The 60,948-nt window shown below is 37.4% G+C and overlaps 3 protein-coding genes, 1 non-coding gene and 1 pseudogene across 5 annotated transcripts; 1 reads left to right on the top strand and 4 right to left on the bottom strand.

The window, feature by feature from the left end:
• Positions 1-12,797: 12,797 nt before the first annotated feature.
• Positions 12,798-12,904, bottom strand: LOC147946016 (small nucleolar RNA R71). The gene has a single exon (XR_015597908.1). It is a non-coding gene; the product is annotated as a small nucleolar RNA R71 (small nucleolar RNA).
• Positions 12,905-18,917: 6,013 nt separating this feature from the next.
• LOC147946015 (putative splicing factor 3A subunit 1) lies at positions 18,918-19,412 on the bottom strand. Its single transcript, XM_087509456.1, has one exon. It carries the CDS (start codon positions 19,410-19,412, stop codon positions 18,918-18,920), a length of 495 nt encoding a protein of 164 aa, XP_087365582.1.
• Positions 19,413-22,571: 3,159 nt separating this feature from the next.
• Positions 22,572-25,604, top strand: LOC104780737 (ferric reduction oxidase 5-like; annotated as a pseudogene). The gene is made up of 5 exons (XR_015596912.1): positions 22,572-22,740; positions 22,823-23,057; positions 23,279-23,606; positions 24,067-25,047; positions 25,122-25,604. The product of XR_015596912.1 is annotated as a ferric reduction oxidase 5-like (transcript).
• Positions 25,605-38,317: 12,713 nt separating this feature from the next.
• On the bottom strand, positions 38,318-40,657 carry LOC104780735 (peroxidase 34). Its single transcript, XM_010505256.3, has 4 exons — positions 40,265-40,657; positions 39,724-39,915; positions 39,131-39,299; positions 38,318-39,032 (listed from the first exon to the last, which is right to left on the bottom strand). Exons 1-4 carry the CDS (start codon positions 40,499-40,501, stop codon positions 38,563-38,565), a joined length of 1,068 nt encoding a protein of 355 aa, XP_010503558.1. The 5' UTR covers positions 40,502-40,657; the 3' UTR covers positions 38,318-38,562.
• Positions 40,658-46,751: 6,094 nt separating this feature from the next.
• Positions 46,752-49,298, bottom strand: LOC104780736 (peroxidase 34). Its single transcript, XM_010505259.3, has 4 exons — positions 48,848-49,298; positions 48,016-48,207; positions 47,401-47,569; positions 46,752-47,310 (listed from the first exon to the last, which is right to left on the bottom strand). The coding sequence occupies exons 1-4, from the start codon at positions 49,082-49,084 to the stop codon at positions 46,841-46,843; spliced, it is 1,068 nt and encodes a 355-aa protein (XP_010503561.1). The 5' UTR covers positions 49,085-49,298; the 3' UTR covers positions 46,752-46,840.
• Positions 49,299-60,948: the final 11,650 nt, after the last annotated feature.

Raw genomic sequence — 60,948 nt, 5'->3', positions numbered from 1 at the left:
TTTCTTTCTCTTTTTCTTTATTTTTTTTTAATCCTCTAATGATGTGGTCTAGACTCTAGGTTTTAGGAGCTAGGCTGGCTTTTCCATAGAAAACGTACATAAGTATGTACGCATATTACGAACATCTTTGCTTTTATTAAAGCTTAGGAGAAGGAGGCTACATGCATGTCAAATTGTCATCAATCATTTACCTAATATGAAAATATATTTTATTACTGTTTTAAATTAATTTCAGATCAAAGTATTCTTGGTGCATATTCAAAATAAAATAATCACTTTGTTTAGCATTAAGCTATTCTTTGGTGCATATTCTTGATTATACAATTTCTTCATATATTACATGATAATAAAATTAGGTTTCAATTCTATGCACTCAATCCTAACATTTTTATTTTTTTATATAAAAAATGTGCATTTTATCAAATTTATTTCTTATTTAATATATTTTTTTAAACTATAAATTTATAAAACATAATTCTTAAAGAAAAAACTGAAAACTAATTTATTTCATATTTGAAAAAGTAACAATATGTTAAATATATTTGTTTCATATTCTATAATCTCATACGTAATAGTCTTATACTACTTGTCCAACTAATTTTAAATAAAACTATACTAACTAATCTTGATGATTCAGCATTCCATATGATATTGATACACGATTGGTGAAGAACTGATACACGATCAAATCTGAGATTGGAAGCTTCGCCGGAAGAAGAAGAAGAAAAGATCAAAAGATTGGTGATGAAGATTGCATTTTTAGATTTGTGATTTTGGATTTTCGTTTTTGGTATTGTGTGTATCGAGGAAGGGAGATGAGAGGAAGAAAGATGAGATTGTGATTTTAAGTTTTAATTTTATTGATATTTTATTTTAATAATTGATATCTCTCTTTCCCTTTGAATTTTGTGCTACTTTTGGAACATTTGAGGACGGGTGCTAAGTTTGGAATATAAACTTAGATTAGTGCTATTAGAGGATATAATTTCTCTTAAAAAAATGTATTAAACACTTTATATAGTGTTTTCAAATTTGGAATCGTAAGAAGTTAGAAGCATATTACGCCTATTTATAATGCTATTGAACCTTTGTAATAGAAAATTCTAACCGAGGGAATATTTTTTTTCTTCATTAGGGGGAGTAAGATTTGAGATCTCTATTATTTTGCGAAATCAATATCCTAAGTTTACGAAATATTTTTGTTAAGTTTGGTCTAACAAATAATGTTGATTTGATTTAGATTTTATTGTTAAGTTTTAATAAATGCAAATTTTATAAGATGAATCTAAAATAATTACTTAACTTTATAAGCTTCCTAAATTTTAGGACTGATGGTTGAATCTCTAGAACTGGCTTACCGACACACGATTCGTTACCGTTGCTAATTTTGCTGTCGCGCTAGTGGCGTTGATGATGTTCGATTTCAAAGATCATGTGAAGGCATCAATGTCGATCTCTGTCTTGTACAGTTTCCGAAGCTCAAAATCACGGAATGTATCTTCGTCCGTACCGAAATTGGACAGGAAACAGGCTTTCCTGCTTGGTCAAGTACTTGACACTTACCAAGATCTCAGAACACATAGAACAGTCCGGTCCAGAATCATTTGGGAAGATCAATTCGTCTTTGGGTGTCGGACTTAAGCTTATCTAAAAGATGTGGTATCATCACGCAAGGTGTTGGATGAAATTTCTGACAGAAACGTTATCATCATTAACGTTATGGTCAGAAGCTATGTAACTGATGGGTTTTACCGTAAAGGGATTCAAGCTATGTCACAACGCTCGCTGCTTGCAGCCACACAAGATTACTAGAAGAAGGTCGGAGTTATTTCAAACCCATGACAGATCATTACAAGATCACTCCTACGTTGTGAGCATTTGGCTTGTATGGTGGATCTTCTTGGTCAAAGAAGCTTACACATTCATACAAGAAATGTCAATGGAACCAAACGAGGGAGAGAGTCTGGGGAGCGCTATCAGGTAGGAGCTTGCACGGTGTATTCTGTAACATACATTGGTCTACTAGCAGCTGAGCAATTGGGTTACAACCAAGCGTATTTCTTTCTGACATATACGCAAAGGCTGGAAGATGGGTTACAACGTATTGATTTTATGTGTTCCGGTTTTGTGTTTGCTCCTGTGGTGGTGACTACTGACTACTGACTACTGGGTTACTGAGTAACTAAATGTTAGACAAAATTAACATTACAGATTGAAACTTGCTTTCTATGGGTGATGATGATGGATGATATGATATGATGATGAATATAGAGATGGATGCAAGGTGTTTCAAGTACCCTTATGTAGTTGTAGCATAAAGGATGTCAAACCATAATGAGTGTGATGCAAGCAATTCAGGATGTGAATACTCATCTAAGTCAAGCCAAATATAAAGGATGTTTGTCACTAACAACCTAATGAAGATTAAGAAATGCAAAATGAAAACCTACTAAAAACAGGGTACTAAATGCAAAATAAACAGAATGATTAAAGCAATAATGAAATGAAACGAGAACATGAATTATAGTAAACAAACTAAGTAATGCCACATGATTAAACAAAAACTAAATGAATGCAACATGAAATGCAACTAGAATGAGACAGGGAATGAAACAGAAATATGCAGAACATAAAACAGGAACTCTCGAAGGAGCTCGAGCAAGCACTCGATCGAGTGGATGGTCGAGTTGATGAGCGAATGCCAGAAACAGAGCAAATATTGAAACAGAGCAAGCATCAATCAATTAACAATACTTAAAAAGGAAATCAATAAACAAAGAAAGGTCTTAAGGATGGATTCATGGGATGGACTCAAGCTATGGCTATCTAAATTGGTCAACAAACCTCAATCAACAATGAGCTATCTCTAGAAAATAATCTTCTAATACATGTTAATCCATTCTCATGACAATAACAATCAAGCTAAGATATTCCCAGTCTAGCTCTCACTAGCAAAGATCATATAAAAGCAGGCATTAAACAACAGATCATTAAAGTCAAAAATCAACAAAACATCTAATCTCTTAGCATGCTTCATGATAATCTCTAGATCTAGCCTTATCTAACAACTTAGACATTGGTGTGATGCTAAGAAGCTTAAGATCTAACATTACCCTCTCAGATATAAGATTAGCATAGAGCATATCTAGCCTAGAAGAGGTCTATAACAAACAAGCTTAACCAATCTAAACAACCACAACCAACATCCAGCCTAACCCATTCTTAAGATCCTAAACCACTACTCACAATCACAAAACATGATGAACAAAGTAATAAACCCAGAAATCAATGAAACTTGCATGATTAGAAAGATGAGATGAAGATCTACAATATTGAAGAAGAAATCAAACTCAAATTCTTAATACTTTGAAAGTTATGAAACCAACAAGTATCAAAGATTTCTTAGAAAATAAAGAAAAGTGTCTAAAATATCTAAGCAAAATAAAAAGCAAAAAGGAATAATTCTCCAAAAGGGTAAATACTAGGTCTAGAATTGTACTCTAAAAAGTCTTTCCTTTTGTGGCTGCAGAGTACAAGACCTTTTATAGGAAAAGGAAGGAAATCCCTAAAAATGCTAAAAACAAAAATAAGTGGGCAGCTCGGTCAACTCGACCAGGTGCTCGGTCGAGTGCTGGTCGAGTGGCTTCTTCTTTTGCTTCTCCCATCCGGTCGAGTCCTTCTCCTCACACGGCCGAGTGCTTGGTCGAGTGGACTTCTGGACCTTGATTCTTCAGCTCCAAATCTCTTGTTTCCTTCTCTTGACAGTTCCAATCTGCTTCAGCATCACTTCCATGCTCCTTAGGATCCAAAATCACCTGTTTATGCAAGAAACTATGCAAATGCAATGCAAATCTACTATAATGCATAAACAGTTCTAAAACTATGCAATAATGGACAAATGAGATAGAAAATCATACAAAATATGTAAATATACTAAGGGAAAACAAGGCAAAATATATGAACATCACAGATAAAATGCTGCGTCTTGATGATGGTGAGTTTTGGTTTCATCAAGATATTAATAGACTCTAGTTTTTATAAATAGCTTATCTTTATGTTTATAGATACTTTGTAGGAAATGCAGTTATGTTTCTTGTCAAATTTAGTACTACGTTAGATACTTTTTCTGTGAACCTTGGAACCAGTCAAAGTCTCAAAGATTGATTCTTTAGGCTTTCTTCTCATATTCATATTTGTTGTAAAACAAATTCATTGTCTTGTTCAGGTGAACAATAAAGGAACCTTGATGCTTACCGGTTCAATTGGTGATGGAGTTCATGAGAATATTCTCTTGCCAGATATTACCATATATAACAGATCAGAATGGAAGTAAGAGAAAAATTAATCATCCTTAGTTCCCTGTCATGGTTTGTTCTACCTAACACTGTCAAACTTAGTTTTAGTTTGGGTTTTAGTTTTAATTGTGTTTGTGAAATTTGTTTCATTGTGTTTGGCGTTGTGTAATTTGTATAGCGAAATGGGGTATGTGTATGGTATGTGTTTCGAATCCAAGCTTTGTCGGATGAGAGATCTGTTCTTTTTTCTGTTAGATTAGCTAAAGCTAGAAGGCTATCTTGTGACGTTTTCCATTTTTTTTGTTTTGTTCATTCAACATTATTTTAAATCAAAACGTACACACATGAATCAGTAAGCAGCCTTCTAGCTTCAGTATGTTTCTATTGGTTATAGCTGACTATACTGTTCTGTGTAGGTTTATCACTGCCTTAATCTGTACTAACCTTTAATATGTTGTGGATGCATTGCAGCAAGTAATAGTAGGTTTTGATACAATGGAGATGATCAAAAAATGGAGCTGATGGGTCTATCTGATAGTGACTTTGAAACTGATGATGATGACTTTGAAACTGAAGACGAAGATGAGGAGGTTTAACATATTTTATTTCATCTTTTATACTAAGTCACAAAGGAATTCTATGAGAGGAATACTTTTGCCATGTATTAGTATGCTTCACTAGGTACCATATTCTTGACTTCAGGAATGGGTTGTTGTTCTAGAGGATGAAGATGATGACGACGATGATGATGATTCCGATTCCGATGAATCACTTGGAGACTTTGGCAAATTTGGAAACAATGAGGAGTTGTCATCCCATGTTTTTTGCGAAGAGAATTGAGAGTCTACCACAACAAGTCCAATGTCTACAACAACAAGTCCAAGACAAAAGTGTTTTGGGCTCAGGCCTAAACATGAAAATCCCACTACCAAAACAGAGTCCAGCAGTACAACAAACTTGTCTCTCTCTGCAACAAGACGACAAAGTGGAAAAGCAGAGGAAGGTGACTACGAAGGTGACAAAGACATTAGCTGGACAAGGTGTTGATGTTGTACTATCAAGCCGTTATGATCCTCTCTTATCATTAGAGGAGGTGTAGATGTTCAACACTTGTCTTGAGATTAGGAGAGTTGTCAAAGATCCTAGAATGTTCCTCAAAGTTATATAAATAAGAGCTCACTCTGTAATTGTCTGTTAAGGAAATAATACAGTAAAAGTTCAGTCTACAAAATCGGTCTTTGTATATTCTCATGGTATTAGAGCTTTCTTAAAACCCTAACAGGTTGCTGTCATGGCAGAAAGACTCGATACTTATCCTTTTCCTTCTATTATTCGTGTTGCGAGTTCTGTTACTATCAAGCTGAGTGACACCAACTATCTCTTGTGGAAAACTCAGTTCGAATCTCTGCTCTGCTCCCAGAAGTTGCTCGGTTTCGTTAATGGTGAAATTCCAAAGCCTGCAGCTACTCGAGTTACTACTGTCAACGGACAACAAGTCACCAACCCCAATCCAGCTTATGAGGCTTGGATCTGTACTGATGAGCTTATCCCGTCATGGCTTTTTGGAACCCTCTCTGAAGAGGTTCTTGGTTCGTTCATGCTCTGTCAACTTCTCAGGAGGTATGGATGTCTGTTGCATCTAGTTTCAATCGAAGCTTCGTGTCTAGAGAGTGTGAGTTGCTTCGTCGCCTTAATCTTTTGAACATGAAAGATAAGAGTTTGAGTTTTTCTGTGTATTGCCGAGAGTTTCGTGTTGTCTGTGATAATCTTAGTGCGATAGGCAAGCATGTTAATGAGTCCATGAAGGTTGTTCTGTTTATGAATGGATTAGCTAGGGAATATGACCCTATTGCTACTGTTATCCAAAGTTCCTTGTCTCGTTTACCTTCTCCTACATTTAATGATGTGGTTCTTGAGGTCTCTGGTTTCGACTCGAAGTTGCAGTCGTATGAGTCTGCTTTGGATGTCTCGCCGAACTTGGCTTTTCAAGCTCAAAGAGGTGGTTTCTCTGGTTACCGTGGCCGTGGATAGAATTTTCGTGGTCGAGGAGGTCGAGGCAACTTCTCTACTCGTGGTCGTGGTTTCTGTCAACAGGTTAACAACTCTGGTTGGAATCAGTCTTAGTCTGGAGGATCCAACAACAGTCGTCCTATTTGTCAAATCTGTGGAAGAGTCGGTCATGTTGCTCTTAAGTGCTGGAACAGGTTTGATAATGCTTATCAGAGTGATGATGTGCCACAAGCTCTTGCTGCTCTTCAGGTCTGAGATAGTTGTGGTCAAGAGTGGGTTACAGACTCTGGTTCCTCTGCACATGTCACCTCTACAACCAATCAGTTATCTGCAGTCACACCCTACAATGGACCAAAGACGGTAATGGTTGGTGATGGAGCTCATCTTCCCATTACTCATGTTGGTTCCACAACGCTCACCACGAATGCAGGTAGTTTACCTCTCTTAGATGTACTTGTTTGTCCATCTATGAAACAATCTTTACTGTCAGTCTCTAAACTTTGTGATGACTATCCCTGTGGTGTGTTTTTTGATGCTAATGATGTGTATGTGATTGATCTGAGAACTGAGAAAGTGGTGACAAAAGGACCTCGTCGTAAGACTCTTTATATGTTGGAGAACAAGGAGTTTGTGGCTCTCTTCTCAAATCGACAGTGTGCGGCTAGTGATATGGTGTGGCACCAACGTCTAGGACATGCAAACTTCCAAGTTCTTCAGCATCTAAGGAATAGCAAGGCAATAACAATCAATAAGAGCAACACATCTCCTGTTTGTGGACCTTGCCAAATGGGAAAGAGTTGTCAATTACCGTTTTTTAATTCTGAATTTCATGCCAAGGAACCCATTGATCGAATCCATTGTGATCTTTGGGGACCCTCTCCAGTTGTATCAGTTCAAGGTTTCAAATATTATGCAGTTTTTGTTGACAATTTCTCTCGTTACTCTTGGCTAAACCCTTTAAAAAGGAAGTCTGATTTCTGTGATGTGTTCCTGGTCTTATAAAAACAAATTGAAACTCAGTTTGCCAAGAAAATAAAAGTGTTTCAGAGTGATGGAGGAGGTGAGTTTATGAGTACGAGATTCATGAAGCATTAGCAAGATCATGGTATTAAGCATTTACTGTCATGTCCGTCTACTCCACAACAAAACGGTATTGCAGAAAGAAAACACAGACATCTTACTGAATTGGGGCTATCAATGTTGTTTCAAAGCAAGACTCCACTTCGTTACTAGGTTGAAGCCTTTTATTCTGCAAACTTTATCAGTAATATGATTCCCTCAGCAACTCTAGACCAGAAAAGTCCAGCAGAGGTGTTATACAACAAGTCACAGGACTACTCCTTTCTCAGGATCTTTGGTTCTGCCTGTTATCCTTGCTTAAGACCTTACACACAACACAAATTTGAGCCACGATCCCTTCAATGTGTTTTTCTTGGGTATCATCCGCAGTATAAAGGTTATCGATGCCTTTATCCACCGACTGGTCGGGTTTATATCTCTCGTCATGTGATCTTTGATGAGCAGTGTTTTCCATTTGAGCATCAATACAAACATTTAGCTACACAATACAAAAGTGGTTTGCTACAAGCGTGGCAACAGGGTGAGAATTCCTCTGCAATTCCTCATTTACTTCCATCCGTTTCTTCTCAGGCGGTTGAATATCCTGACACAAATCAAATGGTGTCAGAAGTGGGGTCAGATATGTCGCAACAACAAGAGGTTCAACTCAATCCTGCAACTCACTCTGCTCCAAATACAGCAGACACTGTTACAACCGCATCATCAACAGAGACTGGTGAGGTTGCTGCACCAGAGATTCCTAATACAGAGTGAGGAAGCCATTCAATGACTACTCGGTCTAAGCATGGGATTCGTAAACCTAATCCTCGATATGCTCTGGTTGCCAGTAAGACCATATCGTCGTTACCAAAGACAGTAGTTGAGGCTTTGGCTCATCCGGGTTGGCGACAAGCTATGCTTGAGGAGCTCGATTCCATTTACAAAAATCACACTTGGATCTTGACTCCTGCTACTGCTGAGATGAATATTCTTGGTTGCAGATGGGTGTTCACTGTAAAGTTAAATGCTAATGGTTCTCTAAACAAGCTTAAAGCAAGACTGGTTGCCAAGGGATACGATCAAGAAGAGGCTGTGGATTTTACAGAGACATATAGTCCTGTGGTTCGAACATCTACCATTTGTATTGTTCTAGCAGTTACTACTTCCAAGAACTGGAGCATTACTCAATTAGATGTCAAAAATGCCTTTTTGCATGGTGACTTACAGGAGGAAGTTTTCATGATTCAACCTCCAGGCTTTGAGGATATTACAATGCCCAACCATGTGTGTTCCTTGAAGAAAGCCCTCTTTGGACTGAAACAGGCTCCCAGAGCTTGGTTTGATAAGTTCAGTAACTTTCTCATTGAATATGGTTTTGTGTGCAGCAAAGCAGATCTATCCCTTTTTGTTTATCATCATAATGGTGATACTATGGTAATTTTGCTATATGTGGATGATATCTTGCTAACCGGTATGTCCAACTGCAATCCTGTCCATACACCGCTGCCTCAACCTCTGGCTCAAGTGTTTAAAGATACACGTCTCTACTCTAAGCCAATCTACTTCCGCAGTCTTGCAGGTAAACTTCAGTACCTGACAATCACGCGACTAGATATACAGTTTGCAGTAAATTTTATCTGCCAGCGGATGCATGCTCCAATAGAATCAGATTTTCATCTCGTAAAGAGAATCCTGCGATATATAAGAGGAACGACAAAGATGGGCTTACATATGCATCGGAATAGTGACTTGTCGTTGGTATCCTACAGTGATGACATACCATTGGTTTTATATAGCGACAGTGACTATGCAGGGTGTCAAGACACAAGACGGTCTACAACAGGTTTTTGCTCGTTGCTTGGTTCAAATCTAATCTCCTGGTCTGCAAAACGGCAACCCACAGTCTCGATATCATCAACAGAAGCTGAATACATAGCACTTGCAGCTGCTGCATCCGAGTTAACTTGGATATCTATTGTGCTTCGAGACTTAGGAATTGTTTAAACTAAGCCAGCAATCCTCCGATGTGACAATCTCTCAGCAGTTTACCTCTTTGTCAATCCAGTCTTCCACAATCGATCAAAGCATATAGAAGTGGACTATTATTATGTTCGTGAGAGAGTTGCCCTTGGTCTTCTTGAAGTTCAACATGTTCCAGCCGCCTTACAACTTCCAGACATGTTTACAAAGTATCTTCCCCGACAAGCCTTCCAACAGCTTCGTTACAAACTGAATGTTGTGATGCCTCCCACCATCAGTTTGTGGGGGGGGGGGGGGGATGAGAGTCTACCACAACAAGTCCAATGTCTACAACAACAAGTCCAAGACAAAAGTGTTTTGGGCTCAGGCCTAAACATGAAAAGCCCACTACTAAAACAGAGTTCAGCAGTACAACAAACTTGTCTCTATCTGCAACAAGATGACAAATTAGAAAAGCAGAGGAAGGTGACTACGAAGGTGACAAAGACATTAGCTGGACAAGGTGGTGAAGTTGTACTATCAAACCGTTATGATCCTCTCTTATCATTAGAGGAGGTGTAGATGTTCAACACTTGTCTTGAGATTAGGAGAGTGGTCAAAGAACCTAGAATGTTCCTCAAAGTTGTATAAATAAGAGCTCACTCTGTAATTGTCTGTTAAGGAAATAATATAGTAAAAGTTAAGTCTACAAAATCGGTCTTTGTTTATTCTCAAGAATGACTGAGGTTGACTTTTTTGCCTTAAATTCTTTCTAAAACGTGGTGTGATTTGTAAGATCAGAAAAGCACAACCTGATGCTATTGCTCATGCATCACTGGAATCATAAGACGTTTAGAAGAATCTAGTGATAAACTAACTGAAGCCCTCAAATCTCTGTGTTGGACACATAACGGTGTTCAAGCAGACGTAAATTAGCTGCAACTTAACTCTAGAATCGGTTCTCTGCTTTGATATTCTAAAACCTTGATCCTGATCTATGATATCTGAGAAACTGTGTGTATCAACAGAGTAATATGTTGTTGTAACACGTCATGCCAATCAAAACTCATGCATGTAATATCAGAAGACAAGGCAGAAGAGCAAATTAGAGAACTATTATTCCCAACAAAGCAGCATAAACCGAAGTGAACAAGTCAGAAGGAGATTTGATGTTGTCAAGCTGCGCAGAGAAAAATGGAAAGAGGACATCGATTAACATAAAGAAAAATGAAAAGAACACATCGAATAACATAAATAGCAAGTTGTTTAATTCCTCCCCTGACCTAAAGGAGCGTCGTTCCCGTTCACTCCAGCCGCAGCACCACTAAGTCTTGTGGCTACAACGTTGGGGTTTAAGGTCACAATCTCTACCTAGTTCTTCAGGAAAATTTTCAATGTATGTTGGATTACATTGATAGGCTTTTTGTGATGGTTCGACCTCGGAAGCTCTTATTCATGGCTATTGGTGAGTGTGTGTGTGTGTGTGTGTGTGTTTGTCTCTGTCTATGGCATTTACATTGTGTAAGTTGGGTTTTAGTTTTATCTGTGTTTGTGAAATTTGTTTCTGATGTGTCTGTATTTTATAGGTTTTGACCATAGTTTTTAGGATTGTTTTGAGTCTTTTCTTAGGTCCAAGTGTGCTTTTAGAGTCCTTTTTGTCTTTTGTGGGTCTTTACAGGTTCTAGGTGACTTTGGAAGGAATCTGAGCGTTTTGGGGATGAAAATATGCATCTGGAGCTTAATTGGTTGAAGACTGATCGAGCTAGAAGGCAGATGGAGTAAGAGCAGAAATACATTCCGGATCGACTGATCCTCGCGAGATCGACCAATCCCGTCCCCGACGCAATCTTTCCTTTTCTGATTTAAACCGACTTTTTAGGGATTTATTTTACTATTTAAGCACGGGGGTCGACCCCTAGAAAGACAACTTTTACTCTACGCCGTTTTTGAGCACTTGTAAGCTTGGGAGAAGATCTCTTACCCTTTCTAACCTTTTGGAGAAGAATTCTGAACCCTTTTTACTTCTTTTGCAATTCAAACATGTTCTCTTCATATTTGATTTGTGATTGTTTCTGTTCGATGTCTGAGTAGTCTCTCTGTTGGGTTTCGGGTTTCAAAAGGGGGTTTTATGATTTATTGATTTAGGTTGTTAGATTTGGGATTGATCTTTTGTGTTCTTCATCTATTGTTGTTTTTATTGCTTAAACTAGATTAGCTACCTAGTTTATGATCTTAGGTTTAATTCATCTAGGCATCAAAAGTGTTGTTGAATTACTTGAAAGAACATAGGTGAGCAAGGTGATCCTCAACCAACGACAGTTGAAGTTGGGGCACCTTGTGAACAAATCAAACTTGAACTTATTGCTTGCTAGGATTGTTTAGATTCAAACGACGGTTTAGGATTCATTCAATTCCTTGCATAGAAAACTAATGCTGCGACAGTAGCTTAGTTTTATATTTGAGATTTGAGTTCAAGAGAGGTTCCTAAAGTTATCCCAATCCATCACCCAATTTTGTGATCATAACCCTTGATTGATTCTCTGCGCCCAATACTTTCTCTTAAATTTACAAACTCTTATTTATTTTCTGTTTTAATTCTGCTACTTGCAAAACAAACTTCCTCTTTGCTTTAGCTATACTCGGTCTATATAATTTCATAGTGTATCGTTTGGTCTCTGTGGATACGACCCTGAAGTGCTACGACGACACCACTAGATCGTGGTTGAGTGTGCTTTGGGTTATTGATTTAACTCTAGATCAATTTTGCGCCGTTGCCGGGGACCATAATGTTGCCTTTGAAATTTTAGATTCACGTTTAGTCTAAGGTTTATTTTACTTTTTTTTTACTGACTTGTTCTTGCGTTCTTCCTCTTTCGTTTCAGGTGCATGCAAACAAGAAGCCACAAGCCTACTGATTTGCGTAACCTGCGAAACAAGGAGTTAGCACAACTTGAACGAGAAAACCGGAGAGCAAGAACCCAAGCTTACCCTATGGCCGAAGGAGGAGATACAGGGGCTAATCCGCCCAACCCTCAGCTGGGTGTCGTCCAACAACAGCAGAGGCAGAACCAGCAAGAGCAAGCTGAACTGAATCCACCTGCAAGGCAAGCCACCTTGAGGGATGAAGATGCTCACAACAGGCTATTTGCGAATTGTTCTGCGATTCAACCTCCTGCTCCTGCGAGACAAGACTATGAGATTAAGCACAGTCTCATCAATTTGGTTCAGAACCGTGTGTTTAATGGATTAGCATCAGAGAGCCCTTTGGACCATATTGAAGCTTTTGAGAGATTGGCTAGTACAACAAGGTCTAATGGAGTTCCATATGATTACCTCATGTTGACTTTGTTCCAATTCTCTTTAGGAGATAAGGCTTTGAGATGGCTAAATCTCTTGGACCGAGGATCACTTACCACTTGGGAGCAGTGTAGAGCAGCGTTTTTAAACCACTTCTACACTAAGTCACGATCCGCTATGTTAAGGAGCAAGATCACTACCTTCTCACAAGGTGGTACAGAGTCTTTTTGTGAAGCGTGGGAGAGATTCAAGGAGTATATGAGGGACTGTCCTCATCATGGCTTTTCACAAGAGAATCTTATGAACATCTTCTATGGAGGAATTGACCAGAAGTACCAGATGGCACTCGATACTGCCAGCAGAGGAGATTTTTCTACTAACACTACCGCTGAAGCAAACCTCTTGATCGAAAACCTTGCAGCGAGTAACAGCAATCATAGCCATGAGTATGATCGTTCTGTGCGTGTTGTTAGCTCCGTGAATACAGATGTTATTAAGAGTCTCACTGCCAAGGTAGACCTTCTTTTGAAGAGAGATCAGCAAGCTGTCAACATGTGCGACGGGCAGACGGGTGCGTATCAGCAAGTTGGAGTGAATTCAGATTTTGAGGGAACAGAGGAGTTGAACTATGTAGGAGGAAAAGGGAACTATCAGAATCATGGGTTTAATCAGAATTATAGAAATCATCCTAATCTCTCCTACAAAAGCACCAACGTTGAGAATCCTCAAGATCAAGTGTATCCTCCACATAATCAACAAGGTAACTTCCCACAAGGATTTCAGAACAGAGGTGTTGGATTTAATAGCTCAAATACCCAAGGATACCACGCTCCATCTGCAGCTCCACAAGATAACAAACTCGAATTGATGATGCAAGCACTGTTGGAGGGCCATAAGAAAAGTTCTGCTGAGATTAATGTCAAGATTGATAGCATGTACAATGATTTGACTGGGAAATTTGAGAGGTTGAGTTCACGTGTTGATTCCATTGATAAGAGAGTCTCTGCTATTTCTTCTAGCTCTAAGAACAAAGAGTCATGCAATGCTATAACACTCCATGGTGGGATCAACTCATTTTTGGCTTCCGCAGAGACGGGATCGATCAATCCTGAGACTAGACCAGCCGGTCCCATCCATTCTGATAATTCGAGTTTGATCCCCAGAGAAGTTGGACTGACCGATCCCCCTTATAGATCGATTGATCCCGTCATTGACGAAGAACTTGTCTCGGAAAGTCTCAGATCGACCGATCTACGTACAGAACGGTCAGTCCCTGTTTTAGGTATGGAAAATTCCAGCTTGTTTGTCTCTGATACAGATGCTAAGGAATCACTTCTTGTGGAACCAAAGCCCTATAGGCCACAAATTCCTTTTCCAAGAAGACATGTGAAGAAACCTCTGGATGAAAAGAAGTATGATCGGTACAAAGAAGTTATGAGTGAGTTCACAGCTGACATTTCCTTTACAGAGGCAGTAAAGCATATCTCTTTGTTTAAGAAGGTTTACAATGATGTTGTGGTTGAAGAAAAAGATTTGGTGGAGGTTAAGGCGTTTTTGGCTCTAGAGAAGAAGAACATTCATGCTCCAGCTTTGAAAAGACTACCCAAATTAGAAGATCCAGGAAAATTTGTTGTTCCATGCTCCATCTTAGGAGTGAACTTTGAGGATTCCCTTTGTGACACTGGATCCAGTGTGAACGTAATGTCTAAGGCTGTTGCAGAGAGGTTGGGGATTGATGATATGAAGGCTTCTAAGGTTTCTCTAAAGTTTGCAAATGCTGTCACCACGACTCCACAAGGCTTCATTAACAATTTAGATGTTCGAGTTGGGAATTGCTTGGTTGCTACAGATTTTCATGTTGTGGAAATGAGCGGGGGTTCTGTTATGCCTTTGATTCTTGGGAGACCTTTCTTAGCAACAGTGGGAGCAGTTGTTGACTTGCCTAATAAGGGGATCACTTTCTCCAACATTGATGATAAAGTCTTCTACAACGCAATCACTGCAAATAAAGCTATACGACATGGCTCTTGTCTAGTTGTAGAACATGAGAAGGAGGTGGATGTCATGACAATGGGAGAGAATGGTGATAAGAATGGGGTCAACGAAGTCCTGGATGGATACACTCATTCTTCTAAGAAGGTTAAGAAGAGAGACAAGCCAAAGATAGAGAGAGTAATACCAGATCTTCACATAACCTTGGTACCCCAGAAATATGTTAGAGACACCATTGAGTACAAGGTGAAGTGTAAAGGAAAGTCTCGGCCTTTTTCTAAGGTTACAGCCATCCTCACTCCAGAGTTCAAAGAGAAAGGCCAAGAAGCAATGGATGATATGCTGAAAAAAATTCTGGAGCTTAAGCTTACGAATTGGAGAGCTTGTTCTGATATGAGTTCTCATCCTCCCATCACTTGACACCTGAAACCACGGTCAAGCTATAGACCTTAAACAAGCGCTTATGGGAGGCAACCCATGGGATTTGTGCTGGCTTACCCTTTAATTTTTATTTGTCTTAGGATTTAGGTTTTGTTTTTAGGATTTATTACTGTGAAATCACGTCTGGTGTTAAGTATTTTCAGGAACAGGTTCCAAACGCAGAAGATCCGAAATTTTTTGTTCCAGGAGCTTCGGATCGATCGATCCTCCTTACAGATCGGTCGATCCCGTTGGTTTGCTGTGGGTATCTCCAAGTTCAATAATGTTTCAGATCAATCGATCCCATTCAGAGACCAATCGATCCCCACCCTTGCCAACACAACTCCGACACCAACTGCGAGATCACTGGTTTTTGTTTCTTGTCCTTACTTTTTCTTTTTCATTTTTCTTATTTTCTTTGTGGGATTTGTTCTTTCCTCAGCTTTGCTTTCACACCGGGACGGTGTGAAGTAAGTCTGGGGGAGGGATGTCTCCAAGTTACTAATATCGTTTTCTTTGGCTGTTTCTTTTGATTTTTCTTTTGTTTGAGTCAGTTTGTCGTGTCTAAAAAAAAAAAAAATTGGGAAACTATGATCATTTCTAGGAACCTTTTGCTTTGAACTAACACTCTTATGATTACTTTTGTACCTCTGATTTGGAATGAAGCTTGGAATGAACATGAGCAGTCTCAACAAGCCCCAAAAGACACTCGCCAAGGAGAACACTAAGTCGAACCAGAAGTTGACTCTAGCTTTAACAGGACTTAACCGGATTTAATTTCTTACCTTGGGGCTTGGTATACATCGGACAAGACTCCTCCCTTCAAGCCTCACGAGATATGCAACTCCTCACAAAGTATGCTTCCCCTCTCTCTTCCCTTCAGTACTCAGTAAAAAATAAAAAAAAGGAGAGAAAAGAAAAAAAATTATGAGAAGAAGAGGATATAGGTAATAAAAGAAGTGAACCGAGGGTTGTGCGTAAACCCGTGCATCCTTCGGAACTCATGGAAACCTGTCTGCAAGAAAAGAGCAAAGGATTGATAAAAAAAATAAAATGATACCCTAGAAAATTAGGGAGAAATCAATCCTTTGGAAGTGAGAAAAGAGAGAGGAAAGGGAGCATAAGAGGAGGTCTTGGGCGATAAGAGGTTGAAGGAGTCAACAGTTCAATGATCGATACTCCCATGGTAAGACCGCACCTTTTTGCTAATCTGATGTAGAGAGACAACGATGGGGAGACTGAAGGTTCTCTAAGGCCGTGGAGTTCAGAGTAGGGAGTGTTGATCCTAATCATGGGCAGAGTACAAAAAGTAGTTCTTAATTTGATGTGATGAAGAGTGTAAAGAAGAGGTTCCCAAGAATAATGTGAGTTTCCACTTTCAAACCTTTTCTCTGTTCCTGAGTTTTTGTCTGTTCTTGCTTCAGGACAAGCAAAGATTCAAGTCCGGGGGAATTGATGTGTCTGTATTTTATAGGTTTTGACCATAGTTTTTAGGATTGTTTTGAGTCTTTTCTTAGGTCCAAGTGTGCTTTTAGAGTCCTTTTTGTCTTTTGTGGGTCTTTACAGGTTCTAGGTGACTTTGGAAGGAATCTGAGCGTTTTGGGGATGAAAATATGCATCTGGAGCTTAATTGGTTGAAGACTGATCGAGCTAGAAGGCAGATGGAGTAAGAGCAGAAATACATTCCGGATCGACTGATCCTCGCGAGATCGACCAATCCCGTCCCCGACGCAATCTTTCCTTTTCTGATTTAAACCGACTTTTTAGGGATTTATTTTACTATTTAAGCACGGGGGTCGACCCCTAGAAAGACAACTTTTACTCTACGCCGTTTTTGAGCACTTGTAAGCTTGGGAGAAGATCTCTTACCCTTTCTAACCTTTTGGAGAAGAATTCTGAACCCTTTTTACTTCTTTTGCAATTCAAACATGTTCTCTTCATATTTGATTTGTGATTGTTTCTGTTCGATGTCTGAGTAGTCTCTCTGTTGGGTTTCGGGTTTCAAAAGGGGGTTTTATGATTTATTGATTTAGGTTGTTAGATTTGGGATTGATCTCTTGTGTTCTTCATCTATTGTTGTTTTTATTGCTTAAACTAGATTAGCTACCTAGTTTATGATCTTAGGTTTAATTCATCTAGGCATCAAAAGTGTTGTTGAATTACTTGAAAGAACATAGGTGAGCAAGGTGATCCTCAGCCAACGACAGTTGAAGTTGGGGCACCTTGTGAACAAATCAAACTTGAACTTATTGCTTGCTAGGATTGTTTAGATTCAAACGACGGTTTAGGATTCATTCAATTCCTTGCATAGAAAACTAATGCTGCGACAGTAGGTTAGTTTTATATTTGAGATTTGAGTTCAAGAGCGGTTCCTAAAGTTATCCCAATCCATCACCCAATTTCGTGATCATAACCCTTGATTGATTCTCTGCGCCCAATACTTTCTCTTAAATTTACAAACTCTTATTTATTTTCTGTTTTAATTCTGTTACTTGCAAAACAAACTTCCTCTTTGCTTTAGCTATACTCGGTCTATATAATTTCATAGTGTATCGTTTGGTCTCTGTGGATTCGACCCTGAAGTGCTACGACGACACCACTAGATCGTGGTTGAGTGTGCTTTGGGTTATTGATTTAACTCTAGATCAGTTTCATTGTATTTGGTGTTGTGTAATTTGCTGATGGTGTTGCTCCAGGGCTAAAATGAATCAACAGAGAGCTAGGCGGTTCAGAGCAGCAAAAGATGCAGCTGAAGCAGTATGTGTCATCTCCTCTTTTTCTTATATATACACTATTTCACGTAATTTGTATCAATGTGTGCTTTAACGCAATCACTTGATAGCGTATATACCACTCTTAAGTATCTCTGGTAATAGTTGCACCGATCCTGTTGTTGGTTTGATCCACATGTTACTAGGGGCAAGATGAATCAATCGTTATGGCACTATGTTGGGAACATTTGTTAGTATAGAGAAATGCCATAACTTCTCGATCATACAAGAGAAGCTGTCTGCTGAGTATAGCGTTGTCCATGTGATCATATCGTTCTATGTTATATATTATTATCTCAAATTAGTTATCTCTGATCATAGCTGAATTATGTTATTCGATGTATTGTCCTCTTTTCATTTTTCTTTGATACTAGCTGAATAAATGCTTTGTACTACTTGTAGAGTATCGTTCATGAAGGAAGGAGGAATGAATGCCTTGTATAATTGGTGTACCGAGAACAGAGGAAGGAAGAAGCTGCTTTCAGTATGCGTCTCGCCGCCGTTTTCAGCCTCAACCTCTAAACCATATTGATGGGTACACTGATAAATTGACTTTGCTCAGTCAATGAAATAGATAATTAGTTTTGGTTTAATCAAGATGTTTAGATTCTAGTTTTTTTTTATATCAATAGCAACTAGAATCTTTCTTACTTTGAATAGCAACAATTATCTTTTGTTTATAATGCAATATGTATCTTGTCAACTTTGAATGTTGAATTTAGTGCGAAGAGGATATTTCTTGATTATATATAGATTACTAAGTTAGATACTTCGATTGTAGTATTAATGCAGTATGTTTTTTTGTCAACTGTCAATGTTAAACTTAGCCCGAAGCGGATGTTTCTCGTTTATATAGAGTTCATATATCTCTCACGATATGCATGCAACCTTTTTACACCACATTTGTATCTATTATTTAAACAGATTTAATTAATAAAAGTTTGACTTAAGCCAATCCAGCACAAACTTGAGCCAAAGTAATTAAAGACCGAAACAAAAGCATGGATTTCCTTGTACACAAAGCCTGGCCTTCTCACCAAGAGACTGTTAGGATGTCTCCTGCTCCAACATTGTAATGTGCAAGTGACCTGTTATCCAGATTTTGAGCCAGAAACTAGTCTTCTGGAACAAGAGCTGACTCGTCAAACTTTTGTCTCTTTGCCTCTGGTTGCATCATCCCCATTGAAGGGTCTGCAAACTTACCATCCAGTGGAAGGCGCTCACTTGAAACCGTTATTTTCCTCTTCTGTATTCCAGGTATTCCGTTTATGATAACTGAAAGGAGATCAGGTGGTGGCATTAAAGCAGAATAGTCGGCATCCTCCAAGTGAGCAAAATAGTCAACACCACTCACAAAAGCATGCAAATCAATCATAGCTTCTTCCTCCTCCACCTCCAGCTTCTGCAACTGTAGACGGAGGAAAAAATCTTCAAGAACAGTCGCCGTACATGTATCATGGGAAGGCTCTAATACTCTGGAATACGCATCAACGACCACACTATATAAGCTGAACATGCTATTAGTTGACTCCATAAACTTAAACTGAGGTTTCATAACAACTTCCTTCATCAAATCGTGACAAAAATGCATCCCATAATTCTCTACCATTAATTTTTCTTTTTCTTTTCCTTCATGCAATATTGCATCCGATCCCTCCTATCTTCAGTTCTTCTTCCTATGTTGTAGTGACAACTTTTTTTCTTCTACTCATACTTAAACTAAAAATCTCTGAAAAGTAGATACAAAACTACACGTACTATATATACCTGATGGACTCATAGTTACATATATAAACTTGTGATATCATTCTTCTTAATTTGCCTAATACCACAGCATGCGTATTACTGAAACCTGGTCTAAAACTTTTTACACTACTAGATTTCAATGGGGCAAAGGTTAAACATATAATTTAAAATATGTATGGCCTATCACCAATTTCCATAATTTTTTGTAGTTTTAAGCTCGAACATAAAATTCTTGGGTCATAATATTTTGAGTACTGGAATTTATGATTGGTGTTTGTTAGATTCATTTTTGGCGACAATAACAGAAGCATAATTAAGCTTTAAAATGTACAATCCATTCGAGTCTAAATTGAGTGGGGACAAACAAATTATCAAAGCCCCAACAAAGAATTCATCAGCTCAAGCAAATATAATGTCTCGAACAAACTTTATACCATTTGAAAGTCACCCTAAAACTACACAAAGTTTTGACAACTTACATGTAAACTATGCATACTAATGAACCTCGTGTGTTGCATCGTTAAAATCAAAGCGATATTTAAACATCAGTTTTGTAGTATATGGCTTTATGATGATGACTGATATACAAATGCTAGTAGGCAGTATAAATATAATATCCTATCAAAAGGATATTATAAAAGTGAGTTGATTTGGTTGTACATTTGTACTTTTAACTAAGCTCGTACTACTGTGCCGATCGTTCAAATTACAAAATCAACAGTACTTTGGTTCTGGATTCGAAAAGTCAACTGTACTTCCATGTCTAAATGCATCTCAAATGTCAACTCTACCATCTCGAGATATATATCTCCTTTTAAAAATTTGTAACCAATTGCTGTGGTTTAGATTGTTTCCTACGATTAATAAAAAAAAAAAAAAATAGGAAAACGATTCGTTATGATTTAGGATCTTTTATTTATTAATAAACCCAGAATCATTGCTTTAATTTAATATTTAAAATAGCAAATTTATGATCTTGCGTACGTCCGCGTTTTAATTCAAAGATAAGCCAAATTTAAACTACCCATCTAAACGGAGTTTTACTAAATCTCTGACCTAATGTCTTCAAATTAACCTAAATTCATAAGCTGATTTGTATTTTTTTTTTTGGTTTAAATGCTAAGATTTCATTACTTATACGTTTAGTTAGAACTACAAAGTTATCTACATTCTACAATTAAAGTTTGACAAGACAAAAAAGGTTTAGTTAGACCTACAAAGTTATCTGATCTACCCCATACAAAAGTCATATCATTTAAGAATCTTGATGGAGTGTTTGCTAGGAATTTGGAATCGTATGCGGAAATAGGTATGGTTGCTAATTGCTATATTTCATAACTTTATAAAACTATATCTTTAGTACTATCAAGATAAGACACGGGCTAAGAAGTTATTTTAGACGTACGAAGTTCTATAGCCATGAAGTGAAATGGTACTACGTATCGTAATACGTACAACTGTAAATGTGATGAACATATTTGGGTTCCGTGCAACATATGCCTCTAAATCTGACCAATGTATTAGTATCTCTATACCAACATTTGGGATTGATCTAGTATATATGATTTATTGTAGATGATAAATATTAAAAGTTTGGTTTTAGAATGTTCAAATTGAGCTATCTTTTGTGCATATCACATGCAGATTATTTTTTAGCCATATCTATTGTGGATTGTCCATGATCATAAACTCTTAAGATAAATGGATTCGTAGGATAAAAATACTTATCAAAACTGACAAAAACATGTAGCATAGTGATTTGGATCAATATTTTTTGTTTTGGTCATCATATTCAAATCCGCATGTGTATTATGTTCTTTGTTTGGTAAACTGCATACATTATATTATTGAAGTAATATAGGTTATAACTTATAAGATAAAAATTACATATATATTATATCAAAGACTAGTGGGTCGGGGATTTAATGGTGTATGATTCACCTATGGATCTAGATCAGACTCAGAGTTTGAACTTTGAAATCCCACCTTCGATGTTGGCTTTCTCTTTGGTGACAAACTAAAATACATTAAATCCTACCTCTTTTTGAATTAAGAAATTCAGGCTTGAGGTCTCGATTTAGGATTTACTAATCTGTTACAAACAGGAAAAGAAAAAATACCAAAGTACTAAAAGTTTGTGCATGCATGAATCATGCCTTTTTTTTTTTGTTTCTCTTTAGAATTTCTCAACTTTCTATCTATTATGATGCAATTATGTTGCAATTATCTTTCATATATACATATTTAAACGATCACAAACAACCCTAGGGGCCTCTATAAAGACCAAATCAAGAAGTTCATTATTTCTCCACAAAAATACCTAAAAGACCACACACAAATACAATCACCCGTTTATACATACGCTATACATACACAATTTTACGAAATCATGGGAAAAATAAGGAATATGCTGAAGAAGGTTTACAAATACGATTGGACTCCAAAACTTGCTAAGTATTTCAACACTACTTACTTTGGCCTTCAAGATTGGTTTGATAGATGTTACTATTTATATATCCTCTTTCCTTTATTTTCTTGAATTTTTCTCTTGAAATTTTCAAGAATTTCATTTTTTTTACTTACTTATGACTTTATATATGTATTTGTAGGCACGAATCTTGTGCTCCTTACAATTCCAATGATGTTCATTGCGGTTCTGAGTTGTGTTTATTTGCATATTCAGAAGAAAGAAACTGATGTTCAACATTCTGGGAGATGAGAGTTATATATGTACTACTTGGTTGTAATCTAGTGACGTTCTTTGTTTGATCTATCATAAATTGACTCTCACCAGTCACTATATATTCGCAATTGACTACGTACGATGAAATTATACATTGATGAGATTATGAACTACAAGATAACAATTTGTTTTTCTGCATGTAGAAAAAACTCAACTACCAGAAAATAATGAATGAATATATAGTATCCATTACCGATTCGAAAACTTTTCAAAAACTTATGGTAGATATAATATCATGTGTCTATGCATGAAATTTCATATTTTGCAGTAAATGGAAGGTAAAAGGAGGGATGGGACGGGTGATGACGGTGATGAACCAATTAGGGATAGTAACCGCAACGGACTTGACTTTTTCTATTTTGTTTGTGGCTCTTTTGACTTGGGCACTTGCCAATTACCTCTACATTAGCTACAACGTCCAACTTCACAACCACGACAACGCTAAAATGTACATTTATTCATTAATTTCCACATACAAATGTCAATGACAAAACCTAATGGGTAATAAATTGAATCTAAATTTGGTGCAGATGGCAGGCAAAGTTTAGAGCTTTTGGGTTGAGAATAGGGTATGTGGGACATATTTGTTGGGCCTTTTTGTTTTTCCCAGTCACACGAGCCTCTACGATTCTGCCACTCGTTGGGTTGACTTCCGAGTCGAGCATCAAATATCACATTTGGCTCGGACATATCTCCAACTTCCTCTTCCTCCTTCACACTATTATTTTCCTTGTCTATTGGGCCATGGTCGGTAGGTTGATCGAGGTATGTTACATCTAACCATTTTCTTTTATATATATATATATATATATATATATATATATATATATATATTTCAGATATATCTCCCTTTGTATCGGAATAAAACTAGATAATGGTCTAGTAATTAGGGTTTAAGTTAGAATTTATTATTCTTGTTTAACATTATCTATCCGAATACAAGCTCTTATATTATATATGTTGTTTTAATCTATATGTACGAGAAGACGTTCGAATGGAGTAAGACTTATGTGCCGAATTTAGCTGGAACCATAGCAATGGTTATCGGAATATCGATTTGGGTGACGAGCTTACCTTACTTCAGGCGAAAGAAGTTTGAAATTTTCTTCTACACTCACCATCTTTATGGTCTCTACATAACCTTCTACGTGTTCCACGTGGGAGACTCGTGGTTCTGCATGATCTTGCCCAACATCTTTCTCTTTTTTATCGACCGCTACTTGAGATTCCTACAGTCAACAAAACGGTGAAGGCTTGTCTGTGCTCGGCTCTTACCTTCTGATAACCTCGAACTCACTTTCTCCAAAATACCGGGTTTGAACTCGTATACTCTATTAATTCCATACCTTTATATCCATGAGTATAACTTGTCTAAGCGGATTACTCCATGCATCTCAGATTCTCAATTGTATCTTCCCAAAATATGCTAACATTTGGAAAAATAAAATTAATTTCTTATTGCACTATTAATCTTTAAATATATTTACTTATTTAGTATTTTAAACCCACTAAACATCACTGCGCTCCTTTTTAGGGCTCTAAAACTAAGGCTTTCATCCAAATGAGTTAGTAGTTCATGAGCTGAGTTTTTAGGATGATACTTTAAAATGATATATATTTATCTGTTGATGAGAAGTTTATATAGTTAGCTCATTTTGATGCCCCTAACTTTGGCTGTAGTTCACATACTTCCATCCACGAAAATTTTGATATTCATTTTTTTTTTACATCTTGAATAAAATGTAACCAATTGTGATCCTGGTGAGCATTGCAGGGCTTCATTATAATCCAACAAGTATACTGTTCATACATGTACCAAACATTTCCAAGCTCCAGTGGCATCCCTTTTCAATAACCTCAAGCAGCAATTTAGAGGAAGACAAAGTAAGTGTTGTCATCAGAAAACAAGGAACATGGACTCAAAAGCTGTACAACCACATCTCTTCTTCTTTTACCGATTCTGTTGAAGTCTCGACTGAAGGACCTTATGGCCCTACCTCCTTCGATTTCTTAAGACATGACTCTCTAATTCTAGTGAGTGGCGGAAGTGGCATCGCGCCTTTCATTTCAATCATCAGAGAAATCATTTTCCAGAGTCAAAACCCGAGCACAAAACTACCGGATCTTCTTCTTGTTTGCTCCTTGAAACATCACCAAGATCTTGCCCTTTTAGACCTAATATTCCCTCCCTCAGGTATATCAGTCTCAGACATTTCCAAGTTGAAATTTCGAATAGAAGCCTACGTAACTAGGGATGACGAGCAGTCGAAAACAACAATAGCCGATGATGGCAATCATTTGAAGACGAGATGGTTCAAACCAAAACATCAAGACTCACCCATTTCACCTGTTCTTGGACCCAACAACTTCATATGGCTTGGCGTTGTGATCTTATCATCATTTGTAATGTTTCTAATCCTCACAGCGATCATCACACGCTATTACATCTACCCTATTGACCGTAACACAGGAAAGATCTATAACTTCACTTATAGATCACTATGAGACATGTTTCTTGGATGTGTCTGCATTTTCATTGCTTCCAGTGCGGTTTTCTTATGGCGCAAGAAACAAAACAACAATGCACATCATGATTCGAAAAGCCAGATACAGAGCGTTGTAGACTTTCAGACGCCGACATCTTCTCCATCCTCGTGGTTTGATGGCAGCACGGAGAGAGAGCTGGAGAGCGTCCCATATCAAGCTATAGTACAAGCCACTAATGTTCACTTCGGATCTAAACCTAATCTAAAGAGTAAGTCATCTACTATCACATGCATTACACAAACTAAATAGTAAAACTTAACCCAAACGATATCGTTTTTGCAGAGATACTATTTGAGACAGAAGGTTCAGAAGACGTGGGAGTGATGGCGTGTGGACCAAGAAAGATGAGGCATGAGGTGGCAAGAATCTGTGCCTCTGGTTTGGCTAAAAACCTTCAGTTTGAGGCAATTAGCTTCAACTGGTGATCTTTCCCAATTTATCAGCTTCGATTTACTGTGTTTTTGTTTCATTTCCATTTTTATATTGTTTTGTGTGCTTGCTTGAGAAACAAGAAATGTACGACACCTTGTGGCGGTCTTCGCGCGTGATGCTCATCGTCGTCATTATTATCATCATCATCCATTTGGTTATAGCGTTCTGATGAGATTTTGTTGGTCCACTTCAACCAAAGAAAACCTTTTAGGGAGACTTACTGTAGTTGCACACAACAAAAAGTCATGTTTAAAATTAAAAGCCTACTAAACTGTATTCATTTATGTGTGAGTTGTACTATGTTTTATGTTTTATTTCTTTAATAAAATTATGTGTGTTTATTTAATGGTGTGTTTATTAATGTACCTAAATGTAAAACTCCATCCGTTTCAAAATATAGGATGTTTTAGTGAAAACACGCATATTAAGAAATAGTTACTTTTAAAAAGTTTAACCAATCATAAACAAGTCTGCATAATATAAAATATAAATTTAATCTAAAAAATGCATAGAAAGTTGGAAACATCCTATATTATGAAACAAAAATACTTCTAAACATCCTATATTATGAAACGGAGGGAGTATTTCTTTTAAACTAACGATAACGTGATAGAGATGATGAACTGAAAAGTGTTATTCTTTACGCTAGGGCCAATTAGAGCCGTTTAGAAGAATCTGGTGATAAACTATCTGAAGCCCTCAAATCTCTGTGTTGGAAACATAACGGTATTCAAGCGGAGGGTTAATAGATGCAACTTACTCTATTTACATGATCAGGAAGACGTTCACGAACTTCATGCGCAAGTTCAGCTGTTCGACATCCACTACCGCCCTCCCAATGTCTATCCCCGAGAACACCAGACCCGTGCAGGGTCGTGCCTCTGCGAGCTTCGAGCGAACTCGCCAACAAACACCCTCTCCGGTCTATTCTCCAGCTCACCAATCTTCATATGTGTCACGGCAGCGTCAGCCTTCACCCGCTCCTTCACGCCACTCGTCTCATGAGTCTAGGGAGAGAAGGAGACGAGGTCCGCGAGGTTCCAGGGATAAAGCCTCCTCAAGTCATCTTTCAGCGTGTCGTTCTGCAGCTCAAGGTGAGCAAGAGGTTGAGGTTGAGCAGTGGGATGAAGCTCAGGGTGATTATCAAGACATGTACGGGGTTGAGCAACAGATCGAACATCAAGGTGATTATCAGCCTACGGAGGTAGTTGTGTTGGTATCAGACCATGGTCGATGACATGCAGCAAGTTGATCAACCAACTGAGGTCACTCCTGTGGATACCGAACAAGGCGAGGGACAGAGTCAGTTTCACGCTCCTCCTTAGGCGAGCACCGTCTCCTTCTTCTACTACTGAGGTACTCATACCTTCCCTTTGTATATACCATTTCATTCATGCATTGTTAGTGTTGTGATTCTTAAATCCTTCTGCAAATTTTTCTTACACACGAGACTGTGTAATTTAAGTTTGGGGGAGGGTTTGAGATGATGTATTTGATGTTGTTTTTTGTGATTCTTATTTCAATTTTTTGCATCATATCATGTTTGAGTCTGCATCCATCTCCTTGCATAGAAAAACCATAAAAAAAATTGAAAAATCGAAAATTTCCACAATAACAGAGTGTTCATGTAGTTTGCACTTGCATATTAGGATTGAGTCTAGTGTTATTTATATAGGACTGCTGCATTTAGCATAGGGTTTGATGATGATTGTAACCTTGGTAGCATGCTGAATTCAATAGGATAGGATCAAGGCCCTTGTTATTAGTTCTTTGATGCACGTTGATTGAACTTGAAATGTAAGACTGAACCAGGTTCTGAATTCTTGAAATTGCATTCTAGTCTTGATTTAAGCATGTTTTGAATTGACGTCAATCCCTATCTATTTGAACCTAATCTTGACTTGCAATTATCTTGTTATGCATTGAAGTCGAACTCATGGATACCATTGATCAAAGGTCAATTAATAACCTAATGTGTACTCCACCACGATCTAGTGGTATCGTTGTAACACTTCAGGATCGAATCCACATAGACCAAGCGATGCACTATGAAATTGTATAAATTTGAATATAGCTAAGGCAAAAAGAAAGATTGTGTTTCAAGTAACCGATTAAAAACATAAAAGAAATAAGGTTTTGCAATCAAGGAAGGATATTGGGCGTAGGGAATCAGTTAGGGGATTACAATCTCGAATTTAGATGATAGATTAAAATAGCATTAGATACCGTTCTTTAACTCAAATCACGAATGTAAAACTAACCTACTGTCACAGCGTTAGTTATCTATGCAAGGAATTGATTAAATTCTAAACCGTCGTTTGAATCTAGCAACCCTAACAAGCAATAAGTTCAAGTTTGATTTTGTTCACAAGGTGCCTTAACTTCAACTTTCGTTGGCTAAGGATCACCTTGCTCACCTATGTTCTTTTCAAGCAATTCAACAACACTTTTGATGCCTAGATGAATTAAACCTACAATCATAAACTAGGTAGCTAATCTAGTTTAAGCATTAAGCACAACTATAGGTGAAGAACACAAAAGATCAATCCCAAATCTAACAACCAAAGTTTAGAGAATCATAAAAACCCTTTTGAAATCCGAAACCCAATAGATAAACTACTCAGATATGGAGATAAAAGAACAGAAAATCAAAGATGAAGAAGACATAATTGAATTGCAAAAGAAAATAAATAAAAAGGGTTCAGAAATCTTCTCCAAAGTGTTAGAGAGGATTAGAGATCTTCTCCCAAAGGTTACAAGTACTCAAAAGATGCGTAGAATAAAAGTTGTCTTTTTAGAGGTCGAGCCCCGTGCTTAAATAGTAAAATAAAAACCTAAAAGTCGGTTTAAAACAAAAAAGGAAAGGTTGCTTCGGGTACGGGATCGGTCGATCCCGAATGTAGATCGGCCGATCCAGGATGTTTTTCTCTGTTTGCTCCATATGCTTGCTAGTCCGATCAGTCCTAACCAAATTGGCTTCAGATGCTTTTCTTCATCCCCAAAACACTCAGTTTCCTTTCAAAGTAGCCTGGAACCTGTAAAGACTCACACAAGAACTAAAAAGACTCTAAAAGCACACTTAGACTTACCAAAAGACTCAAAACAAATAAAAAAACTATTGTTAAAACCTATAAAATACAGACACATCAACCATATACATACTTGGATTGTCTTTCACCTTTTTACCACCCTTGTCAATCCAAGTAGCTGATTCCCATCTTTAGAACAGTTTCTCGCACTCTTAACTAACCGTTCTTTCATGCCACTTATATTCTTGAGTGTTAAACATTTTCCAAGTTGAGCTTGCTAGAAAGTGTTAGGTTCTAACCGACAAGAGTATGATCTTGTGTAGTTCTAGTTTGCGTTATCCGGACTAGTAGGACTAGGTGAGAACTTGATTTTGGGTATTGGGTATGGATTTGTGAAGAAAAAGTAAAGAGTAAAAAAAAAAGTAAAGGGTAGAAAGTCTTTAGGAGGGGGATGTGTTTTCAAAGTTTACAAGACTAGTAAAGGATTTGGGTTGAGTAAAGTAGAAAGAGTTATTGGTTCTGAGCATAAAATAAAATAAAAATTAGACAAAGAAAAGAAAGTAAAAATGCTCATGATGTCTAGAGTCCTTAGAAGAAAAGGAAAAGAACCATAGTGATAATAAAGATTTCCCAATTCGCTATAATGATAAGAAGTGAACTTCTCCTAAGATTAAGTGTAAATGGTAAGAGAATGGTTTTGGGATGATGTTTCTGATGAAGGATAGAGATAGGACCAAGTTCTGGGTTAGAATGTTAGGGCTACGTTTCCTTGGGGGCCTTTGGGCATACAGGGCGCTGCTCTTGTATGTATCAGTTGGTTTCAACCTTTAGCCTTTTCTTAAGCTCAACTCCTTTTCATGAGAGAACCTTGTTCTGTATTAATAAAACCACTTGAGAAGGAGATCATCTTCGTCTCTGACCTTTCACCCAAGCCAAATGAGTTCAATGACGTTGCATAGCTTGATTCATGGTTCTCTGTTAATGAATGTTAAAAGGAATTATCGATAGGATTGCATGTGTAGATTAAAGATTGAAATCGTTTCATGTTGAGATGAACTTGTCTAAAGTATTTTTAAATAAAGTTCCTTCACCACGCATCATAGAATTAAAAACAAGGACCTTGATTCTAACTATTTTATTCAGCATGTTTTAGGTTCTAAGACCCCATCTTCACACCTCTCTTCCATACTTTGTTCTTGATTGTTTGCTTGAGGGCAAGCAAAGAATAAGTTTGGGGGAGTTGATATATCTATATTTTGCCTCTTCTTAGCACATATTTGTCATGCATTTAGCTAGGATAACTCGTTTTTCTAGCCTCTTTTATACACTTTGCATGTTTAGGTAGTTCTAGCATCATCTTTGCATACGTTGTGCAGTTTGGAGTATTTCAGGTATCTAGGAGACGCCGGAAATGCAACTCGAGCATCACCTCCATGAATGAAGCCAAGCGCCTCGAGTCATGTCGTTCCACTCGACCTCACTCGAGCCACCTCGTTCGAGCCAAACTATGGGCACGTCACTCGAGCCACCTCGTTCGAGCCAACCTCCGGGTGCGTCACTCGAGCCATCTCATTCGAGCCAACCTCCCCTCGCTTCTTCTCGACTGACGTCCACGACGAGATTGCACTCCACTCGACGCGCACCGACTCGATCGCACATGTCACGAAGACGTTTTGTCTCACATGCTTCAAGAGATTCCCAAACCGATTCTTTACCTTGTTGTTTTAAGTTTTAGGGCTTTACATGTTTTTACTATAAATACATTTTGTTAAGTCTTTGCTGAGGACATCTCTTATCTCGTTTTTTTCCTTAAGGTTTATCTAGCACCTAAAACGTTTGGAGACTTCGTAATCAGATATCTTTTTGTTTATTCAGTTTTTGCATTTGATTTCTTCTAAAAAGTTGTTCATCTCATTTTTATCTATCTGATGATGCTTGATTGAATGTTTTCTGAGTTTGTATCATTGATGATGATTTCTAGATCCGAGTAGTGTTAGAGTTCTTGAGGATGGAATAGATTAGATGGAGGATCTTAGTATGTAGGTTGTTTAAGTTTAGATTTGTATGATTCCCTTCTGGACTAGAGTTAGAAATAGTAGTTTCTCTCTGATCAATTGGAACTAGGTCTTAGACATTTCCACACCCAAAAGGTGTTTGATGAAATGTCTGACCAACTATTGCTAGAGACTTACATTCCTAGCCTAAAAGATTAGTTGTTTAGGATGTTTGTTGACGTGAATGAATTTGTTTGTCATGCCTGCTTGATCATGTTTCTCTAGCGAGAGCTAGGTTTGGAAGTGGTTACGTCTGAGTAGCTTCTGTCAAGAGATTTGATTAGCTAAGTCGTGATGTTCATTGTTTAGGGATAGTTTGCTTGATGCATGTTAAACACTTTATAGATTAGGAGACTCCGCCGACATCAATTACTCCTATCCTTAGGACTTCTATCATTCTGATTTTTATTGCATTCCTGAGACTATTTCGGTTCTTGCTGTTTAGTTCACGCTTAGACTCGTTTCTGCTTTCACTCATGTTTACTTCTTGTCATGCATTCTCGTTTCTAGTTCTGTAGTTCATTTCCGTTTTGCATTCTGATCATTCCAGGATTGTTAGATATAAACCCATTCTTTGAATTGGCTTGACTTGTGATACGTTGATTGCATCTTGATTGCTAGCCACATCTCATTTGGATTGACACCTTAAGTACTACATCTACATAAGGTTAATTGAACCTGCTAGGAGACATACAAAAATCCTAGTATCAGTAGTTGAGGCTGCATTGGCTATTGCATCATCATTGCAAGGCGTTCAGGTGGTGACACAGCATCGTCCTGGTGAGCAAAGCAGTCAAGACCACCCACAAAGGCATGCAAATCAATTTCATCAGTCACCACACCCTCCTCCAGCTTCTCTAATTGGAGACTGTTGAAATAACAATCAAGAAGGGAGTCTACCATAACACCATTATTGGAAGGTTTTAATACTCGTGAATACGAAACGACAAGAGCATCATGAGAAGTTGCTATTAGTTGGCTTCATAAAGTCAAACCGGGGCCTCATAACCTCTATCTCCATCAAAGCCTCATGAAAATAATCCCCATAACGAGCCACAAATAGCGCAATGAACTTAATAACACCAAGCTCAATATCCTTGGGAAATGGAGATGCACAACCCGGAGGCTCCTTTAAGGGAAGAGGCTCAAGGTAGGATTTTGCATCGCATACAGGCTCCTGAGATCCACCTCCTCCTTGATCTAAGAACGGTATTCAGCAAGCTTTTGCTGGTACAATGAGTGGCAAGGGTGGTTTGAGTTCTTCATAAAACCGAATATGTTATTGTCCATATTAAGCTCCATGATCAACTTCTCAAGCTCTATTCCCTTTACTGCAAGCATACGTGCAGTTTTCTCTACCCATCCAATGGTTTCTGGAGGCTGCTCAGTGATCAACTGCAACCTCCAACCACTAAAAAAAAAATCAGATTCTCCGTTTCTCTAAATAAATCACGCCCCAAAGAGAAAACAATTACTGAAATTGGTAGAAAAACCTAGGAATTTACTTTTTACTATGAGAGAAAGAGATTCGACAGGAAAAATTAAAAAGACGACACGGCACATACCTTTTGGCCGGTAAGAAACTTCTGCTGGACGACCCACAAGAACCGGTTCGCTTTTTATCAAATTGCCATTTTTCAACCTAGAACGGCGTTAGATGTTTTTCTAGGGACAAAACTAAACGACATGGTTTACTTTAGAAAATTCTGAAAAATAAAATTAATTAACCCGATAATATTTTGCTCAAATGCGTTAATAATCGGGTTTAAATGGGTATGCCCTTTTAAACCAGTTTCTTTTTGTAGGTTTTTTTAAGTGGGTTCGGGTCTAAAAAAATAAGTTAGGCCCGTTTAGACCCACTAGCTCCGTGACGTTTAGAAGTACCAGAGAACGACTTGGAGCTGAGAAATCAATAATACAAAGAAACAAAGAAATCCCCTACCCACAAGAACCCTAGGTTCGCTTTCTTTTTTATCAAATTGTCATTTCAATCTTTTGGCCACCAATCAAATTGGGTTGAGTCTGTGTAAAAAATAGCAAATTTGTTGGTCTCAAATTAGACCAGCGTAAAAAACAGCAAAATTCAATAAGATAATAATTTTTTTAAAAATTATCTTGTAAAATATAGTTCCAATAATATCATAAATTAATAATCATGTAACTTTATATATATGCTGATATAATAATCTATGGTTTAAAATTTTGATCTTTTTTGCAAAAGCTCACATCTATAAAACAATTGTGATGTATTTTAAACTATAATGATATAAAATACTTTATAACATGTCATAAAAATAGCTAATTTTTTAATTTTTTTCAAATATCTAGATATGCATCATTTTCATTTTGATAGTTTTATAGGCTATTAAAATACAAAAATTGATATTATTATCCATAAATTTGAATTTATGTATGTCATGTTTATAAGTGATATTGTTTATAGTATTTGTAATTTATGGTCAGTAATGTTTTCTAAATATTACAATTCAATTCTAAACCGTAAAATTTACAACATCCGATTTGTTGTGTGTTGTGGTGTTGTTCTTGTTTTTGGAGGTTGTGTTATGGTTCTTATAGATTCCTGAAGATTTCGGGTGAGTTTGGGACGAATTGGAGATGATTGGAAACGAAGATTCGTTGTTCGGCTTCGAGCAGAACGTATCTGCGGGGTCGGTGTCGGTCGACACCAATTTGTGTGTTGCGTGTGGTTTCCTGGTTGGTTGTGTTTATTTGTTGTTTGTTAAACATTGGATCTCAGTTGCTTGTGTGTATACCCCAGTAGATGGGAGGATTGCCTCACTAAGTATTTATGATAATACTTACGCATCTCAATTGTTGTTTGTGGTATGCAGGTTGTGACGTGGAATCAGGGCGATGAGGAGGAGGATGATCTAGGGTCTCGTTTGTTTGTTGTTGGTTATATTGTTTATGTTGGAACCTTGGTTAGAAGAATGTTAGGTTGTTGGATAGAATGGTTAGGAATATTATTGTATTGATGTTATATCGGTTTTGTATTATTGGTATGTTTCCACTGTGTGTATTGGTTATTGCTGGTTTAATGTTGTATTGTGGTTTAGGTCGGTATAATTAAGTAGTATGGGATGCTTAATTATATATTGTAATTGTTATTATTTTTTTTTAAAAACGGGTCGGGTCGTTTCAGTTCAACCATCATAATGACTCTTTTACCCTTCTATATTCAGCCTTATCCATTGCACCTAGGTCTAGGCATATCAACCGGGACCGAACCATAATTTGTAAGTCCAAATTTCTGATTCCCAAGAACCACCCAAACGGAATTTTGATAGTAGTTGGTTAACCAAACAGTTCCAATTTCTATAACCAATTGGTATTCAACACCAAAATTTGAATGATACTGCAATATACTACTCTTTGTTTTAAAAATTTCTCCTCTACCATCGATTAGATCCCGCAAAAATTGTTACGCCTACTCTATCCGCCTCTATTGATAGACTAATCCATTAAAAAAAATCAATTATCTCATTACTCTCCATTTAATCCGATTACTCTTCGCTTAACTTTATATATACCGATAATTTTTAGAACCAAATATAAATCTCTTTTTTCTTTTTGTTTCTAGACATTTAGATTGATAGTTTGTGACATTCTACAGTAACAAGTTTGAAAAACAAGTTTTATATTTAATTTGATGTTTTCTATTTATTAACATGGATGTACCTTTACGGTAAAACCTCTATAATTTAAATACTCGATAAATTAATAATCTCTATAAATTAATAAATTGCAATTAATAACTATAACTATTTTGAGGATTAAAAAACCTCGATAACAAAGTTATGTTATATGACTAAATGCAAAGGTTTATTTACACCTTAGGTCACACACACATTTTATGGAAATTTTCTTAGTCCAGCTACCAAATTCCTTTTTGGAATGGTCAATATTCTAAGGGTTAATTTGTTACCAGTATTCTAAGGACTCCTCTTTATAGTCCTATTTGATATTCAAGCTCTTGTAAATCCACAAGTTTGAAACTTCGGATTAAAAGTTTATTTTGGTACGAAATATGTTTATTTTCTAAAAATCTATTCCGATTGTTTTGATAGACAGAGACAAAGACGAAATTGTTAGAGTTGACGTCTTGTTTAGAAAAACATTGTCAAAATATCTTTTCAATCAATTCAAATTGGTGAGGTGTATGCTATAAAGTAAACCTAGATCTAAAAAATAGTCGTTATCATCGTTAGTTGTTCTCATTGGGAATCATCATGTTCATTGAGTTTATTTTATTGTTTGGACTTGTATTTACCTTTTATTTTTTGATCAAAGAAGTGTTACCATTTCATTAAATAAAAAATAACATACAAGACAAGGATTGTTTAAAGTACATCCAAGGATGATTGTTTAAGGTACATCGAAGGATAATAAAAACCAAAGCATAGATCAATAAAAGTGCAAGGATAGATAGGACTTGTATTTACTTTTGATTCGTCCACATTGTTAAGTTTTATTAATAAAAAATACCTAAATTTGTTGAAACTATTGTTTTTGTACATTGTTCCAACCCGCCGGCATTATTTTTCTTCTACAACCACTAAAACATATGGAAGAAATAGCTAGGTTGAGATCAATTAATTAGCATGAAGATCCGATAATGTACATCTGACTATGAGATTAATAATTGAGATTTGATAGGGAGAAAAAAAAAAAAGAGGAGGGATCAGAGAGAGATAAGAACACCGTGCGGTACCTGTTTATTTAAAAGAAGCAGAGAGAACGACACTGACTTAAGTCCCATAAGAGGATGCTTGAACTCTTGTAAAATGACGATGGCTACAGAAAGTCGGACTTTGGCGATGGCCTCAGAGATGTTAGGGGACTCGACAATGATCCCACTGCTAATTAAATTAATGAAACAAAACAAGAAGCTTTGACTATAAAATAAGTTTTCTGCTAAATCAAAATTGACTGATTTTTTTTTTTTTTTTTTTTTTATATAACTTACTGAAGAGAAGAAGTCTCTGCTGATATATTCAAGACCGCAATGCCGCAGGAGTCCGATAACTTGAGTTCAACTTGGGTATTAGCCGCAGAAGTCTCTGCTGATGTACTCTCAAATAACTGTTTATAAAAGGCTTGAGCGTGTAAAAGGTTTTCAGGGTTCTTCAAGGTGAACTTGTGTTTGGGAGGCCCCTCCATCCTAAATCAATCATAATCGTTGGACCATCCCATTAGTTAAATTCAGTTTAAAGAAACAAAATATGTAGCAAACGAACACAAACTAATTAATTACTTGGCAAGGAAACCCCTATAAATGTTTACTTCAATTACAACTGAAATTATGTGGAGATTGTGTTTAATTGCAATTATTAATGATTGTTTTGGAATTAAACTATTGAAATCAAAATCATTTGTTTATAAAACTATTAATTAATGGAGAATCTGAAAATTATGTTAAAAAATCTCTTCTCATCTTTATTTGATCATATTTTTAAAACATTAGTTAAATCCTTACATATATCATATAATAAATAAAATTCTAGATTTTTATCCACATATATTCTGATTCAATTTTTTTAAACAGACATAATATTGTCAATGAGCAGAAAAATAAAATAAAATGAACGTTGTGCATGGCTAAACATTTTGGGTGGTAACTCAAAAACATCATAAAATAAACTAAAATGATTAAGTTTGGTTTAATTGGATTCTTTTGCTCAACTGTATAATTTATGGAATATAATAAATATTCAAATATGTTTTTGAAGAGACCAAATCTATGATTTTAATCAGATTTTTTGGCTAACCCTCCAAAAATAGATATCAAATTCTATATATATTTTAGAACGAAAAAATAATATATTAATAATGGTAAATAAGCACTTAGAAGAAACCTAATGGTAAATAAGTTAATGATTAAATGAGTTCATCAGTCAAATGAGTTTGGTTATAATAGGTTTATGTATTAACCACTAATCCATCATTTCTTCATTATAAATCTAATATTATCAATATCATCATCATCATACTATCATCATCATATTAACATCAGCATACTATCATCATCATCATACTACCATCATCATATCAACATAATCATACTATCATCATCATCATAATATCATAATCATATTAACATCACCATCATCATATCAACACATATATATATATATATCATAGTCAACAGCATGATGTCATCATCATCATCTTATAATTTTATATTAAATATTAATTAATTTCTATTGTAATTAATTATAAATTTTTATATTAAATATTAATTAATTTATATTATAGTGGATCAACTCAATTATTCATCTAACTCATTTAACTAAATGGATACATGAGTTGATCCATCCCAATTGTTAAATGAGTTGAGTCAACTCATAAACTCATTAAACTTTTAACTCATTGGATAATGAATTTAGTTGGGTTGGGTTAACCATTTTGACACCCCTAATTATAGTTCAATCATATTTTAGAGTTTAATTTTTTAATTAGAATTAGAAGAAGTGAAGTAATTTATCTCTAATATAACTATATATATATATATATATATATATCTATATATATGTGTTTAATACATTGAATATACAACTGAACTAACACATTAAAAACAAAGAATAACGATTTAGAGATTGGAAATACTAGAGATTGAAAATATGAATAAACACATAGAACAATAATTATTTATATATTATACAATAAATAATTATATTACATAGAAACTAAAAATATATATTAAATAATAATAAATATTAAAAACTTTTAATTAAGTTATGTACAATAAAAATATAAAAATTTCAAAATATATTTCTGAATATAATTAAATTTTAAAATTTAATATATTAAAGTTTTGTCAATACCGAATATTAAATTCTAGTCATTCTATTGTTGCAACCCAAAAACAATTGTCCATGACCATGAGAAAGCAATGCTACAAATGTTGTGTCACAATTTATCAAGGAGATCTAAACCTTTTGCTTTGGGTTTCAAAGCTACTCTCAACCGACTATAGCATCAGTCTCTTGAATCCTTGTTATCACGCTACTTTGGGTAGTTTAGCTTGCTCTAATGAGAAACATAACATTGATTTTTTCTTTAACATCACAATGTCTATTGACCATGACCAATGTGTTATCTTTTGAATCCTTCGAGTATGATCTCTCGATTCACAGTGATCTCACATGTTTCAATGCGCTTCCAAGCCATTGTCTTAAAAGATCTTATGGATTCAAAACCGGTAAACCTTATCTATATTTTATGACATTGAGGAATGCCTTTTCTTGTAATGTTTTATTAACCTTTGGGTGTCTTGAACACTTCGGAATTTCAATTTTTCATATGGCAATAGTTTCCGCTCTTCGAGTCTGTACCAAACTAAACGATACCTCATCTGAACCAAAACTTAATTCAATGAAACTAATTTCAAACCGACAAATCGACGAACTAAAAAACACAAAAAAAACCAAACTGATTTGATTGTTGGAAATTATGTCTTAATGTATAATTTTACAGTAAAAACTCTCCAAAAAGTGACATATATAATAGTCTCCAAACTAAACTATCCGATTTAATTTATCAAATGTTCCTGGTTCAAACTTCAAAGTTTGGTTTTGATTTATCGAATTGAAGCTAGTAATTCCTCCTATTTACCTATATGTGGCTATGTGAGTACGTAACCGAAAGAAACGTAATCAATTTGTGACTTCCGGTTAGGCGGCTACACAATCACAATAGTAGCTGACATTTTATTTCAAAGACAATTTAGTAACGAGATCGAGTAGGAGCGATGTCGTTTTCTGCTAGCATGGCTAAGGCAATAATTGTCGTTGAAAATAAATATTATTAAACGAGATCATGAACACGTATAGCGATTTTTTCTTTTTTTGATCACACAAATCCGCACATAAACAAGATTAGCTGGCTAACTAATCTGAAATATACGATTAGATAAGAAAGATCAAAAATAAAATACTATCAGTAACACAATACTTTTAATCATTTTTATTAGAATAGTATATCCAAAACTAAGTAAAAAACACCTTCAATTAAAGGCTGAAAAAAACATATATAAAATTAAAACAGAAACCTACTGAGATACTCCACACGCTGACAGAGATCTTTACTGGCCTGCTCATCAAGTTTATCATTCGACAGCGATTTATTCTTTTGACATATATATTCTTGTAGCCACATATTTTTAGTCAACTATATATTGTCGATCGATCACATAGAGCTAACAAAGTCAACAATTTCAACCACATCTTGGAGTATAGAGTTGGAATTCACCACCCTACAATTCAATCTGATTTGTCCTTGAGTTCCTGTGAGAGGTGTGATATTTCCCATCCTATTCATCGCCTCCACAAAGGCATTGAAGAAGGTTTGTGTGCTATTAGCATATGATCTCACCAAAGGGATTGTGTCAGTTGCATTGGGGCTGGAGAACAATTCTTGGTCGCTCTGGATAAGACCTTTTCGCTCACCAAGGTTAACGTAGTATTTGTTGTCGAAAACCGTAGGCGTACGCAGATCAAAATCCACCAAGGCACTTTGGTTACCATTACGAGGACACAATCCACGAAGAGTTTGAAGGTAAGTAGTGTTGAGAGTAGGGTCGGGTAAACCGGTGTTGCTAAAGTTGTATAGTCTGTTTATAATAAACCGGCACTGATTTTTACCAAATGTGTGGCCACCTAAACAAAAGAAACACCATAAGATCAAATTAATAACAAACTCAGTTGATAACAACTACATATGAATTGGTGTTTAATATCCTTTTATTAATTACTACCAGAGAGCGCAACGAGATCAGAAGGACGGTCGAGGCCAACATTTCTAAATCTATCTTTTAGTACTTGAAGTGTGGAGGATGGACCAGGAAGATTTGCATTAGCGAGTTGCAAAAATGCTTGTAAGCTGTCTCTTCTCCCCAAAGGAACTCTCCAAGAAGGACCTCCCGCCTATGATATCATTCAGAAATTTTAATGCGTAAAGAGAAAAAAAACATGTTATATAATTTCATAGATGATATACTCAAAGGAAGGGTTTTCTTAATTTCAAATATTTTCTTGAAAAGTATGAAAATGTATAATTAAATTTTTTTTGGTTAACATAAAACGTAGTCTTACCAATTATATTATTGTGATGAGATCTTATTTTTTTCAATAAAAGTAAACGACCTATCAAATTTTCTTAAGGGGACCACGCGTTTTGAATGTTTTCCTAAAATAAGTTTGAATTCCTTGGTCATATATGGTTGAAACGTTGATACGAAATTTTGAGTGCGACCTTCTAAAACAAGAAAAAAAAAAATTTATTTACAAAGTCAGGTTGTCGTGTTTAAAAAGTAATAAAAAAAAAAGAATGACAAAGTGGAGCATATACCAAAGTGACTGATTGTTGAGCTGCGATGGTTAGCATATCCGCGCATGACACCGTTCTTGGGCATGCCCTCTCCACTGCGGCTTTCATTTTATCAATCACAGGAAATCCCCGAGCCGAATTTGCGTTTCCGAACGCATCTTTCTCTGTTCGAAACGATGTCGTGTTGTCTAACAAGATTGATGCATCACAACCCTTTAAAAAGTCCAAAATACCATTTGCTAAATTGTTAGTCAGTGTATTACATCTATAAATATAAAGTTGAATCTTTACCACCAGTACGATGTAAACACTGAGTATTTTTTTTTTAGTAATCCATAAATACCCTATTTTACGCAATAAAGATAAAAAATCGTGAATAAACTAGACTATTGAAATGTTATATACAATCTCATTATAATAGGAGTATATAATTAAATTCAAATAATAAATGCAATAAGATAATATGAATAAAAACATGAAAAAATCATTAATATGATACATATTGTACACAAATAGTTAGCAACGTGATAGATTATGTGAAAAAAAAAAGTAATTATCTTACATTTACAAAGCAGTCGTGGAAGTGAAGACGAAGGATGCTCGCGGCAATACGAGGGTCTGACCTTAACTCGTTCACAATGGTATCTCGTACGATGTTGGTAACGTTAGGGCATGAATTGTCATAGAAGGTAGGGGTAAGTTGAGCATCGGACAAAGAGGCATATAGCATAAGACATCCCAATGTGATTAAGGCTGTCCAAGTGAACGAAGTCGAAGAAGAAGTGGAAGAGCGATGCATTTTTTGAAAGAAAAAAGAAAACGATGTGATTTGGTTTACCACAAAGAAGGTGAGTAAGATCCATATCTTAAAGAATCCTTTTATAGACAAAACGTGTCTAACTTGGAGGCTTTTTTTCTTTTGGGGTATTCATACTTAGTAACCTCAAACTTTCTCACATTTTCTGTATTTTTTTTGATAAACATGGTCATTATACGGTCAGATAAAAATCAGATATTTTCTAATAAAAACCAAACACATGGTCTGATGTATTGATCAAGAATAAGCCTACGGCGTCCGTACAGTCCGTACCGTCCGTACGTGCAAGCAATAAGGCCGAGTGAAGCACTAAGGCCGAGTCATCTATGTGTGAGGATAGTGAGGAGGCCTGCTTACCTTCAGCCCATGAGAAGGATCGAGAATCCCTTGTGTAGCCGTTAGGGAGAAAGCGCAAGTGGACAAGAGTGGAAGACTAGGACAAGTCGCTATCACCGATCACCTACCCCCTCTCTCTCCTAATTGTCGATTTCTTTTGTTTCTATTTTAGGTCATGTGGTCGCCCTAGCTGCCTCCCTATTTAAACCTTTGTCATGTGTTGTATTTGGTATATTCTACCTAATTCTAATCTATTATCACTCTCTTTCATACTATTCGCCACCAACTCTTCTTCTTCATTCTAAACCTCTCAAATCTCTCTAAGTCTTCCGCTTATTTCAACATGGTATCAGAGCTAGGTTGTCGTTCTTGATAACCTATCTCTTCTATTCTTCCATTCTTCATTCTTGTTCACTCGATTCTCAGTCCTATTTCTCTTTATTCTCCGGGTAAAAGCTTTGTCCATCGGTCCATAGCGGTTAAACCATGGAAAACGCCAAACCCATTGTCATGCCGGTTGTTCTCAAAGGAACAAACTACTTGCTGTGGACTAGAACCACAAGAACTGCCCTTGGAGGTCGTGGTCTTTGGAGTCATGTCGAGAGTGACTATGCTCCAAAACAAAACCTCAAAGGAGAAGATGAAGGCGCTTCCGAGGAGGAAGTAGAAGAAGAGAGCGAGAGGAAGGCCAAGTGGTTCCAAGAAGACCAAGTTGTCCTATCTGTTCTCCAAAACTCTCTTGACACACCAATCCTTGAGGCCTACTCATATTGCGAGACGGCCAAGGAGTTGTGGGAGACACTTAAAGGTGTCTATGGCAATATCTCCAACTTGACTCGGGTCTTTGAGGTCAAGAGGGCCATAAATGAGCTTAACCAAGATGATGTGGAGTTCACTAAACATCTTGGCAAGTTTCGAGCTTTATGGTCCGAGCTTGACATGTTGCGGCCGAGTACACTCGATCCGAGTGTGTTGACTGAAAGAAAGGAGCAAGACAAGATCTTTGGTCTCCTTCTTACTTTAAACCCATCCTTCAACGATCTCTTGAAGCACATCCTCAGGGCAGAGAAACTTCCCTCTTTTGAAAACATTTGTTCACAAATCCAAAGAGAGCAAGGTTCTCTTGACTTGTTTAGCGGTAAGGGGGAGCTTGCTACGGCTAATAAAGGAGTGTACAAGCAAGAGGAGAGGAAGGTGTGGATATGCGACCACTGCAAGAGGCGGGGTCACCTGAAAGACAAGTGCTGGGTCCTCCACCCTCATCTCAAACCGGCCAAGTTCAAAGCAAACCTCTCAAAGGAAGCGGTTAGCGACAAGGGAGCCGGGCCGTCAAAGCAAGGAGATGAGGCAGCCATGACCGCAGTCTATGGAGAAGTGGTTAGGAAATCAGACCTTGAGGCGCTCATCCGTTCCATTGCCTCACTCAAGGAGTCTGGTATCTCTTTCTTTACCTCTAAGCCTAGTAAATCTCTTGTCATAGACTCGGGTGCTTCTCACCACATGATTAGTAATCCTAGTCTAATTGACAATATAAAACCGGCTTTAGGAAATGTTATAATTGCAAATGGAGAACAAATACCAGTGAAAGGAATAGGGGACTTGAAACTATTTGATAAAACCACAAAAGCTTTCTTTATGCCTACCTTCACATCTAATCTTCTATCGGTTAAGAGAACCACTAATGATTTGAATTGTTATGCAATCTTTGGTCCTAATAGTGTTCATTTTCAGGATATTGAGACTGGAAAAGTTCTTGGAGAGGGACAAGGGAGTGGAGATCTCTATGTCCTAGAGAAAACCTCGCCAAGTTTATCTACTAAATCTTGTTTTGTTGTTAATTTGGATAGTGTGTGGCATGCTAGATTAGGCCATCCTCATTCTCGTGCCCTTGCTTTAATGTTACCAAGTGTTTCTTTTGATAGTTCAATGTGTGAGTCTTGTATTCTTGGTAAACATTGCAAATCTATTTTTCCCAAGTCTAAAACTATTTATGAGCATTGTTTTGATTTAGTGCACTCGGATGTGTGGACTTCACCATGCCTTTCTAGAGATAATAACAAATATTTTGTGACTTTTATTGATGAAAAATCTAAGTACACATGGATTACTTTGTTGCCTTCAAAGGATAGAGTGTTTGATGCTTTTATAAACTTTCAAAATTATGTTACTAATCATTTCAATGCTAAAATTAAGGTACTTAGATCAGACAATGGTGGAGAGTATACAAGTCACAAATTCAGAGAACACCTAGCAAAACACGGCATACTACACCAAACGAGTTGTCCCTATACGCCCCAACAAAATGGTGTGGCCGAGAGGAAGAACCGACATCTAATGGAGGTGGCACGGTCGATGATGTTCCATTCACACGTTACAAGGCGATATTGGGGTGATGCTGTGATGACAGCATGCTACTTGATCAATCGGACACCAACCAAAGTCCTTAATGACCTATCGCCATTTGAGGTATTGAATGGATTTAAACCATCTCTAGAGCACTTACGGGTCTTTGGGTGTGTTTCTTTTGTACTTGTGCCAGGAGAACAGCGGAGTAAGCTCGATCCCAAAAGCATAAGGTGTATGTTCATCGGCTACTCCACTACTCAAAAGGGATACAAGTGTTTTGATCCAAAGACAAGCCGGCTGTATGTATCAAGAGATGTTCGGTTCTTGGAAAATGTGGGTTATTTTGATAACAAAGACTGGAACAGCTTGAAGGATCTTTCATCATCACCAAATGATAGAGCCTCCAGCCTTAAGTTTCTCCTTGACCATCTCGGAAATCCGCCTACGGCCACAGCCCTTCCTCAGCCAGAACCCAACCCGAGCTCCATTGACCATACGCTCGAGCCGGAAGGTGCTATGCCCGAGATAATATCCCCGGACCATGAGATGCCCAAGCCAAACCAGAGCATGACCGAGGCACATGAGATGCCCGAGCCAAACTCAAGCCTGACCGAGACACGACCTGATGCTGAACCGGTCATCGAAGATGTCACTCAGTCCAGCCAATCAGTGCCGCCAGCTCAACCAGCTCCACGACGAAGCACGCGTGTCCGGTCTCACCCCTCTACATGGAAAGATAAGAGGGTCTACTACAACAGTCAAGCCGTCGCACATCCTATCCACGCCGTATGTTCGCTCGAGCTGCTTCCGACCGAGCACCAAGCCTTCTTCGGCCAAGTTGATGAACACTGGGTTCCCCAAACGTACGAGGAGGCCAAAGAACATAAGGTATGGGTAGATGCTGTGGAGGATGAAGCTGGTGCAATGATCAGAAATCACACATGGGATGAGGCTGACCTCCCCAAAGGGAAGAAGGCCGTAAGTTCAAAGTGGGTATTCACCATCAAGTTCTTGAGCACGGGAGAGATTGAAAGGCATAAGGCACGACTGGTGGCCCGAGGGTTCACTCAAACCTATGGAGATGACTACACGGCAACGTTTGCTCCCGTGGCCAAATTGCATACCGTGCGAGTAGTGCTATCGGTGGCCGTGAACCTTTCTTGGGACTTATGGCAAATGGATGTGAAGAACGCGTTCCTCCAAGGCGAGCTAGATGAAGAAGTGTACATGACTCCTCCGCCTGGCCTTGAGGACATTGTTGCTCCCGGGAAGGTCTTACGGTTACGCAAGGCCATCTATGGCCTCAAACAGTCACCACGAGCCTGGTACCATAAGCTCAGCTCCACTCTTAAGGCGAATGGCTTTAGACGATCGGAGGCTGACCACACTCTTTTCACTCTCAAGACATCACTTGGCCTGGTTGTGGTGCTGGTTTATGTCGATGACATCATCGTGACTGGCGATGACAAGGCCGGCATTGTTGCCATTAAAGACTCTCTCAAGTCTGCCTTTGACATTAAGGACCTCGGAGAGCTCAAATACTTCCTCGGCATCGAAATCTGCCGTTCCCCGGAGGGTATCTTCCTCTCACAACGCAAGTATGCTCTTGACTTGCTTGCTGAGACAGGCAAACTTGGTACGGTTCCAGCTACTACACCACTGGATGAAGATTACCAGCTCAAGCGAAAGGGGGAGAGCATTCGGGCGAAGGAAGGCAAACCACGCGAACCATTGGACGAGCCGTTCCCGGACGTCACACGCTACCGACGGCTTGTAGGTAAGTTGATCTATTTAACTATCACACGACCTGATATCTCTTATGCTGTGAATCAGGTGAGTCAGCACATGCAAGCTCCAAGCAAGTATCAATGGAGTCAAGTGGAGAGGATTTTGAGCTATCTCAAGGGCAGCCCTGGTCAAGGCATTTGGATGGGTAAAAACGGCAACACTGAGATCGTGGGTTATTGTGATGCGGACTATAATGGAGACACATTGGATAGGCGGTCAACTACTGGATATTGCACCTTTGTTGGAGGAAACCTAGTTACATGGAGGTCTAAGAAGCAAAAGGTGGTGTCATGTTCAAGTGCCGAGGCTGAGTACCGAGCTATGAGGAAGCTAACTAATGAGATGACATGGTTGAAAGGTCTACTTAAGGATCTCGGCATTGAAACAAGACAGCCGATGACAATGCATTGTGACAATGAGGCAGCGATCCACATAGCCACTAACTCAGTCTTCCATGAACGGACCAAGCACATTGAGAGCGACTGCCACAAGGTTAGGGAGAGGATCGAAGAGGGAGCGGTTCTACCATGCCACACAAGGAGTCAAGACCAGCTAGCCGACATCTTCACCAAATCTGCAAGTCCCAAGGTTTGTGATTATATTCATAGCAAACTTGGACTTGTAGACATCACACGGCCGTGATCAACTTTCCTAATCCGTGGACAGCACACTCTTTTTCCCTTGGCTTAGTTTTGTCCCATGAGGTTTTCTAAGTCAAGGTTTTTAATGAGGTGCTGCTTCACGGGTTCCAAGCTTAGCCATTTCATCAGGCTAAGCTTGAGGGGGAGTATTGATCAAGAATAAGCCTACGGCGTCCGTACAGTCCGTACCGTCCGTACGTGCAAGCAATAAGGCCGAGTGAAGCACTAAGGCCGAGTCATCTATGTGTGAGGATAGTGAGGAGGCCTGCTTACCTTCAGCCCATGAGAAGGATCGAGAATCCCTTGTGTAGCCGTTAGGGAGAAAGCGCAAGTGGACAAGAGTGGAAGACTAGGACAAGTCGCTATCACCGATCACCTACCCCCTCTCTCTCCTAATTGTCGATTTCTTTTGTTTCTATTTTAGGTCATGTGGTCGCCCTAGCTGCCTCCCTATTTAAACCTTTGTCATGTGTTGTATTTGGTATATTCTACCTAATTCTAATCTATTATCACTCTCTTTCATACTATTCGCCACCAACTCTTCTTCTTCATTCTAAACCTCTCAAATCTCTCTAAGTCTTCCGCTTATTTCAACATGATGGTCATATTTTCTGTATTAACATGGTCATTATACAGTATAATAAAAATAAGATATTTTCTAAGATTTATTTATTTATTTATTTTTGGCAATATTTTTAAGATTTATTAACAGTTTTAACCTTTGCTTTTAACATAAAGTTTTAACCTTTGCTTCAACTACTCTCTCTACTCGGGGAGTTTGGCAGAAAATTCTCAGCCGCAGCAACTCGACCTCTGGCTAGCCTCAATCATGTGATTAGCTGTCACTTTCGATCTCTCTATGTAATTTTCAACGTTGTTAGGCATCATTAATGCCAGGGTAGTGGCTTGTAGAGAAGAAATAGAGGTTTACATACTTATCGCAACGTTGATATCATGCTGTATATGGCAAATCCTATAAATAATCTATATTTTCGTGACATGTGTGTATCTATATTTTTGTTGTTTTTTTTTAAATGAATTAATTCGATATTTCGATGACAACATGCACGTGAGAACATGTACTGATATATATGTTTTAGAAAAATCTAGAAAAAGAGAGATTAAAATTAAATATTCTCAAGTAAAATCTTGAGATTTTTATTTATTGATATGTATTCTTGTAGCCACATACATATTTAGTAAACAATTATCACATGGAACTAACAAAGTCAACAATCTCCACCACATCATGGAGTAGAGAGTTGGAATTCACCACCCTACAATTCAACCTGATTTGTCCTTGAGTTCCTGTAAGAGGTGTAATGTTTCCCATCCTATTCATTGCCTCCACAAATGCATTGAAGAATGTTTGTGTGCCATCAGCATATGCTCTCACTAAGGGGATTGTGTCAGTTGCATCGGGGCTAGAGAACAACTCTTGATCGGTCTGGAGAAGACCTTTTTGTTCTTTCAGATTCACGTAATATTTGTTGTCGAAAACCGTAGGCGTACGCAGATCAAAATCCACCAAGGCACTTAGATTGCCATTTTGGGGACATAGTCCACGAAGGGTTTGGAGGTAAGTAGCGTTGAGAGTAGGGTCGGGTAAACCGGTGTTGGTGAAGTTGTATAATCTGTCTCTAATAAATCGACATTGATTTTTACCAAATGTGTGACCCCCTAAACCAAAGAAAGACCATGATTATATCAGAAATTAACTCGCTAAATGCAACTATATCAATTGGTGTTTAGTTTCTTTTTGTTAATTACCGGAGAGAGCAACAAGATCAGAAGGACGGGTGAGGCCAACATTACTAAAGCTATCTTTGAGTGTTTGAAGTGTGTCAAATGGACCAGGAAGATTATTATTAGCGAGTTCCAGAAATGCTTGTAAGCTGTCTCTTCTCCCCAAAGGAACCCTCCAAGAAGGACCTCCTGCCTATAGTACAATATATATCCATTATATTCAAATAACCACTCGAGTACTCAATGAGAAAAATAAAAACATGTATTATAAAATCACTAATTATGTACTCAAAAGGAAGTTGTTTTAAGCTGCACTGTTTCTTGGAAAAAATGAAAAATTATTCTTTCTGGCTAACGAAAAATGTAGTCTTGCCTAACCAGGTAAATCCAAGTAATGAGACTTAGTGGCTATCAAATTTTCTTAACGGGACCACGCGTTTTGAATATTTCTCAAATAATTTTGAATACTTTTCATATGTAGGAGAAAATTTGACACTAAATATAGATTGTGACGTTCCAAAAAACTAAAAATATCCCAATTTTTGGTTTTCCGTCATGTTTGTTATATGTAAAGTCACTACTTGATATATATATAGTTGAAAAAATGTTTGTAATGAAAGATGGAACAATGGAGCATACCAGAGTGACAGATTGCTGAGCTGCAATGGTGAGCACATCTGCGCATGAAACGGTTCTTGGGCACGCCCTCTCTATTGCGGCTTTCATTCTATCAATCACGGGAAATCCCCTAGTCGAATTCGCGTTTCCAAGCGCATCTTTCTCTGTGCGGAATGATGTCGTGTTGTCCAACAAGATCGATGCGTCACAACCCTTTTAAAAGTCCAAAATATTATTTAACAAATTATTAGGCAATGTATTACATCCATAGCTTTTTAATTTACCAGACAATTTAAGATAAAACTTTTTTTTGTCATCCATTAAAGTCATGTGTTCCTCTAAAGCAAGTAATCAATGAAGATTATATTTCTACCTATCAATATAATGATGTTTGAAAAGTCATTTTAATATATATATCCCTCAACAGAAAAAAAAACAAAAAACAAAAAACAAAAAAGAATGATTGATGGATGTTAAATTTCTGACGTGCTATGTACGGCACCATATGCTCTTCCTAACAACTGTAACACTAATAATTTATCTTCGTGAATCCGACTTTTCATATACCTTTTGGAAAACATCCTTGTGCAATAAATTAATAAGTAACCAGTAACATCATTGTCGACGAGATATATATAAAGTATTAATTCTATGGGAAAAGCAAACATATGGCATCTAAGTATCTAACATACGTGAAAAGAGTATTAACTAAGACAGTTTGCGTGTGCTGATTACAAAGAATATTTGTTATCTACTTTTGTTTTTATCTACTTTTTACACTAAGATATTAATATTTATAAGATGAACCACAGTAATTCGTTACGGTATAGATGTATGAAAAGTGAATTCTTACATTAACAAAGCAGTCGTGAAAGTGAAGGCGAAGGATGCTCGCAGCGATACGAGGATCTGACCTTAACTCGTTGACAATGGTATCTCTTATGATGTTCGTGACGTTAGGACATGAAGTGTCGTAAAAGGTAGGAGTAAGCTGAGCATCGGACAAAGACGCGCGAAGCATAAGACATCCCAATGTGATTAAGATTGTCCATGTGAACGAAGTAGATGACGAAGAAGGAGAGAACTTCATCTTTTACGAGGGAAACAGAAACTCTTTGATTGGGTTTAATGGAGAGGATGAGTAAGGTCCATATCTTAAAGAATCCTTTTATAGCCAAAATTGGTCAAATCTGGAGGCACAATTTTTTTTTTTTTTTTTTTTTGCATATTCTTCTTCTTTTCTTTTTCCCCTCTCGTATGAAGGCATTTCTCTCGAACAACAAATGAAGGTTCTTCTTTATGTCAACTATTTCAACTAACGACGATAGATATCATGTATTATTCCACGTACGCTATCTCTATCTATGGAAAGTTAGAAGAATAAATCTAAATTGTCAGTTTATATATAGTATATTGGTATACGTTAATTTTGTTGACAATTGTTTAAAATTTATCTCTATATACATATCCACTCTTAAAGTCTTAAGTATTCAAGATATTTTGAAGAATAAAATGTTATATAGCTGATGCCAAAACCCGACAATGAAACAAAACCAAGATGAAAATATTTATAGAAAAATATATAGTAAGGAATATTTAGAAAAAGTAATCGTCCATTCAAATCCATGCAAACTCGCACGTTTTAAGATTTGAGGACTTTATTTTATTATCAGGTTTTGTCAAATTACAGTAGGTGATCCATAATATTCGTATATTGTTTCCAAGTTATCTCCAATCATATTTCTTCCCCTTTCTGCACAACAAGAGTAGAATACAAACTTTTTCAATTACCATATAAAACACGTACGATATAATATATTATATAATGTCAAAAACGGACAATACAAATCAAAACTCCTCCAAATATGTATATGCGATACCCAAATAAATTTTTGAATAACGTCGAAAATTTATATTTTGATACTCATGTATAGATTTTATATTTTGTTTTGTCAAAGATAATAATAATATTTCGTAGAACGAAAAATCATGGATAGCCAGCGACCGACAAACAATTGTTTTTCTCTTTTCTACAGTTTATAACAGATTAAAAATAACTAAAAACCACAAGTGTTCCTAATTCTAATCGAAATTTCCTGTAATCGTAAAACTATAACCAAATTCTCTATACTTCAAAAAAAGTTGGATAATACCTTAGAAAACATTTTGTCTTAGGAAATTTTTTGTAAAAACATATTATGATTCGTGTAAATTCAAACCCTTAAACATGTTTCGATGAAATGTCCATAAAAATCTTTCATAATAATTTCCATTATAATATTAAGAAGACAAAAATAACTCCTCAATGACCTTACAAAAAATCTTTAGGTTGTCGTCACCCGCTAAAAGACAAACGAAAAACCTCTGTCTCACAAAAATTGATGTTTTAGGATTTTTTTGTCCCACAAATATTAATGTTTTGTAAATTTCAAGAAGTACTCGTTGAAAATATTTAAAATTTTGAATTGTTATTGATTTAAAATTAAATAATATCTGTTTAGTCAAAAAAAAAAAATTAAATTCAGTAATCATTGTTTTTTGGTGCAAAAGATTTTAAACATCGATATTTTACATACATAAGAAGTATTTTTTTTTCTAAATTTGAAAATAAGATCGTCCTCGTGTCCGCCACGTTCTTCACCTACACTCCTAAACGGTGCCCTCTTCTTTTACTCAAGTCCCTCATGATCGCTTTGTATAATGAAATAATGACTTTAAAGCAGTGGTTTATCTCACTAGAATTATTGGTTCTGATAATATTATGATATCTCTTATATATATCCTAACATTTAGAATTGACACATATAATGCCAGTAATATCCATATAATGCAAGAGCGAATAAAATTCATAATCCAGTTCTAATGAGAGAACAAAGTTCACAACAAACCACATACTATATAAGATAGATTTGGCTTTCATGCAAAAGGTTATTTGAAATGAATCAAACTATTATCAGATCATCAATCCATACTAACAAACAAAAATAGTCTGATACAAAGACAATTAATAACGAAATCGAATATGAATGGTGTCGTTTTCTGCTGGCAGGACCGAGGTCACTGAGGCAAAACTTATCGTTGAAACTAATACCGGGAAAAAGATATATCTAACGAGATCATCACATATAGCGACTTAATATACTCACTGCAGATAAAACAATACTAGCTGTCTAATCTCTCTGAAATATACGATTTAACCCACATGAAATTGTCTCCATTTGGTCCCAGCTGGCTTGTTAAAAAATCTCTTAAAGACCTCTGATTTTTTTTTTTTTTTTGGGGTAGAAATATGGACAAAAAACAAGAGAAAAAGGACACGTGCGTATATGGACAAAAAACAAGAGAAAAAGGACACGTGCGTTATCCTATGAGGAGAGATACGTATAGTAACAATTATAGAGGTTTTGTCAAAATCTTCCGACGACATGACGCAAAGACCCAACAAATTTAGACTTTAGCAGCCCACCATATATAATAAGCCTTCGAGTAGTCGTTTACATCAACAGTTTCACCACCCACAAATAATGCATCATCATTATCATTATCATCAAATGAAGTCACAAAATCTTAGTAGATTGTCAAATTAAGAAAAATATGCATTTAACTTTCTTATCTTTGACATTAAAAAGCGAATAAAACAAAAATAAAAAGTACAATTTAAAAGTAAATTAAATTATGTATAATAAAGGTACAACATAGATTAAATGGATTTGAAACCGAATCACACAAACTCTACTGTAATCATGTGACCAAAGGCAGCCAATTATTTTCATACAACGTAAAACCTAAAAAAGTTAGCTAGAAACCACTTGTGCTTGGAAAAAGAAAAAGAAGAAAATGACGGAAACACGTTTGGTATATGTGACCAAAGGAAAAGCTATTAATATTACACACAACATTACTTTCAAGGAAGAGAAAAGTCCTAAGAAACACACCAACCAATTTTATATATATTTCAAGAAAAATACACGAAAGATTCGAGAGCACCCGAAAAGAATATACAAACCACACTTCTGTTTCAGATTCTGCACTAGAAAATTGAATTCTACGATGGTCAAATATTACCCAATAAATTCAAACAATGGAAACCAAACCGAGGTTATTGTTGATATTTAACCAATGTTCAAAAAAGCGCTAGGTGTTAATTAGGTGGTGATCCAACGCCTGCCGCCTAAAACACCTAATCAGAATCTAGGCAGTTTTAGGCGGTTTAAGCGTTTATACTATAAATTAATATTATATGCATAATTATACAAAATCTATATAAGAATAATAAAAATATTAAATAAAAAACAAAATAATAGACAAAAATATTATTTGAATTCATTTTAAACAATATATTAAACATTTATAATTATGTTTATAGAAATAAACCTTATAAATTTTAAATTTGTGCAATTAAAATTTTAAAAATATATTAAAATGATAATACTATAATTTTAAGCGGTCAAAGTGGTCGTTTAGGCGGCGCTATAGCGTCTAGCGCCTAGACGGAGCGGAGGCGGACGCCTAGAACGCTTTTTCAAACACTAAGTTTAACGTAATTATACAACACATGTATATATATATATATTGCAGCATAAAAAATATTGTTCTAGTAATTTTTCTGTTTTTAAACATAAACTAGTATTGTCAAAGCCCAAGACATGGATACTCATTACATATATAATATTACAAAAAAAAAACATAAGAATAGCTAGTGAAAAAATTATCGAAAATATATATATATATTTTTTTTGTCAATTATCAAAAAGTTTTTGTTCATCGAAAAATGGTTGTAGTAAATTTGCGACCATTATGTAATGAGAGTGTGAAAGTCTTTTAGAATTATTATAACCAAATGTTGGACTTATGCAACGAAAATGGCTGTCGCATAATGAATGTCGGATTTGTGCATTTAAGTTATTAGGAACATTAGGTTAAAAGCGTTTATAGTTTGCCAATTATCGGGATCATTGTTCTTAAAAAACAAAAAAAAACGATAATAAGGCTTCCTTTCAAGTTAAAGTAAGAAGGAGATATATCCTGTTGCTTGTAAAACCTTCTCACGTTAATTTGAAGGAAATCTTACTATCTTCTTTCGGTTTTTTGAAGACAAATAATATCCAATAATTGGCAACAACAAAAGCTTCTGACCCAATATTCCGACCATACTTATAAGTTGTTCTTCAATCCATCTTTAGTTATGTAGTTTGAACTACATACACGAAATCATCAGCAGAATATAATACTCAATTCCATTGGAGAAAAAGCATGTCTTTATAACATTTTTTGAAAGGCGATTCACACTTGGGAATAGATGGGTCAAGAAACATAATTGTCTGTATTATTGGGTCAAGTAACGTACTTGTCTAGTTTAATTTCTTATTAATTATGATCTCAATTTCAACTTAATATAGGACATAATAATTTCATAGGTTAATGGGTGTCAGTTACACTTTCTTATCTATAAATTCATGTAACGTTCACTTGATTTTTTTAAAAAAAATATTGTAAGTTTTAATTTGCAATTAATTAGGATTTTAATTTCAGCTTATATCGGACTATGATTTCATGGGTTAATAGGTGCCATTTACGTTTTCTTTTCTATAACTTCATGTAACGTTCACTTGATTTTTAAAAATGATATATATACATATATATAATTATTTACATTTTCATATAACTAAAAAAATATCCCCTACATAAAACAGAAGTACACAACCTATTTTGGTAAACTATATTATATGAGTTATAAGATTAATTATTTGATTATTTTATAGGTTATAAGTTATATGGGTTGTACCCAATAGTTAAATCTCGATTTCAGATCTCTTAAAAAAAATATTTCAAAAAAATAAAATAAAATCTCCACAGAATATTTAATTAACCATATATAGGCAACAAAATCTCAAAAATTAATCACACTTTCGCGGATTAAGAGTGATTTTTGATTATATTAGCAACTATATATCAAAATAACAGAAATAATGTTTATAATGATTGATTTGATAAATTTCAAAACAATTATGCTACTCCGCGGAACAATCATAAGAAATCTCAAAAAAATTTAAGTCCTCATATTTATCATATGATTTTATTGCATAATGTTTTATTCACAACAACTTTTAAAAACAATCACATAAATTATATTTTATATAAAAGTTACAATATATATAAAAGAAAATTCAACCTGTGCTCTAACACGGGTCTTAATCTAGTTAGTTAAGTACACTCAATTTATATTTATTAATTTATATTTTATTTTGTCAACTTATTTACTCTAAATAAGCTCTCTTTTTTGTTGACTTAATTTTTTGATTAGACTACTAACTAAATTTTATGTTATGGTAGTCGAATTATATTTTATATAAATTTTAATTTAATGTAGGTTGATTTTTTGATTACTTGATTTATATTGTTTGATTACTTTGTTAATACAATCTTTTTTAACTACAGCTCACACATGAACAATAATGAATTTTTTCTTGAGACACAATGCATGTAACACTAGTATTAAACTTAGGAGTGTCAAATTGGTTAAACCAAACCAAACTAACCCAAAACCATTGAGTTTTAATGTTTAATGGGTGATGATTTAACCCAACTCATTTAGAAAATGGTTTGGATCAAACCACAACTCATTTAGCTTAATGGATTAATGTGTTAAATGAGTTGATCCAGGGTCATATCTATGTAGTGATGGGGTGGGGCACGTTGTAACACCCGCAAACCGAAATCCTGGTTTGGGGATTGCATCGGTCGATGCAGAAGGTGCATCGGTCAATGCAGAAGGTGCATCGGTCGATGCAGGTTCAGTTTTCTGTATTTTGACTTAAGTGAAACGCTGCGTTTTGGGCAAAAGGAAGAGGAAAACCCTTAAGTCGATTCTTTTGTCTCATTAGTCGACTTTGGCCGTTTTTGAGAGAAACAAAGGAGAGAAAGAGTGTTCTTGGTGATTTTTGTGGGTTTGTGGCGTTTCCTGGTGAGATCTGAGGCTTAGAACGTTGTAGAAACTTGCTAGGAGTGTTCTATTGCTTGTTTGAGGTTCAGATTCTTTTGTGGCAAAGGTAAGTGCAGGACCATGGCTTATCTTAGAGCTTCTCTGATCTTCTTGTTTATGTGTTGTTAGGCTTGTTAGATGGTTATTTGGGACGTTAGGAAGCTTTCTTGTGGCTTGGGATCGAGTTTTGTGGTTGCAGGAACAAAGATCCGGCGAGAAGCTTCGGCGAAACACGATGCTCGGCATGTTGCATCGGTCGATGCAGTGCGAGTGTCGGTCGATGCATGCGTAACTTGCATCGGTCGATGCATCCCTTGTGTCGGTCAATGCATCCCCATGTGGTGTCGGTCGATGCATGTTGGTGTCGGTCGACGCAGAGTCCTGGTTTGTTATTTGTTGTTTGTTGATTGTTGGTTGATTGTTAGAGATGTCTCTATTAATTGTGTGTATAGCCCAGTAGATGGGAGGATTGCCTTACTGAGTGTTTATAAAATACTCATGCATTACAATTTGTGTTTGTGGTGTAGGTAAAGGCAAAGTGTGATCGTGGAATCAAGACAATGAACAGGAGGATGTTCTAGGGACTCGATTTGATGTTGTATGGCATTGCTAGGTTGCTAGAGTTGGGTCATTAGAAACGTTGCTAGGTTGCTGGTTCCATGTTTTCTGATGATTTGGATATTGGTTTATGGTTATATTTGATTATTGGATATTTTATTATTGGAATATTATTGGTTATTTCCGCTGTTTGTTTGTGGTTGTGTTTAGGTGGCTAGTGGGTATGGGACCACTAATTGTAGTATATTATTATTATTATTAATATTATTTATTATATATTATTTATTATTAAAAAAAAAATGGGTCGGGTCGTTTCAGTTTGGTATCAGAGCCCTTACGGTTCTAGGTTTGGGTTCACTAGGCTTTGTGCTGTAGATGTTTGGGATTGCATGTCTTGATTGATTATGTGAGTTAGTCAATTGTGTGTGGCATGGAATCCTAAAACATCCTCTTCGAGCCTACAATGTGATTCCACGGTGAGTTTTGGTTTTTGTGTTTTTGTATTATGTTAAGATTGCTTCTTAGCCTCTGTTCATGCAAGTGCAGTGGCTAAAGGTGTTTTAGTTGTTGGTCATGGACGGGACGTGGTCGTGGTCATGGTCGGGCTGGTCCCGAGGCCAGCGAGTGTGTGGTCCTGAGTTCCACGAGGAGGTATGCCACAGGGTCGCAAGCGTATCAGGAGGGATTAGAGGGGATCCCGGGGAGCGTACAGGAGTTGTCAGAGTTGCGGGAGGCAAGTTCCTGAGGGTTATTGGAAGGGCCAGAGGAATTGATATTCAGATCGCAGGGGAGTCGTGGCCAGCGGATTTGCTTATCAGTCCAGTGGAGTTGTATGATGTGATTCTCGGGATGGATTGGTTGCATCGGCACATGGTGCATTTGGATTGCTATCGGGGTAGAGTGGAGTTTGAGCGTCCAGGAGGAAAGTTGGTTTTTCAGGCTATTAGACCGACTTCGGGGAGTCTCGTGATCTCGGCCATCCAGGCTGGGAAGATGATCGAGAAGGGCCGTGAGGCTTATTTGGTTACCATATCTATGCCAGAGTCAGTGGGGAAGTCTACGGTTAGCGGTATCCCGATTGTAGAGGAGTTTGAGGATGTGTTCCAGTCGTTGCAGACGTTACCACCATCTCGGTCTGATCCTTTTATGATTAAACTGGAACCAGGGACGATGTCGTTATCCAAGGCTCCTTATAAAATGGCTCCAGCAGAGATGGCAAAGCTGAAGAAGCAGCTAGAGGATTTGTTGAGTAAGGGATTCATCCGTCCTACTGTATCACCGTGGGGAGCGCCGGTGTTGTTTGTCAAGAAGAAGGATGGGAGTTTCCGGTTGTGTATTGATTACAGGGGTTTGAACCGGGTCAGTGTGAAGAAAAATTACCCTCTTCCGATGACCGATGAGTTGTTGGATCAGTTAAGGGGTGCTACATAGTTTTCCAAGGTAGATCTAGCGTCGGGTTATCATCAGATACCGATAGATGAGGCAGATGTGAGGAAGATTGCATTCAGGATGAGGTATGGGCATTATGAGTGTGTGGTGATGCCTTTCGGGTTGACTAACGCACCAGGAGCATTTATGAGATTGTTGAACAGTGTGTTTCAGGAGTTCCTGGATGTATCTGTCATCATTTTCATCGAGGATATCCTGGTTTATTCTAAGAGTCCTAAGGAGCATGCAGTGCATTTGAGGGCAGTTCTGGAGAAGCTACGAGAGCAGAAGTTGTTTGCTAAGTTGAGCAAGTGCAGTTTTTGGCAGCGTGAGATGGGTTTTCTGGGTCATATTGTGTCTGCAGATGAAGTTTCTGTAGATCCGGAGAAGATTCAGGCTATCGGAGATTGGCCTAGACCGCAGAATGCCATATAGATCAGGAGTTTCTGGGATTGGCAGTTTACTACGGGAGATTTGTGCAGGGGTTTACGAGCAGAGCACGTCCTATGACTAAGTTGACAGGGAAGAATGTTTCTTTTGTTTGGTCACAGGAGTTTGAGGAAGGCTTTGCAAGCCTGAAGGAGATGTTGACTACTACGCCAGTGTTGGTTTTGCCTGAGCAGGGAGAACCCTATGTGGTTTATACCGATGCATCTAGAGTTGGTTTAGGATGTATGTTGATGCAGCATGGGAAGGTGATTGCCTATGCTTCGCGGCAGTTGCGGAAGCATGAAGACAACTATCCTACACATGACTTGGAGATGGGTGTTGTAGTTTTTGCCCTGAAGATTTGGAGATCCTATCTTTATGGTGCAAAGGTACATGTGTTTACAGATCATAAGAGTCTGAAGTATATATTCACTCAGCCTGAACTGAATTTGAGGCAGAGGCGGTGGATGGAGCTTGTGGCAGACTATGATTTGGAGATAGCCTATCATCCTGGTAAGGCTAACTTGGTTGCAGATGCTCTGAGTCGGAAGCGGGTAGTTTCGGCTCAGAAGCATGAGATGGAGTCTCTGATAGGAGAGATCGATGCGTTGAGTTTGTGTGTTGTGTCTCAGGAACCGTTGGGTTCGGAGGCGGTTGATAGAGCAGATCTTCTGAGCAGGGTGCGGTTGGCTCAGGAGAAGGACTTGGGGCTGGTGAATGCCTCAAAGGATGTGGACTCAGAGTATCAGGTCTCAGATAATGGTACTATCTTGGTGCACAGTCGGGTTTATGTGCCCAAGGATGAGGAGTTGAGGCAAGAGATCCTGAGAGACGCTCATGGGAGCAAGTTTTCTATTCATCCAGGAGCGACTAAGATGTACCGTGATCTCAAGAGGTACTATCATTGGGTCGGGATGAAGAAGGATGTAGCTAGTTGGGTCGCGAGGTGCGACGTGTGTCAACTAGTGAAGGCTGAGCATCAGGTTCCAGGAGGGTTACTGAAGAGTCTTTCCATTCCAGAGTGAAAGTGGGATATGATTACTATGGACTTCGTGGTAGGTTTACCAGTGTCCAGGACGTTTGATGCTATTTGGGTCACTATGGATTGGTTGACTAAGTCGGCACATTTTCTGGCCATTAAGAAGACTGATGGAGCATCGGTCTTGGTTAAGAAGTATGTGAAGGAGATAGTAAGGTTGCATGGGGTGCCAGCGAGCATTGTGTCTGATAGGGATTCTAAGTTCACTTCGGTGTTCTGGAGGGCGTTTCAGGCAGAGATGGGCACTAAGGTGCATATGAGTACAACTTATCATCCCCAGACAAATGGACAATCAGAGAGGACGATCCAGACGCTGGAGGATTTGCTGAGGATGTGTGTGTTGGACTGGGGAGGCCATTGGGCAGATCACCTGAGCTTGGTAGAGTTTTCTTACAACAACAGTTATCGGGCGAGTATTAAAATGGCTCCTTATGAGGCTTTGTATGGGAGGTCGTGTCGTACACCGTTATGCTGGACTCAAGTGGGGGTGAGGAGCATTTACGGGGCAGATTTTGTTCACGAGACCTCAGAGAAGATTCGGGTTCTCAAGCTGAACATGAAGGAAGCTCAGGATCGGCAGAGAAGTTATGCCGATAGGAGGAGGAGAGATCTTGAGTTTCAGGTAGGAGACAGAGTGTACCTCAAGATGACCATGTTGCGGGGTCCAAACAGATCATTGACTGAGACTAAGTTGAGTCCAAGGTATATGGGACCGTTCAGAGTGATTGTGCGGGTGGGACCGGCAGCATATAGGCTGGAGTTGTCTGAGGTTATGCATGCGTTCCATAAAGTCTTCCATGTTGCGGAAGTGTCTCCGTGAGGATGTTCAGTTGTTGGCTAAGATTCCTGAAGATCTTCAACCTAACATGACTTTGGAAGCGAGACCAGTGAGGGTTCTCGGGAGGAGGATCAAGGAACTTTGGAATAAGAAGATTCTTTTGATAAAAGTCCTTTGGGATTGTGATGGTGTTGAGGGAAAAGTTTCCTGAAATAGAAGTTTCTAAAAGAGGAAAGATTCCAAAAGTGGAAAGTTCTAAAAAAGTTTCCTGAAATAGAAGTAGCCAGATGTGTGGCCTTTGTGGCGGGCTGTTTAGCTAGAGTGCCTGTTTAGGCGGTCCTTTGGGACATATGGTCTTTGTGACGGTCCTTCGGGACAGATGGTCTATGTGAAGGTCCTTCGGGACAGATGGTCTTTGTGACGGTCCTGTTTAGGATATTTGTTTAGTCTTTGTGATGGTCCTGTTTAGTACAGATTGTTTGGCCTTGGTGGCGGTCCTGTTTAGGACATTTGTTTGGCCTTTGTGGCAGTCCTGTTTAGGACATTTGTTTGGCCCTAGTGGTAGTGTTATGATCCTTGTGGTCATGAGGTATTCCAGTGAGGGAATATGTGGTTGGTAGGACATTGTGATGTTTTACGCGAGCCACAGGAAGAAAACCTGGGTAGGGATAGGACTCTGACGTGTTCAGAATTGTTTGCTCGCGACTCTTGGGGGACCTAGGTTCTCCTAGTACTGCCATATTCTGAGACTTTGTGGCTTGGGAGTATGGTTGGTATATCGACTTCGGATGACGATTCGGGGGCGCACTGTAGGGTGGCAACCCGAGAGACGAATATTTGATTTTTCCTTATGCGCGCTTAGGCTCGATGAGGAGCCAACATTATGACATGCAGACTTAGGTCTGATGAGGAGCCAATAAAAACTCAAGGTCTAGGCCTCTGAGTAAAGGAAAGTCCAAAAGTCGAGAGCGAATAATGCCTGGAGCGTGAGTCTATCGCCTAAAGGTGACCTTTCATAGTTCGGTCAGAGGAGTGTGGGCCGTGGAGACAGTTGCACGGGAGTCCTTGGCTGATGGTTGTTCGAGATTCGAGGACGAATCTAGTTTGATGGGGGAGAATTGTAATACCCGCGAACCGAAATCCTTGTTTGGGGATTGCATCGGTCGATGCAGAAGGTACATCGGTAGATGCAGGTTCAGTTTTTTGCGTTTTGACTTAAGTGAAACGCTGCGTTTTGGGCAAGGAGAAGAGGAAAACCCTTAAGTCGATTCTTTTGTCTCATTAGTCGACTTTGGCCGCTTTTGAGAGAAACAAAGGAGAGAAAGAGTGTTCTTGGTGATTTTTGTGGGTTTGTGGCGTTTCCTGGTGAGATCTGAGACTTAGAACGTTGTAGGAGCTTGCTAGGAATGTTCTATTGCTTGTTTGAGGTTCAGATTCTTCTGTGGCAAAGTTAAGTGCAGGACCATGGCTTATCTAAGCTAGAGCTTCTCTGATCTGCTTGTTTATGTGTTGTTAGACGGTTATTTGGGATGTTAGGAAGCTTTCTTGTGGCTTGGGATCGAGTTTTGTGGTTGCAGGAACAAAGATCCGGCGAGAAGTTTCGGGGAAACACGATGCTCGGCATGTTGCATCGGTCGGTGCACTTTGTGCGTCGGTCGATGCAAGTGCGAGGACGACGCGGAAAATCTTAGGGTTTTCGTGTGATGTCAAGCATCCGTCGGTCGATGCATGTTGGTGTCG

This window comes from Camelina sativa, chromosome 4, assembly GCF_030686135.1.
Source record: "Camelina sativa cultivar CO46 ecotype springtype chromosome 4, ASM3068613v1".
In the NCBI taxonomy this organism is placed as follows: domain Eukaryota; kingdom Viridiplantae; phylum Streptophyta; class Magnoliopsida; order Brassicales; family Brassicaceae; genus Camelina; species Camelina sativa.
The sequence above is the reverse complement of the archived record's forward strand: the minus strand, read 5'-3'. Positions and strand labels throughout refer to the sequence as shown.

Excerpts from the sequence above, each read along its gene's own strand:
- LOC104780736 (XM_010505259.3), bottom strand. The coding sequence starts at position 49,084 with ATGAAGTTCTCTCCTTCTTCGTCATCTACTTCGTTCACATGGACAATC. Across the intron at positions 48,208-48,847 it reads TTCACGACTGCTTTGTTAAT|GGTTGTGACGCATCGATCTT; the intron begins GTAAGAATTCAC and ends GACTTTTAAAAG. Across the intron at positions 47,570-48,015 it reads CTCAGCAATCTGTCACTCTG|GCAGGAGGTCCTTCTTGGAG; the intron begins GTATGCTCCATT and ends ATTGTACTATAG.
- LOC147946015 (XM_087509456.1), bottom strand. The coding sequence starts at position 19,412 with ATGGTAGAGAATTATGGGATGCATTTTTGTCACGATTTGATGAAGGAA.
- LOC104780735 (XM_010505256.3), bottom strand. The coding sequence starts at position 40,501 with ATGCATCGCTCTTCCACTTCTTCTTCGACTTCGTTCACTTGGACAGCC. Across the intron at positions 39,300-39,723 it reads CTCAACAATCAGTCACTTTG|GCGGGAGGTCCTTCTTGGAG; the intron begins GTATATGCTCCA and ends ATGATATCATAG. Across the intron at positions 39,033-39,130 it reads TGATCTCGTTGCGCTCTCTG|GTGGCCACACATTTGGTAAA; the intron begins GTAGTAATTAAT and ends TCTTTTGTTTAG.